Source organism: Arachis stenosperma, chromosome 10 (assembly GCF_014773155.1).
Source record: "Arachis stenosperma cultivar V10309 chromosome 10, arast.V10309.gnm1.PFL2, whole genome shotgun sequence".
NCBI lineage: Eukaryota > Viridiplantae > Streptophyta > Magnoliopsida > Fabales > Fabaceae > Arachis > Arachis stenosperma.
Window position 1 is genome coordinate 126,204,832 of NC_080386.1, and position 62,365 is coordinate 126,267,196.

General features: G+C 32.7%; 5 protein-coding genes and 1 long non-coding RNA gene across 8 annotated transcripts; 1 reads left to right on the plus strand and 5 right to left on the minus strand.

Moving 5' to 3' along the window:
* Positions 1–851: 851 nt before the first annotated feature.
* On the minus strand, positions 852–7,260 carry LOC130955322 (SNF1-related protein kinase catalytic subunit alpha KIN10). Its single transcript, XM_057882163.1, has 11 exons — positions 7,079–7,260; positions 5,311–5,512; positions 4,808–4,992; positions 4,545–4,727; positions 4,337–4,468; positions 3,636–3,821; positions 2,982–3,071; positions 2,830–2,913; positions 2,397–2,534; positions 1,768–2,007; positions 852–1,340 (listed from the first exon to the last, which is right to left on the minus strand). The coding sequence occupies exons 2-11, from the start codon at positions 5,501–5,503 to the stop codon at positions 1,227–1,229; spliced, it is 1,545 nt and encodes a 514-aa protein (XP_057738146.1). The 5' UTR covers positions 5,504–5,512; positions 7,079–7,260; the 3' UTR covers positions 852–1,226.
* Positions 7,261–16,124: 8,864 nt separating this feature from the next.
* Positions 16,125–20,138, plus strand: LOC130958163 (uncharacterized). The gene is made up of 9 exons (XM_057885112.1): positions 16,125–16,383; positions 16,498–16,584; positions 16,913–17,128; positions 17,287–17,422; positions 18,358–18,520; positions 18,609–18,734; positions 18,902–19,096; positions 19,222–19,344; positions 19,798–20,138. The coding sequence occupies exons 1-9, from the start codon at positions 16,248–16,250 to the stop codon at positions 19,909–19,911; spliced, it is 1,296 nt and encodes a 431-aa protein (XP_057741095.1). The 5' UTR covers positions 16,125–16,247; the 3' UTR covers positions 19,912–20,138.
* A 1,377-nt stretch (positions 20,139–21,515) lies between these two features.
* Positions 21,516–22,921, minus strand: LOC130957657 (uncharacterized). Its single transcript, XM_057884506.1, has 2 exons — positions 22,658–22,921; positions 21,516–22,445 (listed from the first exon to the last, which is right to left on the minus strand). Exons 1-2 carry the CDS (start codon positions 22,919–22,921, stop codon positions 21,516–21,518), a joined length of 1,194 nt encoding a protein of 397 aa, XP_057740489.1.
* Positions 22,922–27,917: 4,996 nt separating this feature from the next.
* Positions 27,918–28,926, minus strand: LOC130955072 (uncharacterized). The gene is made up of 3 exons (XR_009076579.1): positions 28,843–28,926; positions 28,545–28,614; positions 27,918–28,062 (listed from the first exon to the last, which is right to left on the minus strand). It is a non-coding gene; the product is annotated as an uncharacterized LOC130955072 (long non-coding RNA).
* A 30-nt stretch (positions 28,927–28,956) lies between these two features.
* Positions 28,957–33,043, minus strand: LOC130957658 (cyclin-dependent kinase C-2 C-like; the record flags this gene model as incomplete). Its single annotated transcript, XM_057884507.1, has 7 exons — positions 32,603–33,043; positions 31,409–31,693; positions 30,455–30,772; positions 29,934–30,161; positions 29,738–29,835; positions 29,319–29,436; positions 28,957–29,229 (listed from the first exon to the last, which is right to left on the minus strand). Coding segments are annotated over exons 1-7 (1,671 nt in total), but the record flags the coding sequence as incomplete, so codon positions are not given.
* A 16,789-nt stretch (positions 33,044–49,832) lies between these two features.
* Positions 49,833–52,532, minus strand: LOC130954779 (probable WRKY transcription factor 4). Of its 3 annotated transcripts, none has more exons than XM_057881542.1 (4): positions 52,213–52,532; positions 50,640–51,220; positions 50,395–50,547; positions 49,833–50,242 (listed from the first exon to the last, which is right to left on the minus strand). In XM_057881542.1, exons 1-4 carry the CDS (start codon positions 52,462–52,464, stop codon positions 49,990–49,992), a joined length of 1,239 nt encoding a protein of 412 aa, XP_057737525.1. In that variant the 5' UTR covers positions 52,465–52,532; the 3' UTR covers positions 49,833–49,989. The 3 variants fall into 3 exon arrangements, with proteins under 3 accessions (XP_057737525.1, XP_057737526.1, XP_057737527.1); XM_057881543.1 differs by having other exon boundaries at positions 50,640–51,371; positions 52,213–52,418; XM_057881544.1 differs by having other exon boundaries at positions 50,640–51,380; positions 52,213–52,380.
* Positions 52,533–62,365: the final 9,833 nt, after the last annotated feature.

Below are 62,365 nucleotides of genomic sequence, written 5' to 3' on the forward strand. Positions count from 1 at the left end.
TGCTATTATCTATATCTATAATAGTATAAATGGAGTTTTAAGATAGATGGTTTTTTTTTTTTATGTTGATGCAATAAATGACATAACAATTTGATTTGAAACTTAAAAACCTTATTTGTTATTTATTCACTATAACACTACTTTGGACTTCTTTTAATATATTATAATAGATAGATAGATAAAATCCTTAAATTAGAAACAAACTTGACTAGTGACTCTTTCAGTTTGAGCAATTTTCGCATCTACATAAATTAATTCACGTGTGTTAGCATTGTCAGGTTTAACCGAGTTTACTCTATCGATATTTTGTATTCTAAATATTAACATAATGATCTATTCAAAATATTTACACCTGTAAACACAATAAAAAAAAGTGAAAGAGAGTTTAAAATTTAATGTCGCCTTCGTTTCAACTTTGAAGAAATGAGTAGTACATCTAAGATTTATATATTTGAAGAAAACAATAGGATTTGTGGTTATCACCTTTCAGCAGTAATTGAGTTGCCACGAAGAGATGTAAAACATGATGGAAACATGAGCAGTTGAGCACTAGGCAAAACGAACCCACCACGTCAAGTATTAGACCAAACTATAAGTAAAACCTTTCCATTGAAAAATCCATGAAAATTCACTCGACCATGTTTAGCATGATTTTTTATCATTGATTGGATACTTTCATGGGGCCAAAAAATGGACCAACGAATGATGATCATGTGAATTTTCCAATTGGAAAGATCCATTCTCAAACCAAATACTTGATCCATCACAAGACAGCATTAGAGGAAAAAAACACAAACCAACCAAATAACTTTGAAACCTTTGACGGGGAGCGGGGGCAAAAGGCCTAGACAAAAACACAAACCCCTCTGCTTCCAAGCTAACAGCAGCAGTCATTTACAACAACTAGGTTCAATACCATAAATAGTCATGTCTGTTGGGGGTATCGTTAGTTCTTCAACATGACCCCAAGATTCCATGGGATTGAGGAAACTCAATTCACCATGAAAATGGATGATCTAGTCATAGTAATACGCCATGATTAAGGAAGCGAATGCCATGTTTATGATTGCCACCTAATCATGATCACCCATAACAAAAAACACGGGTAATACTAAAATGTACATACAGACAAGACAAAACCCAGTCTAAAAGTGGTTATATGTACAACGTAAGCTTCTTATTAGGATGCAGCGTAATCCAAATCTCTCCCTTGTAAGGTGCTATGATTAGAGAACACGTAGCTGTGCAAGGAAAGCAGCACAAAGATCCAAGAAAAGAAACTGGGGGCCCTGAACCCTCTGAAGGTCAAGCAGATACTTATCCTCACGAGTTTTGTAGAGCTGTAAAATGATGTTTAACATATTAGTTTAAACGGGAAGGAGGGGGGAATCAACCCAATAATAATGACAAAAAAATACAGTATTTAAAAAGAGAATCTCTACCTCCAAAACATGTAGTGCAATACTAATATAACATCACATGATAGCAATCAAAAGGAATTACTCGGAAACAACCTCCAGAAACTCAAGAATAGCTACAATGGCTTAAACATATTTAACTGTCTAGTAACTTGGTAGGTGGAGGGGCAAAGGAGAGTAGTTTGAAGATCCATTTGGCTGAGGCTTAAAATTTCCTACATCAAGGATTCCATCTTGATTCCTGATCATGTGCATGAAAAATAAAAAGGTACTACTATAGTACTATAACTCTAAATGACATTTCATCTAAATCCAAGAGCAATGGATATTATATTATCAGGATAAATACCTGCACTTCAAACTTGACCACATTTGACTTGGAAACAGCATCATTCTCAATGATGTTGGAGTCATTCCCGAAGTAATGGTTACTATGCAGAGAATTGTTAACCATTCCTTCCTGATGACCAGGAATACCAGCAACCCATCTGCATTTCATGTTGTAATGCCCTATCTTCTTCCAGCAAACATTTAATTCTTGCAGAGCTTTAAGGACCTCGGTCATTATTTCACGGGGATGGGCTCGAGACTATCACAAATTAACAAATAATCAACAATTTGAATACCTTAGTCAGGTGCAACTGCCAACACAAATAAATCAAAACTTAATGTTTCTAGCAGCAACTATCAACTACAATGATTTAGAGACCAACAGCTTATGTGCACATCCTGAGAGAAATGAATTACATATTGCATAAGGAACACGTTTAGTCAACAATTCTGATTCCCTAAACTAACCAGAGATCTGGAACCAGTTAGACAATCACAGACTTGATAAAACTATTATTTCCTCTAACAGCTAGAAATCATCATTAATTCATTATCTATTGATGGCATCAATTGAATAAAACAAGCGAAATAACAACTGCATATCACTGAATCCAGTTGTGTAAATAGCCAAGAAGTAAAACACTGCACCTGAAGCCCAAGGGCCCATTTTCTCTCAACAGGGATCTGTGGTCTCATTCCTACTTGATAGTCCATATAACCTGGAAGGCGGTGCCCAGCAACTGGAGAAGAAACTTCAGTGGAATGATTACGATTGAAACCAGCATCCTAAACAGTTACATTATAAAACCAAAAATAAGCTTTGCACAAAATCCTATTTGAAAAGAGAAAAACAAAGAAATCTAATACCCAGAACAGAAAACCTACAACTCCAGCACAAAATCCATAGGAACTCATTCTAGCTAGAAAGATAGATTCCATCACATGGAGTGCAGAAAGAAATATTGGACTGCTGCCCATTTGACATGGGTATAAAGTTAGAAGCAAGTTAAAAAGTCAGATCACTTCATTTAAGATGGATAAGTGAAGAGATCTTGAGCAATTAGAGGGAAAAGAAACCCACCATAGTCTCTTGAAACTCAGCTCCAAGATAGCCGCTAGAAACACGGAACCGGTTATCCAATAACAAGTAGTATGCCACAGTACCCTGAAATACATAGATAGTAATAAGAGACAATCAGGAAGACACAAAAGGAGAGAATGAAGGGTACAGACCTCATTTTGGATCCTATTGCGTAGAGATTCAACCAATTGATTTCTGTCAAATCCCATATTAACCACTTCCTGAAGTAGCTCTTCGTCAATCTGCAAAACCATGATATTGGTGGATTTTGTATATATGAACTGATTATAATATATCAAGTAGCAAATGCCATATCATATGTGATATGTATGCAAATGTAATACTTAAATGTCTAAAAACACATACCCAGTTTAAAATCCTAACATGCATATAAATATGAAAAGAAACCAGAACACAAAGAGCCAATGTTCAAATCCACGCACTTCAACTCAAAAGTAATAGACAACACAAAATCATAAAAACAAATAATAGAAAAAAAAAATAGAGCAAGTATCTGCAGCATTACTACTACTTTCATGAGCCAGTGATTACTAAAGAAGGAAAGATGCATTTAATTCTTTCTTTGACCTAAGCTTAGAACAATTCAGCACATGTCTGATTTCACCTCACCCAATACCACTGTAAGAATGAATCTTGACCTACTAATGAATAATAATGATATAGTTCCAAGATAACTCATTGACAAAAATATGCAGCTTTTTTCCAACAAATACCCGGCAGTTGGCAATCATGTAAGCATTAAAAATCCACAAGAAGACAAATTCAGAAACATGTAACAGTCAAACCTTTTTGGCTTGTTGCATTGTATCAGGTGGTGGCACTGCTAAATATCGCGGAAGACGAGCTTGGAACCATGGGTGTTGACGTATTTCAGGTATAGTCATCCTCTTCATGGGATCCACCACAAGCATCCTTGGTATCAAATCTCTAGCACCAGGTGATAGATGACTAGGAAGGGTGTATATGCCACCCTTTAAGAAAGCAGAATTAGAAGCAAATTAAAATCTTAAATCTCCTTGCAGATAACATCTTTGAAGAAATAGATCCCATTTGACTGATGAGTTGATAAATAAGAATTATTAATATAATATATAATAATATTGTAGACCATAATGGTTTTGTTCAAGTTGTCATTATGATACTTTAGCATGTGACCGGAAATTTTACATGCTGAAATCACCATGCAATCAAAATCATGCAGCAGAGATCAGATGAAAATCATTTGATCCCAGCACGAATGAGTGTAAGACAACATGGACCATACAATTCCATTACCCTGGGTGGTTGCAAGAACCAGCAAAATACTTTAGCATATTTCCTCAATGTTCCTTCTCAATGTATCCTACTACTACATGTCTCAAGACCACAGCTCAAAACCAACTAAGAAAATGATTTGAGATGATATTTCTATGAAATCTCAGTCCTTTCCACCCACAAAAAGAAAAAGTTAAGAGAAGTACAATGATTAAATTAAGATCAATAATACCTTTATTTTCTTGAAGAGGTTTGGAATGTTTTCATCGTCAAAGGGAAGTGTGCCACAGAGAAGGGCATATAGAATTACACCACAGCTCCAGACATCTACTTCAGGTCCAGCATACAATTTCCCAGAGATAACCTGTGTAAAATAACATTTAACAAGGAAACCAAATATATTATTAACCTATTCCATGAAAATTGAAAGATTTACAAACCTCTGGAGCAGCATAATTAGGGCTCCCACAACTTGTCTTCAGAAAGTGGCCATCCCGCATGATGTTACTTAAACCAAAATCAGCAATCTTGACATTGCATTTGGAGTCTAAAAGCAAATTCTCAGGTTTCAGGTCTCTATGTACCACCATATTCCTATGACAGTACTCCACACCAGAGATTATCTGCTTCCAAAATAGGAATTAGCTTAAACACTGCAACAAACATAACCTTATTAAGTAAGCAAATTAGTAGAAGATTATACCTGCTGGAAAAAGTTGCGGGCTTCATCTTCTTGCAGCCTGCCCTTTTCTACTATATAATCAAATAGTTCTCCTGATTTTACATATTCCATAACAACATATATGTCTGTTGGCGTTTCTATGACTTCATAAAGACGGATGATGTGAGGATGCATGAACAATCTCAGAATTTTTATTTCTCTTCTTACTACAACAAATTAAAGGGGAAAAACGATCAGCACATTCAATTAAACTAAAAAGGGCAGCCCGGTGCACAAGCATCCGGTGTTATCGCAAGGTCCGGGGAAGGGCCACACCCAAAGGGTGTAATGTACGCAGCATAACCTGATAATTACATCAGTGGCTGTTTCCACAGCTGGAACCCGTGACCTTGAGAGGTCACCCGGAGACAACTCAACCATTGCTCCAAGGCTCCCCTTCACATTCAATTAAACTAAAAGCAATAAAAATCAATTCGCGCGGATACTTAAAGAATAAAGACTATTTGTACAAAACCAGTAAAGACCTTTTTCTTCCATTTCCATGTTCTTAATCTTGCGGCGGTTAAGAATCTTTATGGCAACTTTATGGCCCGTCAAAACATGCTCTGCTATTTTCACTTTGCCAAAGGACCCAATGCCAAGTGTTTTTCCCAGCTTATAATTTGGCAGAAACATGTCTACACCTGTTCCACTACCTCGGCCAGTTGGTCCATCCATTTTTCAAATCTAGAGGCAAAAATCAGGAAGAAAGGAAATTAAATATTAGACGAATAATAATACACAAACATCTATAGAATATGCAAACTAGATGGAAGCTTTTACTGGATATGGAATGGAACATGCTTGCAAAAAACAAAAAGGGGAGTTTCATTAACACTATCAAAACTAAGGAAACGTAATTTTATTAATTATTATTGCAATTAGAGAAAATAAGATCCTAACTATTTTATTTGAAAATAAAACAAACATTTTGCTTTTAGCAAATCTTTCTATAATGATAGAAACTAAGACAGTGCCAAACAACATATAAACTAATAAGATTATTATAACAAAGGGAGGGGTCAGTAATGTAAGAAAAATATATTAGCTATATTTTCTTCCTTCCCATTATTTCCTTTAACAGTTCATATATGTGGAATGTTCCTACAGATGAATGAAGGTTAGTATGATCAAAGCCCGAAAAAGGCACAGCAGAAGCACTGAGGGTAGCCACCAGAACCAGAAGGGATGCCTCTTATTAGTTGGGGCAACCAGTCCCTTCAATGAAGCGTGCACATCTAGTGACTTAGGCATGCCTTTGTGGATTACAAGAGATATGAACCTTTAGCGTCAAACTGGTAACCGTTAGAAACCCACAATACCAAACCAATCCATCTAAATAGCAAAAGGCAGGTGTAAAATACCAAGATAGCTCTCAAAGCATCATTGACTTTGTTAAATTATCTTCAGCATTGCCCGTGATTGATGCACAACTTAGGAAGGAATACACTCTTTCCTAATAGTTAGTTAGTGAAGAAGTTAAAAAGTTGACATAAGAACTACTAATCAATAAAATATTACAAGTGGAAATGACTTCCCATTTAGTCAAACAAGCTGAAAGAAGCATGTAATGGCCAAGATGAGGTTCTGGAATGGGTGCCCGCACTTCTTGATGGTCGATGTGCTGTACCTCCAATGAGGCCCATGTGGATCAAGCAATTACTCATAGCTGTCAGAAATTCCAAAAAGTTCAGCCAACTAACTAGCTTGCTAACAGTGGCACTAATTGGGTTAAAACCCCCAGGTTTATTATAATAAGGCCACTTATCTCCTTTGACAACCCTCCTTCTTCTACTCCAAGCCACACCTTGCTACATTCCTTTTGACTACCACCATGTACCATCAAATCCAAACCTCTCAACAGATAAGAAAGGCTGCCTTCTACACCCTCTAATTTCTTATTTAGCTATCAGCAATAACATCGATAATAGAGCTCGCAATCTATACCAACTTCATCCAGAAAGAAATAGGAAAAACCATCTTATAAGCTCAAGTCGACAAATCCAAATAGAACTAGCCATTGAAATTCATCTAGTTTTAGTAATAATCCGAAACACAACGAGATACGCAATCATTCAAAGCAAATCCAGATCCATACACAAACCACATAATCAGAATATTCCAACAATAACAACCCGAGTTCATTTCAACAATCACCAAACAACGCCAGTCAACACATAAATACAAGCCAGAATCAAACAAAACCATAAAAAAAACTACACAATCGGAAAATGAGGAAACTCGAAGCCTCACCGATTGAAATGTCAAGCGAAGAAGGAGCTTGTTCTTCGAAGAAATTGCCAATGGCGGGGTTCGTAGAAAACCCTAAAGTTGCGAATTGGGAACGATGAGAGGTGGTACGGACGAAGGAACCATTTTGTGTTCTCCTTTCGTTTCCTTTCGAACCTTTGGCGTTTGTTAACTGCGACGCTACTGCAACGGTGCACGCAAAATGGTAAGGTCACTAAGATAGATGGCAAACGACACTGCGTTTTGCGTTTGCGGGCCCCACTTCGGTAATGTCGGCTATGTAGGCCACGTCAGTCATCACTTTTTTTTGTTTTCTTTAATTAAAAAAATCAAAATATTTTTTCATACATTAAAATCAGTTGACTAAATCTCTATTTTGGTCCTGAGATTCACGCGATTACTCATTTTGGTTTCTGAATTTTAAAATTACCTATATTGGTCCTCCAGATTCAAGTTTGGGCACCAATATAGTCCCTCGACTCTTTCCGGTGATGATTAGGCAAATGGAGTGTTGAGATGACACCCTTCTTGTCACGTTGGACACTGTAATGGCTAGTTAATGTGGCGAGGGTTGTATTTGTATCCAATTTAGTCCTCTTTTATTAAAACTTTGTCATTATAACTCAAATAAATAATAGGGATAAGTATGATTCTGGTCCTAACGTAGAGGCCAAAATTTTATTTTGTTCCCGACCTTTTTTTCACTAAAAAATTGTTTCCAAGATTTCAGTTTGTTTTAAAATCGTCCTTTTTACCAATTTTATTTTTTATTACCAAATTACCCCTTATTAAAAAAATTTTAAAATAAAATAAATATAAAATAAAAAAAGAAAGAAAGGCCGCTTCTTCTTCTTCTTCTTCTTACTGCTGCACCACCGCACCGCCGTCCTGCTATCTGTGATCCTGCCATTGCCCACCCGCCGCACCACCACCACGCCGCCCTGCCGTCTCTGATCCCGCCACTAGCCGCCCTGCTACACCGTACCACCATCTTCTTCTTCTTCTTTTTCTTCTTCTGTGAACTGAATTTTTTGTGGAATTTTTGAAATTTAATTTTCTTTTGTGATTTGGCTTGAATTTGAATTTGTTGTTGCTGAATTTGTTTATTGAATTTGGGTTCTGGTGTTGATGATGATGGTGGGGGTGGTGGTGGATTCTGTTTTGAGTTTTGTTGTTCTTTTGATAATGATGACCATGATGATAATGGTGGTGGTGGTGGTGGGTTCTTGTTGATTTAGGTTGATTTTGGGAAAAATTCTGATAATGATGATGACGACTATGATGATACTGGTGGTGGTGGTGGTGGTGGTGGTTCTGGTTGGCCGTAGGTTTCTGTTCTGGTAGTGGTGGTGGTGGTTGATTTTGGTTGATTTTGGGATGAAAGGAGAAGGGTATTTTCGTCCGAAGGACGATTTTAAAACAAACTGAAATCTTGGGGATCATTTTTTAGCGAAAAAAAGGCTGGAGACGAAATAAATTTTCGGCCTCTACGTTAGGGACCAAAATCATACTTATCCATAAATAATAAGATAATTAGGATTTCATGGACTAAATTGGATACAAATACAACTCTCGCCATATCAGCTAGCCGTTACAGCGTCCAACATGACAAGAAGGGTGTTATCTCAGCACTCCATTTGCCTAATCATCACCGGAAAGAGTCAAGGGACCATATTGGTTCCCAAACTTGAATCTGAAGGACCAGTATAGGTAATTTTGAATTTCGGGGATCAAAATGAGTAATCGCGTGAATCTCAGGACCAAAATAGGGATTTAGTTAAAATCAGTCACTAAAATCAATCACCAATATATTTGTGTATAAATATATATGTGATTTAATTTATTTTTAATATATATTTGTATTCTAACATAGATTTTATATTTTTCTACTAGTGACTAACTTTAGTAGTTGATTTTGGTATATTTTCTTAAAATTTATTATTGTATTATTAAAATTTATTTTTCAATAACTAAAAGCTCATATGCAATTGTCTTCATATAAAATTAATAGTTAATAACTGAGTTAATACTCAATTAGTCAATTTAGCCCCCCTGAAATTTAAAGTCGAATTCAATTTTATCCTTAAAATTTCAATAGACTAAAATTAGACTCCAAAATTTATAAATAATTAACCTTTGAACTAATCTTCGTTAACGACGTATTGATTTAGTATATTAACTTATTGTGATTTGAATTTTCCATCCAGAGTTTATGTGATCAATATTTATTAGAGCTCTAGAAGTTTGATTGTTGCTACTACAGCTGCAAAATTTTCAAATTAAACTTTTTCTTATCGTCTTCATGAGAATGTCAGGGAGTCAGTCAAGCTTCTAGAAAGTCTATTAGGTCTTAGTCACATAGAATTTAGGCGAGGAGTCAAAATCTTAGCAAATTAACATATAAAGTCAACACGCCATTTACGAAAATTAGTTTAGAGACTAACGTGAGTTACTATTATAAATTTTAAGTAGTGAATTGAGTCGATTATAATTTTAGGGGTCAATTTGAGTCTCATCTCAATTTCCAAGAGTCAGAGGCATTCGAATCCAAACCGATCCGAATTGAACCACTCATTCGATTCAATTCAAACCAAAAACTGATTAAAACCACGTTAACTTGAATTTAATTGAATTATATTTTTGACAAACTACATTGTAAATATAATACCCACACTTCAATTGGCCCTAGGATCACTCACTCATATAAATGACGCTATCATATTTTTCATCTCTCAACTTCACCAACACTCATATGAAATAATAGAACAAAGAATGACTTCACATAATCATATCTTTTTTCATTTCATAGAACATGCAATACATAAGGCATATGTGCCTTTATATAGGCAATGTTTCCTACTAAAATAATAATTTATAAATCACAAATCAATTTTGTAATGATCACCATTTCATGAGTTGGATTCATGAATCATCTTTCAACTTGTATTCATGTGGTTTCTATAATCTTCTAATTTCAATTCAATTTGATTTTGAATTTCTTCAATGTTGTAGAATGTTGTAGTTGTACTATTCTCTTGAATGTTCTTCAAAAATCTTCAAGCTTCCAATATGTTAGCTTCTAGCAATATCTAGCCAATTGATGATTATTGTATTCAACTCAAACTTTGCTTCTTCAATTCTTTAATCATGTTTCATGAAAATTCTAATCCATGCAAGTTGATAGATAGCACAAGAGGTTTGTAGAATCTTGGTGATGAACCATGAACTTGTAACCACTTTGAATTCAAATTGAATTTTGTCTTTGACTTTTCTAAACTTTTGTTACATGCATACCTCTTGATTTAATTTTCTAACATTGCCTCCCTTAAATCAAGCTTGTAGAATTAATCATTCCAAGCATCCTTTTCAACTTGTAAAATAACTCTGTCTTCAGTGGTTTTGTAAAGATATCAGCAACTTGGTCTTCAGTGGGACAGTACACAATAAAAACTTCTTTCTCATTCAACAACTCTCTGATTTTATAAACCTGAATATCAATATGCTTCGATCTTCCATGGACTGGATTTGTGCAAAGTGCAATAGCTGACTTGTTATTGCAAAATATTGTTGTTGGAGTATTTTGTTTCTCGTTCAATTTCTCAAGAATTCTTCTTAGCCAAACTGCTTGTGTTGCACAACTTGCTGTTGCTATATATTATGCTTCTGCTGTAGATAGTGCTACTACTGGTTGTTTCTTTGAAGACTATAAAATTGCACCAGAACCAAGATGAAATACGAACCCTGAAGTACTTTTTCTTATTTCTATATCTCCAACTCAATCACTATCAGTGTAACCAACAAGGTTTATTTCATTAGTATTTGCATAATAAATTCCATCATTTAAAGTACCTTTGATATATCGAAGAATTCTCTTTGCCGCTTGCAAATGGTTGGTACAAGGTTCCTCCATGAATCTACTAAGCAAACCAACTCCAAACACAATATCTGGTCTAGTCGCAGTCAAGTACCTTAGACTTCCAATCAAGCTTTTGTAGTATGTGGGATTTACTGCTCCTCTTTTATCTTCTCTCAGCAATTTGAACTTCTCTTCGACTGGAGTAGAAACTGGTTTTGAGTGCTCCATTTGAAATTTCTTCAAAATATCATTTGTATATTTCTTCTGAGAAATGAAAATTCTACCATCTTTTTTAACTACTTCAATGCCAAGAAAGTAAGACATCAAGCCCATATCTGTCATTTCAAAATGCTTTATCATAGCCTCGCTGAATTCTACAATTATCTTCAAATTGTTCCAGTAAAGATCAAATCATCAACATAAAGACACACGATCATGATATCTCCATTTTCAACGAACTTGATATAAAGAGTATGCTCAAACGGACATTTTCTGAAACCATTCTCAATGAAATAAGAATCAATCTTCTTGTACCATGCTCTTGGTGCTTGCTTTAACTCGTACAAAGCTTTCTTCAATTTATAAACTTTATCTTCTTTTCCAAGAACTTCATATCCTACACGTTGCTCAACATACACTTCTTCTTCTAAAGTGCCATTTAGAAATGCAGAATTAACATCCATTTGATGTATCTTCCACTTATTTTGAGCCAAGAGTGAAATAATCATACGAATAGTGTCTAATCTAGCAACAGGAGCAAATACTTCAAAGTAGTCGATACCTGGTTTTTGTTTGTATCCTTTTGCAACTAATCTTGCTTTGAAACGATCAACTTCACCATTGGGTTTGTACTTAGTCTTGTAAACCCACTTTACATCAATCGGCTTATTATCTACTGGTAAATCTGTCAGCTTCCATGTGTCATTCTTCTCAATGGCATGAATCTCCTCATCTATTGCTTTCTTCCAATTGTTGTCTTTAAAGGCTTCTTCAAAGTTCAACGGCTCACAATCTGAAAATAGAGCAAAATTTATAATTTCTTTATCGGACGGATCGTTGTCATTGCCAACTTCTTAATCTGCTAATCTAGCGGGTAGTCTCCTCTCTCTTTGAGGTCTTCTAGATGATTCTGGTTGTTTGGTTGCGTCCGGTTATCTTTTTTCTTCATCATCACATGTATTTGAAATTACAATCGGATGCTTTTCTGTCTTTGTGTCCCAGTCCCACATGGCTTTCTCGTCAAACATCACGTCTTTGCTGATGATTACTTTCTTTGTTTTTGGATTGTTCAACTTGTATGTTTTTGAGTTTGTGCTATAGCCAATAAAGATACACTTTTCGCCTTTGTCATCTAACTTCTTCCTTAATTGATCTGGTACATGGGCATAAGCGATACACCCAAAGACTCTGAAATGATGAATGGAAGGCCGCTTTCCACTCCAAGCTTCCTCTGGAGTTTTATCACGAACACTCTTTGTTGGACACCTATTTAAAATATGAACTGCTGTTGCGACTGCTTCTGCCCAAAACTCTTTAGGCATTTGTTTTGACTTGAGCATGCATCTGACCATATCCATGATGGTTCTATTCTTTCTTTCAGCAATTCTATTTTGTTGAGGAGTGTATCTAGTTGTTAGTTGGTGTTGAATTCCGTGTTGCTTAAAGTATTCTGAACATGCAAGATATTCTGTTCCTCTGTCTGTTCTGAGAATTTTGATTTTACAGCCACTTTGTTTTTTACAAGTAATTCATGTGCTGAAGATGAAAATACATGGTACTTGAATAATGCTTGCAGTAATTATATATCCGGTAGAAAGGAGTTATTTTTTCATTAGATGATTCAGTTAAACTATTATTAAAGTTTGGTAATAGTACAAAGATCCCTATTGAAGGAAAATGGCACATACCAATTAGATTGAAAGATGGTTCTCTGAGTTATAAATGTAAATATAATACCCACACTTTAATTGGCCATAGGATCACTTACTCATATAAATGACGCTACACTCATATGAAATAATAGAACAAAGAAGGACTTCACATAATCATATCTTTTTTCATTTCATGGAACATGCAATACATAAGGCATATGTGCCTTTATATAGGCAATGCTTCCTACTAAAATAATAATTTATAAATCACAAATCAATTTTATAATGATCATAATTTCATGAGTTGGCTTCATGAATCACTTTCAACTTGTATTCATCATATAGTTTCTATAATCTTCTAATTTTAATTCAATTTGATTTTGAATTTCTTCAATGTTGTAGAATGTTGTAGTTGTACTATTCTCTTGAATGTTCTTCAAAAATTTTCAAGCTTCCAATATGTTAGCTTCTAGCAATATCTAGCCAATTGATGATTATTGTATTCAACTCAAACTTTGCTTCTTCAATTCTTTAATTATGTTTCATGATGAAAATTCTAATCCATGCAAGTTGATAGATAGCACAAGAGGTTTGTAGAATATTGGTGATGAACTATGAACTTGTAACCACTTTGAATTCAAATTGAATTTTGCCTTTGACTTTTCTAAACTTTTGTTACTTGCATACCTCTTGATTTAATTTTCTAACATTCATGGATTAGATCGAATTTCAGATATACTTCTTAAAATCGATCCAATCCAATTTAAATCGCACAATGTAATATAATATTATTTTTATTATTATATTTAAAATTTTACCAATATTGTGATATATTTTTATTTTATATATGTATTATTATTATTTAGTGGATATTTTATAAATTTAAAAAATAATATATTTATTTATTTTAACCAACACCTATAATTTTATTTTTATTATTAAGTTACTGTTAATTTTTTAATATACTATATATTAAAAATTTGTTGAGAACTATTACATATGAATTTTCAAAAAAAAAAAATGCATAGTCCATTTAAGCCGCAAAGTAATCATCACCAAAAATTAAGGAGTTGTAATTCAAGCTTCAGAGTTTAAGGTTCACAACTTTGGCAACAGTTTAGGTTATTTTTTCAAGTCTTATAAAATCTAACAAGATTGGATATAGAAAAGTGCACAATTTCTAACATAGGACATATATAAGTTAGATTTGGTAGGTTTTTTTTGTGTACATTTAATATAATTGTTTTTAAAATTTGAATCTAAATTTTATTTTTGTTAAAATATTAAATATAAGATGTTTATCATATTAATTAATATAACATTTATTCATATTTTACATATATATTTAATAAATAAAAAAGATGAATTGATAATATGTCTGATAATACAAAACTACTATATATAATTAAGTGCACTATTGAATAAATATGCATGCAAAATAAAACCACCACATACACTATAATAATATAGAGTAATAATAGTATAGCATCATAAGTCATAACACAACATAAAAGACAACAACAAATTAAACAACATACATAAACTAGCTTAACATCATCAATAATTAAGAAGCTACCGACCTAATTACAGTTAATTCGAACATTGAAGGTTGGTTTGTTGGAGAAATAAACTACCATTACTATCGTTGTCAATGAGTTCAAATAATGAATCCAATAATAGAGTAGTAACTGTTTTGTATTGATCATCAAGTGTTTTAGTAATCCAAATCTAGGAATAATAGAAACTTAGTTAAGTTGTGTATCCATTATTTATTAGGTGTTAAATACATTTCAGACATAATATATGTTGTATTTATTTTTGTCTTAATAAAAATATAAAAATACTTTTTTTCGATACACTTGAACACAATTAAATAAGATATATCTAACTTTATTTTTGACCAATATAATTAAAATGAGTATAGAATAGATACTATTATTAGTACTTTATATAATTAAAAAATATTAAAAATATTTATAAAAGATTAGTTTCTACTTAATTATTTATATAATATCAATATATTGTTATAATTTATTAAAAAAATAAATTTTATATATACTATGTCTCTATGTCTAGCAAAAAAAATAGTATTTAATATGTCCCATAGCATTTATTTATTTATATATATTTGTTAACAAACCTTATAATTTGTAATTATATATATTATCTTAATAGGCTTTCAATTTTTAGAGGGGTTTATAGAAAAAAAAAGAATTCATTAACAAACATCATTGTTGCAACAAGAAAAACAAAAGATGGTCAGAAGGTGCTCGGTTTTTGCAGCATCCTGATCCGGCATTGCCGTTGTTGTAAAACCAGCTTCCACCTTCTTTCTCTCATTCTTCTTCTTCTATATATATATATTTTTATATTAAATGTAGAAAAAAGGAGTCACCATATAAATTATCTCTAGCAACCAAAAAGGTAATGTGTCTGCACCTTTGTATTTTTAATCTCTTGAATTTATGTCTTTCATGTTTGCATGTGCTGCATGCAATAATAAAGCTTTCTGGGTTTTCATTAATTTTTATGGCTCTAATAAGTCTTGATGGGATATATATATATATTGCACAAATATAAATTCAAGTATTAAATTTGATGGTGATTTAACGCACATACACATGTAACGTATGATACGCACAAAGCATTATTATTCGTTCACCTTTTCATGTGTGCACGTGAATAAAGGTTTCTGGGTTTAATAAAAAAAAACTAAAGGTATGGGTTTTGACTCAGATTATTTTGGCTATGAATCTTAAGGTTCAATACTGCACAAATAGATCTAAATACGAATATTGAATCGGAAATATTTGGTAACAAAAAAAAATCTGACTGTTTTTTTTGTCTCCCTAGCATTATCCTATTGAATATGGTTCAATATTTCTGTTTTTTTTTTCAATTCATTTTAAGTCTCTCTTTCTCAGAAGAAGCTTCCTTGAAACTGAACCTGAGATTCTTTAGCTTGTGAAAATGTTTAATACTGTTTGATAACTTTTACTTCTACAAGTGTTGCCCTCCAATCTTTTCTTTTAAGTTCTTCATTGGTGGCCTTATAAGGTACAAGAAATTTTCATTATTGAGATGGTTTTAGATTTCCCTGAGAAAAAAGTTCTCACTTTTAAGATAAGATATTTGTACTTTCAAAGTATCACTGCTATTTATATTTTAAGTTACTTAACAACTACTGCTTTTGTAGAATTTTGATGCAAATCTTGCAAATTGCATTTTAGTTTATCACATTTTTTATGTAATTAGTCTTGAAGATGTTCAAAATCATTGTTCAAAATTTTCAGGTGTAGTTAAGTTCATCATAGATACCATGGGTGGTTGTGCATCAGTGCATTCCCATGGCATCAAAAGGCCTAGAAAGTCTCATAGAAGAACGATAAAGCGAATAATAAGACACCGCCGTCGAAAGGTCTCAACTCCGGTGGAGAAAGGTGGCATGGGGAGGAAGAGTGATGCAGGGCCCTGTGTAACAGATTACTCTGTTACTGAAGTTGTTCACATGGAATTCGAGAACGGTTCCAATTCAGCATATCATCTTAGACAACTTGATTGGCACCAATTTGATTCTAAATGTATGTTCTTGTCAAAATCCTTATCTTTATATGAAGCTGACAGTTAAGACTTAAGATGTGAACGCATGTTAAAAAACTATCTAACAGTTCTCGACTATCTACTGTTTGTTGCAGCAAACTCCCAAGAGGAACCTTATTTTGACACTTACAGCATTCTTGAACCGGAATCTGATGATGATTTTGATAGTGTCCATGGAGGAGGTAATGAAACATTACAGGCCTCATTTATGTCTTAAGAAGATTGGATTGGATCATAACTTTTTCCAATCCTGCTACGTTACCAACAATATTTCTGCCAACTTCTGTCAACTCTTGTTTATAACAGTGTTTTATGGAAGTGTTTTTGTGGATGTGTCTAATAAAAATGTCTTTTTTATGACTGTGTCTAATGGAAGTGTCTTTATAGATGTATTTTTTGGATGTATCTCTTTATACTTGTGTTTAAAATATAATAATTAATTATTGTTGACAATAAATTAATAGATAATATATTGATACCCTATACTTTTCCAACATTTTATAACTGCAGATAGTTTTTCGAATGGCGAAAATGCAACACAAGGCTATATAGTTCCTCGGGTTCATCCTATGGAAGTGAAAACTCAAGAGATTGGACAAAAACAAGGACTCCATAAATTGATGAAGTCGATAAGCTTCAGCAACACGTCGAGGAGGCTCTCGTCATCACTCTTCAAGCTTTCTTTCAAGAGGAGATCATGTGATGTTGATCAAAGCAGTGAACAATGTAAGCTAAGTGTTCATAACTTAATATGCATGAAAATAGATTCAAGATTCCAAAGTTTGGAAGAGAATAAGACCAATGCCACCTTTTTCATACTAATTATGTAACATAAATTTATCATACTACTAATTATGCTTCTTAATCTCATTGTTGTTTGATAGGTCAATCCAAAAGATATGTATATCGTCCGGTTGCAGGACATATGATACCATGTCAGACCGGAGAAAAGCCTTCTTCCGGATGTTGGAACGAGATTTCTCCCTCGGCGTTCAAAGTCCGTGGCGAAAACTATTTCAAGTAAGTTGTTTTTATTTATATTTTGGAAGAGAGACTGAATTAAGTATTTGAATTGTGTTTGGCGTAAAATATCTTGGACTGAGTTATGTCTCAAATATTATATTTAGTTTAAGATAAATATAGAGATTGAGGAGTATATTTGAAATTTGAAAAGGTTAAATGAGAGTATTTTTAAGAAGGAATATTAAAATTTCAGTTCCACCTTCAAAAATTTCAATTCTCTGTATCTCCACTCTCTTAGCGTTTGGTAGAGAGATAGAGACGGAAAGACTGAGACTAAGAGACAGGGATTGAAATAAATCTCAGTATTCTGTTTGGTGCAAAATGGGAGACAAGAATTGAAATAAGAATGAAACTCTAATTTAATTTGCATAAAGGGTAAAATTAGAATTAATTAATTGAAATGAAAGTATTTTAGGTATAAAATGTTATTAAAGTTTCAGTTTCCATCTCTAAAAATTTCAGTCTCTTGTGTCCCTACTTTTTGGAGGTACTGAAATACTGAAATTTTAGAGACAGAGACAGAAATTTTAGTACCAGTCTCTGAACTAACAAACACGATACTGAGTCTCAATCTCTCAGTCTCTGTCTCAGTACCTCAAAACAAACGAAGAGACTTAAATTTTGTGTTTTGATATTGAAATTTTAGTTACAGTCTCTAACTACCAAATACAATACTAAGTTCTAGTCTCCAGTCTCAATTTCAATCTTTAAAAACAAACACTATCTAAAGGAAACACGATTAAATATTTAATTTGACATATTGTTAGTTTGCAATAAAAGAGTTTTACAAGACAAAAAGTTGGGCACTAAATAACTTAAATCGTTTGATCTATATAGCCGACCTTATTATTAAGTGGAATAAGCCTTTGTTATTTGTGTTCTTGTTGTATGTATATCTAAATTGATAATAGTCCAAACTTTTTGTTTTGTAGAGACAAAAGCAAGGTTCCTGCACCAAAGGAGTGTCCCTATAATCCAATTGGTGTTGATCTATTTGTTTGTCCCAAAAAGATACATCACATTGCTCAATACCTTGAGCTTCCAAATTTTAAATCCATTAGTGAGCTTCCCCCACTTCTTATAGTAAATATCCAGGTAAGTTTTTTTAATTTTTGCTTTTTCATTCACCCTCAATGTTCAGGAAATTTTTGTATTTAATTCTTCTATATATGCATTGTGGCAGTTGCCTACATATCCAGCTGCAATGTTTGGTGGAGACAGTGATGGAGAAGGTATGAGCCTTGTACTGTATTTCAAGGTTACTGGGAATCTCCAAAACATTTCTTCCCAGTTTCAGGAAAATGTAAAGGTAGTTTAATTTGCTCTTAGTATTTCAAATTATTATTCTCCTCATTTCCTATGAGTAACTCCATTTATTAAGAGTGTATCTGTTTAAGCTTATTTTGTCACAAAATCACAACTTTTTTAATATAGTTTATTAATATTTACTGAATCCATTTTTTCTTAATTTGCCAGAGAGTAGTCAATGATGAGATGGAAAAGGTGAAAGGATTTAAAAAAGAATCCAATGTTTCTTACAGAGAAAGATTGAAGATCTTGGCAGGAGTTGTGAATCCTCAAGATATGCAATTAGGTGCTGCTGAAAAAAAGTTACTAAATAACTACAACGATAAACCCGTCCTCTCGCGCCCTCAACACAACTTTTACAATGTATAAAATTTACGATCATGTTATATGTACACAAAAAATCAGTCATTCGTATAAGAATATAGAATGATTTCATATAATTATGTTCATAAGAAGCACTACTAACTTGTTTATTCTATTTCTAATAGGGTCCTAACTACTTTGAGATTGATTTGGACGTTCATCGGTTCAGCTACATATCGAGAAAAGGACTCGATTCTTTTCGCCATCGTTTGAAACATGGAATTCTTGATGTAGGGCTAACCATTCAGGTAAGATGATGTGTTGATCTATGCTATGTAGCATTCATCTTTCTTAATCTTTACAAGAACAATTATCAATGAAACAATGCAAGAAGAGATATTCTGTTGGTCTCTATATTTTTTTTCTTTTCAATTGGATCCTTACTTTTAATTTTGTAATTAGGTTATTTTCATATAAAAAATGTTAAAATTAACAAAATGTTTCTCTCAAAATACATGCGGTCAAAAATCTAATTAGATTTTTAATTATGAATACCTTCAATTTGCGAAAAAATATTCAGTTATAACATTTTTCACACTAGAAATGATCTAATTATAAAATTAAAAACAATGTAGAGACCTAATTGAAAGAAAAAAAAGTACAAAGACTTAATTGAAAATTTGGTGAAGATAAAATAATTAAACCTAATTTTGTTAATTTTCAACTTAGACTAACCATGTTGATAAAATTTTCTATAACAGGCACAAAAACAAGAGGAACTTCCTGAACATGTACTATGTTGCATTAGATTGAACAAGATTGATTTAGGTGACATTTCTCAAGTACCAAGACTAATGACCCTTGATGGTGAATGATATAGCAAACTTGACAATAAGGTTGTGTTTGGCTAGGGGTAAAACAGTGGTGTAAATTTCGGAAATGAAATTGTACATAGAGTTTATCCACAAAATTTTACATCACATTTTTCCTTCTTAGCCAAACACATCCTAAACAGGTGAATATTGTTTATTAAGTAACAAATTTGCTTCCATGGGTGTACATTATGTTGTTTGGAAGCATATATACTTTTGACCAAAGTCAAAGAAATTAAGAGGATATATATTAGGGTACTGCTAAATGGGAGTGATGTTTCTTAGTTAAATGTTGCTTTATGGTTCACAGCAACATTCTTTAACTACAAAATAACATGACATGTTGATTTTGGCTTCTTTTTATTTGTTTTATATTAATGAAAAAATTTCAAGTGTACTATGTTTTATTAATTTTTAACCGTTCATCTTAATTATAAATATTTTTATTATTAAGATTAATGGTTAAAAATCACTGAATGTACTGATATACTTAAAAACTTTCTTATATTATATGTATACACCAACAGGGAGCAGGATGAGATTACTAGACAGTACTCGCCATGCATGGTGTGTGTTTCACAAAGTAGTAACATTAATATTATTTCAATTAATTTTTATTTGTGCAATTATTATTAATACTAGTATAGTATCCGGATAATATAAAAAAATATATATAGTAACTTTTATTGCACAAAATTTATAAAATTAATTAAATTTAAAGTTTAACTATTCTCAATATTAAAAATAATGAAATCAATGAGTAACAATTTTACTTGTCTTCAAATATATAGTTTGTGATTAACTTAAAATATGTATATTAGAATCCTATTTTAATTTTTTAAAGATTTTTTTAAATAATATTAATAGTTGAATTTATAGGTATTTTTTTATGATTCATGAATAAAATTTTTAAATTCTCTTATTCTTGTGTTAAAATTGATTTGAACAAGTATACTCTAACATAAAATAAACTTTGTCTTTGAATTATCTTTTTTATTATCGTAGCAAAAGAAAATATTATAGAGGATTATTTTCTGTTCGAATATACAATATTAGAATTTAGACGATTCATATGAATTAACATCCTTTAATTTATATATAATTTTTTTGTAGAGTTAAATAACTTAATACGTGAAATTATAATATTAATACTAAATTGATTATATAGATATTTTTTTTATAGATAGTATAAATGTAGTTCTAAGATAAATACTTATTTCTATGTTGTTGCAAAAATGACATGACAATTTTATATGAAACTTAAAATCTTATGTGTCATTCACTTATCGTAACACTACTTTGGACTCTCATCTCTTTGTATATATTATAGGAAGATGTTCACGTTGTACGGACACGGAACATTTTGTTCCAAAAATCGTAGGTGTCCAAATATATTTTTTTTTACTTAAAAGAAAATAAACAAAAACTAAGAACGAGAAAAAAAAATAAGAAACTGCTTAAGAAAGACAGTCTCGCTGAATACTACTCTCAAATTCCTTCCAAGGCAACGGAAGCTCCACTTGAGGAGAAAGGGTCCTCATTTCCATCTTTGCCATGATGTCTGCTACTGTATTTGCATCTCTCAAGATCAACCGAAGATCAATACGCTATTTCCAAGACATGATATCTCGGATTTTTAACACCAAAGGATCAATAAACCCAGAGCAATCTTGTAAATTATTGACAATAGTAAAAGCCTCCACACAATCTGTCTCACATATAATGTCTCTTTTTCCCGAGTCCCATGTTAAAAGAAAGCCTCTCCAAATAGCAAACAACTCTCCTTGCAAAATGCTACGACTCTCAATTGCTCCCAGACAGCCTCGTTGCCACCTTCCCTTCCAATCTCTGCTAACACAAGCAAAACCAACTCGAGCACCATTACCAAGATAGCTAGCATCACAATTAATCTTAAAGGTACCCACTGAGGGGGGAATCCAAGAGCCACTAATGGTTGAGGGGATAGACAGTCGTTGCAACTCAAAAATATTTCGGAGCTCCTTTTCCAAGGACAAAGTCATACCAATCACCTTGTCTGTGGTCCAATGCTCGTGAGGATGAAAGATCTCGTTATTCCTCGAACACCAAATCCACCAGAGACCAGAAAAGAATCTAAAGGGGCGCTGTTTGCTATTATGTAAGAACCAACTCATCAAATCCACTGGTTGATCGGAGATCCCTAAAGCTTGCCAAACAAGTTGGGCTTTTGGACAATCCCGAATACAATGTAATACCGATTCCTGACCTGAAAAACATTGTGGACAGCTATCCGTGTGCAAAATGCCCCTCCTAAAACGAAATGCAGCAGTAGGAAGAGCCTCCCGAAGACAAAGCCAGACCAAAAATTTGTGCTTTTCCGGAACATGTTGACGCCAAAGCCAATTACCCCTATCCTCCCAACTAAACATCTTCTTATTGAGCCACAAATAACCACTATGAGCATCATAAACCTTTGAAGCCGCACCAGTCCAACACCAACCGACGTCTGAACCAGCTTGAATATCTGGGTTGTAAGAGTTAATGTTGCTCTGCAGAGACTGATTCAGAGGAGAATAGATATTCTCAAGGTTCTACTGTCCAGATGACCAAAGGTCTAAGATTCTGAGATCCGAATTAGAAATGTGAACATAATCCATCTTCTGACACAGTCACCCCTCTCTTCTCCATTTAGAAAACCAAAAGTTCTGTTCCAAATCCCCAATATACCAAATAAAACCTTCCTTCAGTATATCCCAAGCTCGACATATACTCTTCCAAACATAAGATCCCTTTCTCGAGACCGACTAAGACAATCATCCTTAGAAGAATGGTATTTCTCCGTCAACAGTTGAACCCAAAACTTATCGGGATGGTGAAAAAGTTGCCAAACTAGTTTTTCAAGAAGAGCAATATTGGCACAAAAAGGATCTCTAATTCTCAGACCTCCAAACTTCTTAGGGGTGATCAACACTTTCCAGTTAACTAGATTCAGGCCTCTACCATCAGCTTGACCCTTCCATAGAAAGTTTCGCATCATGGATTCTATCTTATTAGTTATCCCTTTAGGGAAGAGAGATACTTGCATACGATAAGTAGGAATCGCAGTCACTATCGAGTTGAGCAAGCAGAGTCTACCTGCCTTATTAAGCAATCTTCCTTTCCAGCTGGCTAGCCTTCTCCGAATCTTGTCCAGAACATCATTAAAAGTTGCGCGTGTGCAACTGGTCCAGCCATTGCGCAATGTACAGGGATTTAAAGTTCCTTATTTGCCAAAGCCATTTGGAAGGAGGCTAGGTTTGAGCTACTGTTACTTAAAGCTGGCTCGTTGTTGAGAGTTGGGTTTATGAATGTGAGCCTTATAGAAACATCGTTTGGCCTTTAGAAAGATGGATTGAATTTTTTTTAAAGGTCTTATTTAATAAATTTTGGCTAGAGTGCTTCGATTTTCACAATATAAATCACAATTCTGACAAAAACAGAATACAAATCACAATCTAATTCTGGTTTAGAAAAAAAAAACACAATAAAAATATAAAGTACATTTAGAGTATGTGATAAGAATAAAAAATACATAACATTTTTCAAAAAAATACATAACATTTTCAATACTTTGAAAACATGGATGGTAAAAAAATTGACATTCAAATAGAAAAGAACGTTAACAAAATAAAAATATCATAAATTGAAAGAATATTTTTCATCTTTTAAAGGTCTTATTTAATAAATTTTGGCTAGAGTGCTTCGATTTTCACATTATAAATCACAATTCTGACAAAAACAGAATACAAATCACAATCTAATTCTGGTTTAGAAAAAAAAACACAATAAAAATACAAAGTACATTTAGAGTATGTGATAAGAATAAAAAATACATAACATTTTTCAAAGAAATACATAACATTTTCAATACTTTGAAAACATGGATGGTAAAAAAATTGACATTCAAATAGAAAAGAACGTTAACAAAATAAAAATATCATAAATTGAAAGAATATTTTTCATCTTTCAAAGGTCTTATTTAATAAATTTTGGCTAGAGTGCTTCGATCTTCACATTATAAATCACAATTCTGACAAAAACAGAATACAAATCACAATCTAATTCTGGTTTAGAAAAAAAAACACAATAAAAATACAAAGTACATTTAGAGTATGTGATAAGAATAAAAAATACATAACATTTTTCAAAGAAATACATAACATTTTCAATACTTTGAAAACATGGATGGTAAAAAAATTGACATTCAAATAGAAAAGAACGTTAACAAAATAAAAATATCATAAATTGAAAGAATATTTTTCATCTTTTAAAGGTCTTATTTAATAAATTTTGGCTAGAGTGCTTCGATCTTCACATTATAAATCACAATTCTGACAAAAACAGAATACAAATCACAATCTAATTCTGGTTTAGAAAAAAAAACACAATAAAAATACAAAGTACATTTAGAGTATGTGATAAGAATAAAAAATACATAACATTTTTCAAAGAAATACATAACATTTTCAATACTTTGAAAACATGGATGGTAAAAAAATTGACATTCAAATAGAAAATAACGTTAACAAAATAAAAATATCATAAATTGAAAGAATATTTTTCATCTTTTAAAGGTCTTATTTAATAAATTTTGGCTAGAGTGTTTCGATTTTCACATTATAAATCACAATTCTGACAAAAACAAAATACAAATCACAATCTAATTCTAGTTTAGAAAAAAAAAACACAATAAAAATACAAAGTACATTTAGAGTATGTGATAAGAATAAAAAATACATAACATTTTTCAAAGAAATACATAACATTTTCAATACTTTGAAAATATGGATGGTAAAAAAATTGACATTCAAATAGAAAAGAACGTTAACAAAATAAAAATATCATAAATTGAAAGAATATTTTTCATTTTCACTACAAATTTTTGTAATACAAACATCCAATTATTATTATTATTATTATTATTATTATTATTATTATTATTATTATTATTATTATTATTATTATATTATTATTATTATTATTATTCAATCAAATATGGGATGTGCCTTTTTTTGAGGCACTAACAATGTTCTCGACACTTTATTTAGTGTGTGTTACATTCTAATTGTTAATTTTTTTTAAGTTAATTATTATTATTTGACTGTTTATGCTTTAAACCTTTTAACATTGGTTGCAAAAGCTTTTAACCTTATTATCTTTTACTTCAATGCAAATAGACAAATGAAAATGTCTTAAAACTTTGTATTCTTGATAAAATAAAATAAACTCATTTTTTGTACTTGTTTTGATTTTAAAATGTTAATGAATAGATTAAAGGTGTGATAAAATCAATAAAGACAAATAAAATATACATATATCATTTTTAGGATATGAAGTTGATAAAATTATATAAGCATAGATTAGTATGTATGTATTATTTGCCTATTTTTTTTTTTGTGTTCTGATTTATTTTTCAATTTCTATGATTAATAACAACTAACTGCCGCTGATGGAAAATGTGAGCCAAGAAGAAAAATTCTTATTGATTTATTTTATTTTATTTTTAGGCAAATATTTATTTTATTATCAATAATATGATAATAAATTAATAATGGTGCATTTTTTTTTCTTTTTTTTTTTGGAATGGTACAGGTTTTATGAATAGTTTCTATTTCACTGGATTTGAATAAAATGGGGGAGGCCCACTTATGCACAATTTCGTTAGGGTGGGCATTCTCGACATTTTAACATTAGCTACAAGATAAAAATACTATTGACTACTTGAACTTACCATGAACATCGTGTTCACCATTTTGTCAGAGGAACACCTGATAATTTTCTTATATTATAATATAATAGATAGATAGATAAATATATTTAATATAATTGATTATATAATGATTAATTCATTATTTTCAACATTTTGATTATACAAATATCCGAAAAAAAATTATCATTTCTAATTGTCATGAAATTACTTTTTTCAAGAGTTTAGATTAATATTTTTTAATACATTCTTTACAATCGATAACTTGTTATACCAATCATCCTTTAACAACCATTTTAATAATTTTTTTAATCAAACATATTAAATTATCTAATAATTTTTAAATATCAATTTCATTTAAAAATAACTGCATGTAAGTTTCTACTGTATTTGAATGCAGGGAATTCTAAATTTCCAAATTCTTTTTTGTGTGCCAAAACCTCCACCATCCTAAATTCCTTCAATAAATGAATGGTTCAGTTTATTATATATGTGATCTTTATGGTATCAAACACAAGTATGTTGTTTCTCAAAATTTTCCAGCATTCAAATCTCTCTATAATGATCAGTTAAATGGCATCTTCAAACCCAAGAACTTAAATCTGGGCAACAAGTTGCCAATGGAACTTGGTCTCTTCTTCCACCTCAACCTTATTATTACCTTGTAATGGCAACAACTTGGTTTTCGTCCCAAGCGAAATCCTGATGGCTCTATTGATCGGTATAAAGCTCGTCTGATAATATCTTAGTGTTGATTAAAACAAACTTATGCTAACTCTGGAAATCTTATGGTTATTAATTTTGATTATTAACAACACAAATAATATATTAAAAATTTAATTGAGATTTTCTAATGGTTTGAAATGTTATAGATCAAATAAATTTTATCTAGCCAAATGTTTTTAATTTTGGAATATATTTTTAGATCATACGTGATCTAAAAGAAAAATCTCATTTTAAGAGTTTTAACTCAAATTAGACACTTGATACATACACCTTAGATGATAAGTTTATGAAGAAACCCCTGTTCATTGGTAGTGATATGCATCATTAACAAAACATGTTCAAAGTACAAAATACTTTGGAAGTTCATAATAATAAAGATTTCAGAAGTTCAGATTAAAGTTTCAAAAGCCCGGAATGAGAATTTCTGAAGATGGTATACTTCTTAGGTTTAAAAAATAACCTAGACTTATATCACTAATTTGTCATAGATCAAAGTTCCATTTAAGAGTTTGTCATTAGTCAATGAATTGCTACATAGACAAAGCAGGATTTAAACTCTCCACATATGCATCTGGTAGCACTATGACAATTGTCATTGATAAAGTAGTGGAGTCTTTGTCCAAGTTATTCAGCTTGATGAAAATTTTATCCCTTAGTCGAAATATGTTAGGAGGTCAATATTTTTATTAGAAAAGAAATATAAAATTAGTATTACTTTAATAGTTTAATTTTGATGCACTAACAGTATAAAATATTTTACACAGTCGTATAATTACAATTGTTCTCTTAGATTCACGCGGTCAAAATTAAATTCTTACTTTAAATGCAAAACGAATGGAATAAAAATATTAATCATTTAATATTTGTAGTTTTTTAATTAACATCTTTAAGATGTTATTAGCTAATTGGTCATGCTAAATTCTAGCGTTGTATCCCGTTACTAATAATTTTCTAATTCGAATGGAAGTTGCCGAAATTGTCATAAAAAATTCCGTAGCAAATTTCGCAAATTATAAGATACAAGATTCCACATTGAAAACTTTTTTCCAAATAATATATTAGACAAATTTTGACAATTTGGGTATGAAAATCAAAGGCATTAGTGTCATGTGTATTTCAGGTTTTTCCCCCTTGGTTTTCGATTTGAGAAATAAATTTCGTTTTACATTATTTGAAAAACAATTAACTTTAGAAGATTACTTTTTTTTTTTTCACTAACCTATTTATCTAAAGATATTGTAAACATAGAGGGCACTTTTTCCAAAAGGAAAAAAACAATGACACTCAAATAAATACATCTTTGAAGTCATGATAAAAAAAATAAAAAATAAAAAATAAAAAATAAAAGAAAGAAAGAAAGAAAAAAATAGAGGACTTTTACTAGGAAGGTGCAACTCCACCAGAAAAATAACCATTCTTTAATCATACCATCTTTCATGTTGGCACCTTACATGTGTGTGTGTGTATAAATATGGATATAATTTTCTATATTTCCATGTTGAGATGCTTATGATAGAAGGAGTTAAAGTGAAGACTCCTGACATTAAAGGAGGAGTAGAAGAAGAGGGTCTCATGCCAGCAGTAGTTAGAATGGTTCAGATGCCATTGACAATGTTCCATCATTGGCTAGATTGCTTAGTCAAGCATCCTTGTATATTTAGAGAAGATTAACTCCCACTCCTACAAGTCCTTGCTTCATATCTCTGTTAATCACAAATTCATTTAGGAATACTCATCTTAAGTTACCTTGTTAAGTTCTTGTAAAACAACAATAGTGTTCTTCTTTTAGACAAGCGTAAATAGCCGTTTTGGCAACCGAAAGGTTCTGATTTTGACAAAATAAACTCCCAAATAGCAACTCTATTTAACAAAATGACTTGAACGTCCAGAATGATAGGTTAACGATTAGTCCATTTTGTCAAACAGAACTGATATTCAGGGGTTCATTTTATCAAAAACGAAGGTTACGGTCCGTTTTGTCAAAATTAGAATCGCCAAAACAGCTATTTATTATTCTTTAGAGAAAATATAATAATCACAAATTCATTTATGAATACTCATCTTAAGTTCCCTTGTTAAGTTCTTGTGAAACAACAATAATGTTGTTCATTTAGATGAAAGATCTTGTTTACTTAAATTTTTGTATATGTAACATTACTCATACTGGAAAGAAGAAATCATTTACCTCTTCCAAACCTTGATTTTCGAACTTCGCGCCGCATGTCACTCACTTGCGAACCATGATCTGTATTTCCCTGTGAAATTAAAACAATATTAGATATGAGCAACAAAAGGAAATAGTAGTTTTCAGCTATTGTTTGAAACAAGTGCAAATTATTTTAAGGCATGATTTAGAGCTTGTTCCTTGTTGCCTCTGTTCTTCTAACTAAACATAGAAATTCAACATTTTCCAAACATTGCGCATGCATGCATGTTTCCCTCCATACATTCTAACATAACCAACTTTAAAATAATGATATTACCTGATGATTCAATAGTTCGGAAGGATCAAAATCCATCGTTACGCGAGTCTCTTCATGGTAACCTTGCTTGTCATTATATCTCTTGTCCAAAGCAGTCATCCTTTGTCTGTTTAAATCATAAGTTCCTTTAGCAAAGTTTGGATCCAATGCACTAATTTTGCTTCTTGAGCCATCTGATAGTGTAGATGAAGCATCTTGCTTTCTCCTTTTCACCCAGTCATAGCCGCCTTGTGCCGGTACAGTAAAGCCATTACCATCTGCAATATTCACCATCTGCGAAAGGTCCGAGACTGCATCCATTTCGGGTTGTAGATAGTCTTTGTGTGCTCCTATTCCCTTTTGAACATGTGATCTACCGTCGCTTCTACGAACATTATGAGGACCATTCTGCATGTGCTTTGAAAAGAAGAAAAGATAAGCATATAAAAGCAACAATTTTCACATGATGTAGCAGCAGTGGACTAGTAAGAAACTACCTCTTTGGAAACTGATTGAGTATGATCAATTGGTTCTCGCAAATATTTCTTGACTCGTCTTGGTTGCCTTCTCGATGTTGCAGCATCTCGCATTTGCATTTTATCATCGGTCCTTTTCCTGATAATACATTTCCATACTTTAGTTGAAAAGGATTGTAAAAGCCATAAGAAAGTAAATCCTCTATTTTAAATTATTTGCTTGGTTTAAGAAGATTTTGAATGTAAATGAGACGATTAGCTAGTCTAAAGACCAAGCCCCTTGCTATCAAAGTAGGAAAATATGCTGAAATGATTTGACATGTTTGACTACACTGTCATCTAACAATTCTCAATTATCAATTTCACATGAAAACAAATGCAGTGGAAGAACTTTGTGTGTGGCAATTTTATGTCACTAAAAAGGAAGACAGGTAGTTTACCTCGACATGTCTTCCCGACTTTTAGCATCCAGTTCTTTGCTAGGCGAATACTTTGGCAAGTTTGATGGATTGCAAGCATAAGGTTTGGTGTTGAAATACTATAAAAAGGTATTCCAAGAAATGAAAAGAAAATCTATATGTCAGAAATCAAACTCAATCATATTGAACTTGCTAGCATTAACTTGGTGAAGTTTACCTCAGACATCAAGGCAGAGGAGGCGGTTCCACGATTGGCGGGGTCAATGGATAATAAAGTCTCAAGTAGATCAACAGCAGTTTCTGGAAACTCGGCACACCTCTCACGCAAAGAGCTTTCGTAAGTAGTTTGAGGCTTAAATACTGTTGCATGAGGAAGCTTATACTTTTTCCAGAAATCGTCCGGCGGAGATCCACACAGCTTAAAAATTTTGTGTAGTTGTTCAACCTGTATGCTCAAAAATAAAATAACTCATATCAAAGTGTTTCCCACAAAATAAGAGTCAGTGTAAGGAATGTACTAATGCATTGCTTATGTTATTGTTTTGCTATACATAGTAATCAACAATGTTTTTATGTCCCTTCCTTCTATGCGAAAAGTTTCCAACTAAATCAGTAAATCACACACAAAGTAGTAGGAAGTAGAGCAATCTTCTTTCCAAAAAGTTCACAAACTTTTTAGAATGTCTTTTGATGCTTACTACTAAAGAATCAAATACATCAATTAAGCAGATTGATTACCTCAGTTCTTCCCTTAAGGATTGGTTTTCCTAGAAAAAGCTCGGCAAATACACAACCAACACTCCACAAATCAACCGATACTCCATAATTGGTTGATCCCATCAAGAGCTCAGGAGGGCGATACCATAGAGTTACTACACGACTGGTTAACTGATGCTTGTTATTTGGACTAATTGTATTTGCTAATCCAAAATCTCCTATCTTGAGAATACCTTCATTGTTCAATAAGATATTTGATACTTTAATGTCACGATGCATGATACCACGGATATGACAGTGCTCAATTCCACTTAATAGCTGTCGCAGGTAACACTTTATCTGTGGGAGAAACGAGGAAACAATGAAATGTCTAACATCTAACAAGGACCTAAATAACTTTCAAATACTCGAGGACTTCAAGGAGAAAAAGAAACAAATAAAATGAAGACCAAGATATGATTTGGAGTTAGCATAGAACCTTAAAGGCTTGTTGGTGAGTTGGGATTTTGGAGGAGAAGGGAGGGAAAGGAAGGTTTTGTAGCGTAAACATTTAAAATTTAACACTACCAGCATTTCCTTTCCCTCCGAAATTCCAACTCAGAAACAATCCTTGGAACAAGTCCTGTTTAAGTATTAATTTCGACATAGGCATCATGAATGACGTTTCAGCAATAGTTTCTATTAGAATCTTTAAGCTTGTAGCACTGACTTATACATCAAGGAAATGGGTGCACAAGTGAGTAAGAAAATGACATATATAGCCTCATACATATTGTGGCTATGGAAACATGCAGACCAGGATAGATTCCCCAGTTTCAAAACAATAAGTGTAGATAATCGTCGCATACTTTGCTTCAATCAATGCTAATGTATGCATATTTCATGTTAGGAACACCAAATATTGATATTTTGTGAAACACATGTGGAAATTGGCTTGAAGATTCGAACTTATCATAAATGAGATGAAAAACCAACCTGAGAGTCAGTGAAGAGAATATCAGGACGCGATACTAAGCCAGCAAGATCATGCTCCATGTATTCAAAAACAAGGTATATGCTACTAGATTGCTTAGAAGTGATTATGCCCTCCAATTTCATGATGTTTGGGTGGTCTAGCCTGCGAAGGATTGATATTTCTCTTGCCATGAATCTAATGCTCTCAGGTTGTAAATTGTCAAAGCGCACCTTCTTCAGAGCAAACATCCTTCCTGTTTCAACTTCACGTGCTCTGAACACGCTGCTATAAGTACCTTGTCCAATCTGTACAAAAAACCAAAAGGGAAGAAGTACACTAATATAAGAAAACATCAAATTAGAAAACTAATTGTGCCATGTTTTGAAAACCAAAGCTAGTTTGGCATTAAGAATACGTATGCTCCTAATTCAGTTGTACCAGTGCCAATGCCATTAGGAATGGTTTCCTTAGTAGCTCCATAAAGTTATACAATTTATCAGCACATGCCATTAGATAAGAACAATAGCATAAAGTAAAATTTTATAGTCTTCAAAGCTAAATTCTTTAAACTTCATAATCATCTCCCTACCATTAAATCAAGCTAGTTAGTATTCAGATTTGATATTCCTTAGTTTTATTCCACCAAAGCAACTAAAAATTGTGCTAACTTCCCAACAACACGATGAAGCTTTGCAACTACTGAATATATAAAAATATAATTATCTTTCAAGTTAAACTATATATTATGCATACTTGTACCAATTCCAAAGCCGCATTTGTTCAAGGAGAATAATAAAAGAGAGGTCCTTCTGAAAGATCTCACAACATGAGAATGAATGGATAACTTTGACCATGCTATGCAACAACAATACCTAATACTACCATACTTACCGGTTACCGAAACTAGTTAGCTAGATTGCAATTTCATGCAAACCTCATATAATTAAACCCTGCAATCATTATTTTAAAAGTTTTCGTCTAACTAACAATTTCATGTCTAAATTATCAATATCAGTGATTAGTGAATGTTAACATTTTCTCATTGAAAACTTTTCAAACAAGCTATTAGAAAATCACTACAAATTTTATCTTAGTCAACCATATTAAAAAGGCGAAAGTTTTTTAACTTAGTTTATATCATTGATAAGCCTCAAAGCAATACCTTACCTACATAAACAGTTTCTAAAAACCCCAAAATATAATTGAAAAAGTACCTTATCTAACTTTTGAAAAGAATCAGCTCTAAGAGGGAGCCATCCATGAACAGCTTCACCAGCAGTAACTGTGAGCCAACTTGGCCAACCAGCAGCATTGTGTTCAGCATCAACATGCCTCTTGGAGAATCCAAGCCTGATGCTAAAGGAGCCATTGCTCTTCTTGGAGGCGTTCTTCTTCAATTTCTTCTTCTCATCTGCTAATGATGATCCTGCCACATGAGAATGGCCCCTTGATCCTGCAACTGAAACTGCTGGTGGAGGAAGAGGTTCCAAAATCACATGATCAACAGGTGATAAATAAGGTGATGAGTCCCCAGACACAGCATTCTTGGAATTGATGCAACCCATGTATCAAAATCTGTCCTTTTCAAGATTTTTCTTCGTCTTCTTATTATTATTATGATTAATTACTAAATTATTGTTATTATTTTTTCAACCTCTAATTGGATGGCGGGTGAAGAATGCAGGGGACAGAGGTTTCTCCCCCCTAACATCAACACCCCCCAATGAGGTTTCTGCTAATTGGAATTCGAATCAGAAGAGGTGAAATGGGATTAACCCAGAAACAAAATCATTTCTTTTTTATTTTTTTGTTGGGTAGTGTGGTGAAACAAAAAAGAAAAAAAAAGTAACTTTCGTTCTGGAAACAACCCCTTTAATGTTTCTCTCTCTTCTTCCTCTCCTCCCTTTGTTTCTGTGTTTTGTTTTCTCTCTCTTGCTGTCTGTATTTGCCATTTTTGTTCCATCTCTAATTGTTTGTGTCATGTTTGCAAGATCCTCGGAGGAATGGAGGGTTGATGGTTTTTCAAGCGCGAAAGTTAAGGAAGAGAAACTCGGCGGTCCAAATTGGTTCATGGGGTTGAAAATACAAAGTGTGAAGTTTGTAATCATCAGAGAGAGAGAGAGAGAGAGAGAGAGAGAGAGAGAGAGAGAGAGAGAGAGAGGTGAATGAAACCAATTAGCCATGCAAATTGCAATGGTGGCGCTTCGCTCCATTTTATTATCACCTTTTTTTAATTTAATAATTTCTAATTAAAAAAATATTTTTTTATTAGATTGTGAGTCTAAATTATTTTATTTATATATCTAATTATATAATATTATATTAATAAAAATAATTATATTTTATATTAATTACGAAAATAGTTATAATTGTATCACATTATAAAATATTTTTAAAAATTAATATAAAAGAATAAATTTTTATTTAAAAGAAATTAAGATTAAAAATGATATTTTAAATATTGAAATATTAAAAGACCAATTTAAAAGGCAATCTAAATATTAAGGATTAATACAGTAATTTAGCCAAACATTAAACACACAAATCAACACAGAATCAATTCCATTTTACTCTTACCAAAGTGCCTAAATTTTCTTCCATATTTATTGGAGGAATTATTTGAGCTTCTTCATTTACCATACTATAGCAAATAAATATTAGGGAATTTTTACTAAAATAAAATAAAAAATACCTAAAACTTGTTTGTGTGCTATTTTTAAAAAAGATTTTTTTTAAATAATATTTTTTAAAAGATCTTTTATAACAGTAAAAGTGATTTTATGTTTGGATATCTCATGTAAAAAGATATTTTTATTTAACAATTATGTTTGGAAAAATAAAATAAAAATATTTTTTTGTTCATTTATTATATGAAAAATATTTTTTTTAAGAAAAAATATCTTTTAAAAAAAATATAAATTATAACTTCTCAAAAAAATATTTTTTTATTTTTTAGTACTTTTATTTTTACTATTAAAAATTTGCCAAACACACTAAAAAATAAAAAAATTATTAAAAAAAGATATTTTCTTATCGATTTAATAGCGCCCAAACAAATACCTAATCATTAAATTTTTCTTAATGAAAAATAATTACACATATATTCTTTAATTTTTTACTATTATGTAAATCGTACATGCTAAAATAACTTTTTTAACAATTAAATCATATATAAATTGTAGGTGAGTGCAGGAATTTATGTAAAAAAAATCAAAATTATTTGATAACTAAAAAATTTAGTCAACAACAATTAAAATTTATTTTATTTAGTATTTATTAATTATTATAATAATAATTAATTAATACTAAATCAAACAAATTTTAAGTGTTCTTTATTGTTTTTTTAGTATTATCCAAAAATTTTAACTCTATTTTCATATAATCAGGATGGGATATTAAACATCCAGAATCGGTTGTAAATCACTGTAATTCCGAGAGTTATTACTCAAAATGACCCCTGAAATTTGACTTCTAATTTAATTTAACCCTCGAATTTTTAATTAATCCAAATTGTACTCTAAAATCTTAACGCGTGCCTCAAATTAGCCCTTTCTTTCATTTTTGTCACCGAAAAACTGACTTGACACAATTAAAAGGCGTGATTTTGCTATTTGTTCCAAAACGAGCGTGATTTTACTCCTCCTCTTCTTCCTCTTCCTCAATTAGTCATGATTTTTCTCCAACTCATTTTCAGTCATCAAGTAATCATCATCACCTTCATTTACACCTTCTACTTCTTCTATTTCACTTCAAACTTATTATTATTATTATTATTATTATTGAAAAAGAATGAGGAATAGGATTTCAACACAACACTACAACCTCAACTCACCCTCCTTCTTCATCAAGAGTTCCCTCCACATTCTCAAAGCCATTTATGTTAGAATTAGTGACCCATCTCCCATTGATCACATTGCCGCCCCCACCTCGGACCCACTACCGTACTCCACTTTTCTTCATTTTTTTTTGCATTGCATTCACAAATAGAAAATGAAAAAGCTTTTCATGTGATTAAAGTGGCAGGGATTGATTATTCCGGATGTTGCAGGAACTTCTTATTGGTTTGTTTGAATTTGTCACTATGAAAATTTGACCCCTTTACAGTGATGAAGAAAGGAACAGGAAATTAGAATTTTGAAAAACGACGTCATTTTTCTTGTACCACGTGTGAACTAAATTTGTCACGTCATTTTTTCGATGACGAAAATGGATAGAAGAACTAACTTGAGACACGCGTTAAAATTTTAGAGTATAATTTGAATCAATTAAAAATTCGAAGATTAAATTAAATCGGATGTCCAATTTCAAGATCATTTTAAATATTAACTCGTAATTCCAAACATAAATTCTACAATGATTTACGTCCAAACATGAATATCAACAACGTAGAACGATTTACGTGCAAATTTGCCAAACCATTAAGACATAATTCCCACTCACATACATATTTAAAAGCTACATAGGATATAGAGTGAAGACAAAACAAAGGGGAAAAAAAAAGAAAAAGAAATTCACTATATGATATTTTACACATTCTCCCTGTATCTTTATATTTTTCGTATAAACTTTGGATAATTTATCACAATAAATATTCATATAACTGAAATAAGATAATATAAATTCAAAAAAGAAAAGGCTATGAAGGTTCACAACAATATGTATACTTATTACCATTATCTGCAACCTTTCTTGCATGAATCCAACTTTTCTTTGTCACCCTTAAAGAGCTTCTTGCAATTATCAACACACTGTTTTAGTACTTTGCATTTGTCAATGCAGTATGTTTTCCTCACCTGAAATTTCTGATGGGTTTCGTTGCATTTATTGATACACGCATTCAAATCAGACACATCATGATAAGTTGGAGTCCAAGTTCGTCGCCGGCGAACAAGTGGTGGTTGTTGATAAATAATAGCATCAAAGAAATCAGGAATAAAAGAACAAAGAATTACTCCAATTATCAATATCATTAGTGTATAAGGCACAACATTTCTAGCCATAGGTGTCTGCAGTATGTTTTCCTTAACAGTAATGTCTGTTTGTTTCTATCGTTATTATTTATATGTTTATATATATCATATATGTACCATGAATCTAGCTAGAAGTAGAAGATTCCTTGCTTATTAGTGTTCTTTCCCTGTTTCAAGAGTCGTAAATTATAAATATATAGCATTCTCCTTGTAGTAAAATGTTGTTTCAGAATAGTTTATTAGTTTGATTGATTGACTCTTGAGTTCAACGAATTACGAAGAAGCATTTATTAATAGTAATATGTTACATGAACAAAAAACGTGTATTTCACAGGATATATACCAAAAAATAAAAGAATGTCTTTCAGTTCTTAATTTCTTATTATGGAACACATAATTTTTGAACGAAAATAAAAAATGTTTTTTAATCAATTACATAATTTTTTATTAAAATAACATATTTATATATTATAAAATTTATCAGGATTAAATTATTGTTTAATGATTAAAATTAAAATTTTAAAAATATTTATAAAAATATTTGTATTTATATATGTAGAAAAAAAGAAGAGACATTAGCACATTTAAAATATTCAAAAAATTCAAGCAACATGCACTTTGAATAATAATCAACAAATTCAGCAACAACAATGTTCCAAATTCAAATTCCAGCAACAACAATATTCCACAACAAATTTCACAAAAAATTCTAAAATTTCATAAAAAATCTAATTCACAGGGTGGTGGTGGTGCGGTGCGGTGCGGCAGGATGGCAGGGCGGTGATGAGCGGATAATTTGTACGCTTTTTGGTATTGTTTTTAGTATATTTCTAGTAGGATTTAGTTAGTTTTTAGTACATTTTTATTAGTTTTTAATTAAAAATCACTTTTCTGGACTTTACTATGAGTTTGTGTGTTTTTCTGTGATTTCAGGTATTTCTGGCTGAAATTGAGGGACCTGAGCAAAAATCTGATTCAGAGACTGAAAAGGACTGCAGATGCTGTTGGATTCTGACCTCCCTGCACTTGAAGTAGATTTTCTGGAGCTACAGAAGCCCAATTGGCGCGCTCTTAACGGCGTTGAAAAGTAGACATCCTGGGCTTTCCAGCAATGTATAATAGTCCATACTTTGCACGAGATTTGATGGCCCAAACCGGCGTTCCAAATCAGCTCAAGAATGTCCGGCGTTAAACACCGGAACTGGCACAAGAATGGGAGTTAAACGCCCAAACTGGCACAAAAGCTGGTGTTTAACTCCAAGAAGAGTCTCTACACGAAAATGCTTCAATGCTCAGCCCAAACACACACCAAGTGGGCCCGGAAGTGGATTTTTATGTCATTTACTCATTTCTGTAAACCCTAGGCTACTAGTTCTTTATAAATAAGACCTTTTGCTATTGTATTTTCATCTTGGTTTTTCTGGTTCCCTTTCTGGGGCCGAAGCCAATGATCACTTTTGTTCTTATGTATTTTCAACGGTGGAGTTTCTACACACCATAGATTAAGGTGGGGAGCTCTGCTGTACCTCGAGTATTAATGCAATTACTATTGTTCTTCTATTCAATTCAGCTTGTTCTTGTTCCAAGATATCACTTGTTCTTCAACTTGATGAATGTGATGATCCGTGACACTCATCATCATTCTCACCTATGAACGTGTGACCGTCAATCACCTCCGTTCTACCTTAGATTGGGTGGATATCTCTTGGGTTCTTTAACCGGAATCTTCGTGGTATAAGCTAGAATTGATGACTGCATTCAAGAGAATCCGGAAGGTCTAAACCTTGTCTGTGGTATTCTGAGTAGGATTCAATGATTGAATGATTGTGACAAGCTTCAAACTCGCGATTGTGGGGCGTTAGTGACAGACGCAAAAGAATCACTGGATTCTATTCCGACATGATCGAGAACCGACAGCTGGATAGCCGTGCCGTGACAGGGTGCGTTGAACATTTCCACTGAGAGGACGGGACTGTAGCCATTGACAACGGTGATACCCAACATACAGCTTGCCATGGAAAGGAGTAAGAAGGATTGGATGAAGACAGTACGAAAGCAGAGAGACGGAAGGGACAAAGCATCTCCATTCGCTTATCTGAAGTTCTCACCAATGAATTGCATAAGTATCTCTATCTTTATCTTTTATTCACATATCATCCATAACCATTTGAGTCTGCCTGACTAAGATTTACAAGGTGACCATAGCTTGCTTCATACCAACAATCTCCGTGGGATCGACCCTTACTCGCGTAAGGTTTATTACTTGGACGACCCAGTGCACTTGCTGGTTAGTTGTGCGAAGTTGTGTTTATGCCATGGTATTGAGCACCAAGTCTTTGGGGCCATTACTAGGGATTATTTGAGTTGTGAAAAGTAGTGATCACAATTTCGTGCACCAAGTTTTTGGCGCCGTTGCCGGGGAATTATTTCGAGTATGGACAACTGACGGTTCATCTTGTTGCTTAGATTAGGTATTCTTCAGAGTTCTTAAGAATGAATTCTAGTGTTTCAAGGTGATGATCTTATCATCACCAAAGCTGATTGATTCTCATCAATTTAGCTCTTGAATGCAATGTCCTGCTGAAGCTTGGCTATTCATGTCTAATTCCTTTAGACTAAAGCTTTAGACTAACATTGCATGATTCCTGGAATTCTCATTAAGAATTTTGATACCTTTATTGTCTTTTCCACTTAATTTTCGAAAAAACAAAAAAAAATTTACAAAATCATAAAAATCAAAAATATTTTATGTTTCTTGTTGAGTCTAGTATCTCATTTTAAGTTTGGTGTCTTGCATGCATTGTTTATTTGATCTTGGTTCTATTTTCAAGTCAATAATACAGGGAACTGAAGATTCAGTACATGCAACAGAGGAATTATACAGAAAAAGCTGGGCGTTCAAAACGCCCAACGAAGAAGGAAAAACTGGCATTTAAACGCCAGCCAGGATACCTGGCTGGGCGTTTAACGCCCAAAAGGGTAGTGCTTTGGGCGTTAAACGCCAGAATGTGCACCATTCTGGGCGTTTAACGCCAGGATAGCACAAGAGGGAAGATTCTGTTTTTAATGCAATTTTTTTTTTCAAGTTTTCAAAGTTTTTCAAAATCAAATCTTTTTCAAATAATATCTTTTCAATCAAATCTTTTTCAAAATCAATTTCTTTCCTTTTTCAAAGATACTTATTATCAATTAATGATTTGATTCAACATTTCAAGTATGTTGCCTTTTCTGTTGAGAAAGGTTTAATGTTTGAATTATATCTTTTCTTGTTAGCCAAGTCATTAATTTTTAAAATCAAATCTTTTTAAATTGTTTTTCAAATCATATCTTCTCAATCACATCTTTTTAAAACCATAACTTTTAAATCACATCTTTTTTAAAAAAGTTTTCAATCATATCTTCTTCAAAATCTTTTTCAAAATGATTTTTAAAATCCTTTTAATTAATTTTCGAAAAAATCTCTTCCCCTCTTCTCACATCCTTCTATTTTTCTGTTCCTCTGACACCTCAAGGAATCTCTATACTGTGACATAGAGGATTCCACCTTTTCTTGTTCTCTTCTCTTTCATATGAGCAGGAGCAAAGACAAAAGCATTCTTGTTGAGGCTGATCCTGAACCAGAAAGGACCTTGAAGTGAAAGCTAAGAGAAGCTAAGGCACAACTCTCTATAGAGGATCTAACAGAAATCTTCAAAGAAGAAGACATGGCAGCTGAAAACAACAACAATGCCAATAATGCAAGGAAGGTGCTGGGTGACTTTACTGCACCTACTCCCAACTTCTATGGGAGAAGCATCTCTATCCCTGCCATTGGAGCAAACAACTTTGAGCTTAAGCCTCAATTAGTTTCTCTAATGCAACAGAATTGCAAGTTCCATGGACTTCCATTGGAAGATCCTCATTAGTTTTTAGCTGAATTCTTGCAAATCTGTGACACTGTCAAGACTAATGGGGTTGACCCTGAGGTCTACAGACTTATGCTATTCCCTTTTGCTGTGAGAGACAGAGCTAGGATATGGTTGGACTCACAACCTAAAGAAAGCCTGAACTCTTGGGAAAAGCTAGTCAATGCCTTCTTGGCAAAGTTCTTTCCACCTCAAAAATTGAGCAAACTTAGAGTGGAAGTTCAAACCTTCAGACAAAAGAAAGGTGAATCCCTCTATGAAGCTTGGGAAAGATACAAACAATTGATCAGAAAGTGTCCCTCTGACATGCTTTCTGAATGGAGCATCATAGGTATTTTCTATGATGGTCTCTCTGAACTATCCAAGATGTCATTGGATAGCTCTGCTGGAGGATCTCTTCATCTGAAGAAGACGCCTACAAAAGCTCAAGAACTAATTGAAATGGTTGCAAATAACCAATTCATGTACACTTCTGAAAGGAATCCTGTGAACAATGGGACAAATCAGAAGAAAGGAGTTCTTGAGATTGATACTCTGAATGCCATACTGGCTCAGAACAGAATATTGACTCAGCAAGTCAATTTGATTTCTCAAAGTCTGTCTGGAATGCAAGCTGCACCAGGCAGTACTAAGGATGCTTCATCTAAAGAAGAAGCGTATGATCCTGAGAATCCTTCAATGGAAGAGGTGAATTACATGGGAGAACCCTATGGAAACACCTATAATTCTTCATGGAGAAATCATCCAAATCTCTCATGGAAGGATCAACAGAGACCTCAACAAGGTTTCAACAATAATAATGGTGGAAGAAACAGGTTTAGCAATGGCAAGCCTTTTCCATCATCTTCTCAGCAACAGACAGAGAATTCTAAGCAGAACCACTCTGACTTAGCAACCATGGTCTCTGATCTAATCAAAACTACTCAAAGTTTCATGACTGAAACAAGGTCCTCCATTAGAAATTTGGAGGCACAAGTGGGACAGCTGAGCAAGAAAATTACTGAACTCCCTCCTAGTACTCTTCCAAGCAATACAGAAGAAAATCCAAAAGGAGAGTGCAAGACCATCAACATGGCCGAATTTGGAAAGGAGGAAGAGGCAGTGAACGCCACTGAGGAAGACCTCAATGGACGTCCACTGGCCTCCAATGAGTTCCCTAATGAGGAACCATGGAAATCTGAGGCTCACACTGAGACCACAGAGATTCCAATGGATTTACTTCTGCCATTCATGAGCTCTGATGAGTATTCTTCCTCTGAAGAGGGTGAGTATGTCACTGAAGAGCAAGTTGCTAAATACCTTGGAGCAATCATGAAGCTAAATGACAAGTTATTTGGTAATGAGACTTGGGAGGATGAACCACCTTTGCTCACCAAAGAACTGGATGACTTGACTAGGCAGAAATTGCCTCAAAAGAGACAAGATCCTGGGAAGTTTTCAATACCTTGTACCATAGGCACCATGACCTTTAAGAAGGCTCTGTGTGACTTAGGGTCAAGTGTAAACCTCATGCCTCTCTCTGTAATGGAGAAGCTAGGGATCTTTGAGGTACAAGCTGCAAGAATCTCACTAGAGATAGCAGACAATTCAAGAAAACAAGCTTATGGACTTGTAGAGGATGTTTTGGTGAAGATTGAAGACCATTACATCCCTGCTGATTTCATAGTCCTAGAGACTGGGAAGTGCATGAATGAATCCATCATCCTTGGCAGACCCTTCCTAGCCACAGCAAAGGCTGTGATTGATGTGGACAGAGGAGAATTGATCATTCAAGTGAATGAAGAATCCTTTGTGTTTAAGGCTCAAGGATATTCCTCTGTCACCATGGAGAGGAAGCATGAAGAGCTTCTCTCAAAACAGAGCCAAACATAGCCCCAACAGTCAAACTCTAAGTTTGGTGTTGGGAGGCCACAACCAAACTCTAAGTTTGGTGTTGAACCCCCACATTCAAACTCTAAGTTTGGTGTTGGGAGGTTCCAACATTGCTCTGAGTATCTGTGAGGCTCCATGAGAGTCCTTTGTCAAGCTACTGACATTAAAGAAGCGCTTGTTGGGAGGCAACCCAATGTTATATTTTATCTATTTTCCTTTGTTATTTTATGTTTTCTGTAGGTTGATGATCATGAAAAGTCACAAAATCAATTGAAAAAGTAAAAACAGAATGAAAAACAGGAAGAAAAATAGCACACCCTGGAGGAAGATCCTGCTGGCGTTTAAACGCCAGTAAGGGTAGCAGTTGGGTGTTTAACGCCCAGTCTGGCACCATTCTGGGCGTTTAACGCCAGAAAGAGGCACCAGACTGGCGTTGAACGCCAGAAAAGGGCAAGAAGCTGGCGTTAAACGCCAGAAATGGGCACCAGCCCGGTGTTTAACGCCAGAATTGGCAAAGGGTGCATTTTTGCACGCCATTTGGTGCAGGGTTGAATTTTCCTTGACACCTCAGGATCTGTGGACCCCACAGGATCCCCACCTACCCCACCACCCTCTCTCTTCTTCACCCATCCACCAATCACCTCAACCACTCTTTCCCAAAAACCCCTCACTTATCAAATCCCATTTTTCTCTTCACCACTCACATCCATCCTTCATAAAACCCCACCTACCTCACCATTCAAATTCAAACCACTTTCCCTCCCAAACTCACCCTCCCATAACCGAACCCTACCCCTCTCTCCACCCCTATATAAACTCCTCTTCACTCATTCATTTTCACACAACCTAAACACTACTTCTCCCCTTTGGCCGAACCATAAAGCCAACTCCATCTCCTCTATTTCTTCTTCTTCTACTCTCTTCTTTCTTCTTTTGCTCGAGGACGAGCAAACCTTTTAAGTTTGGTGTGGTAAAAGCATTGCTTTTTGTTTTTCCATAACCATCTATGGCATCCAAGGCCGGAGAAACCTCTAGAAAGAGGAAAGGAAAGGCAAAAGCTTCCACCTTCGAGTCATGGGAGATGGAGAGATTCATCTCAAGGGTGCATCAAGACCACTTCTATGAAGTTGTGGCCTTGAAGAAGGTGATCCCCGAGGTCCCTTTCAAACTCAAAAAGAGTGAATATCCGGAGATCCGACATGAGATTCGAAGAAGAGGTTGGAAAGTTCTTACCAACCCCATTCAACAAGCCGGAATCTTGATGGTTCAAGAGTTCTATGCCAATGCATGGATCACCAAGAACCATGATCAAAGTGTGAACCCGGACCCTAAGAATTGGCTTACAATGGTTCGGGAGAAATACTTAGATTTTAGTCCGGAAAAGGTAAGGTTGGCATTCAACTTGCCCATGATGCAAGGAGATGAACATCCTTACACTAGAAGGGTCAACTTTGATCAAAGGTTGGACCAAGTCCTCATAGACATCTGTGAAGAGGGCGCCCAATGGAAGAGAGATTCAAGAGGGAAGCCGGTTCAACTGAGAAGGTATGACCTCAAACCCGTGGCTAGAGGATGGTTGGAGTTTATCCAACGCTCAATCATTCCCACTAGCAACCAGTCCGAAGTTACTATAGACCGGGCCATCATGATTCATAGTATCATGATTGGAGAAGAAGTAGAAGTTCATGAGGTTATAGCCCAAGAACTCTATAAGGTGGCGGACAAGTCCTCTACCTTGGCAAGGTTAGCCTTTCCTCATCTCATTTGTCACCTCTGTTATTCAGTTGGAGTTGACATAGAAGGAGACATTCTCATTGATGAGGACAAGCCCATCACTAAGAAAAGGATGGAGCAAACAAGAGACCCCACTCATCATGAAATCCCTGAGATGCCTCAAGGGATGCACTTTCCTCCACAAAACTATTGGGAGCACCAAGAACACTCCATTCTCCTCCATGAAATTAGAGAAGATCAAAGAATCATGAGAGAGGAGCAACAAAGACAAGAAAGAGACTTTGAGGAGCTCAAGCACTCCATAAGATCTTCAAGAGGAAGAACGAGCCGCCATCACTAAGGTGGACCCGTTCTTTAATCTCCTTGTTCTTTATTTTCCTATTTTTCAAATTTTCATGCTTATGTTTATCCATGTTTGTGTCTTATGATCATTAGTGTCTTAGTGTCTATGCCTTAAAGTTATGAATGTCCTATGAATCCATCACCTTTCTTAAAATGAAAAATGTTCTTAATTGAAAAAGAGAAGAATTGCATGAATTTTGAATTTTATAACAGATTAATTATTTTGATGTGGTGGCAATACTTTTGTTTTCTGAATGTATGCTTGAACAGTGCATATGTCTTTTGAATTTGTTGTTCATGAATGTTAAAATTGTTGGCTCTTGAAAGAATGATGAAAAAGGAGACATGTTACTGAGGATCTGAAAAATCATAAAAATGATTCTTGAAGCAAGAAAAAGCAGTGAATATAAAAAAAAAAGAAAAAAAAGAAAAAAAAACGAAAAAAAAGAAGGAGAAAGAGAAAAAGAAAGAAAAAGAAAGAAATAAAGTTGTGATCCAAGGTAAAAAGAGTGTGCTTAAGAACCCTGGACACCTCTAATTGGGGACTCTAGCAAAGCTGAGTCACAATCTAAAAAGGTTCACCCAATTATGTGTCTGTGGCATGTATGTATCCGGTGGTAATACTGGAAGACAGAGTGCTTTGGGCCACGGCCAAGACTCATAAAGTAGCTGTGTTCAAGAATCATCATACTTAACTAGGAGAATAAATAACACTATCTGGATTCTGAGTTCCTATAGAAGCCAATCATTCTGAATTTCAAAGGATAGAGTGAGATGCCAAAACTGTTCAGAGGCAAAAAGCTAAAAGCCCCGCTCATCTAATTAATACTGATCTTCATAGATGTTTTTGGAATTCATTGCATATTCTCTTCTCTTTATCTTATTTGATTTTCAGTTTCTTGGGGACAAGCAATAATTTAAGTTTGGTGTTGTGATGAGCGGATAATTTGTACGCTTTTTGGCATTGTTTTTAGTATGTTTCTAGTATGATTTAGTTAGTTTTTAGTATATTTTTATTAGTTTTTAATTAAAAATCACTTTTCTGGACTTTACTATGAGTTTTTGTGTTTTTCTGTGATTTCAGGTATTTTCTGGCTGAAATTGAGGGACCTGAGCAAAAATCTGATTCAAAGACTGAAAAGGACTGCAGATGCTGTTGGATTCTGACCTCCCTGCACTCGAAGTGGATTTTCTGGAGCTACAGAAGCCCAATTGGCGCGCTCTCAACGGCGTTGGAAAGTAGATATCCTGGGCTTTCCAGCAATGTATAATAGTCTATACTTTGCCCGAGATTTGATGGCCCAAACCGGCGTTCTAAATCAGCTTAAGAATGCCCGGCATTAAACGCCGGAACTGGCACAAGAATGGGAGTTAAACGCCCAAACTGGCACAAAAGCTGGCGTTTAACTCCAAGAAGAGTCTCTACACGAAAATGCTTCAATGCTCAGCCCAAACACACACCAAGTGGGCCCGGAAGTGGATTTTTATGTCATTTACTCATTTCTGTAAACTCTAGGCTACTAGTTCTTTATAAATAAGACCTTTTGCTATTGTATTTTCATCTTGGTTTTTCTGGTTCCCTCTTTGGGGCCGAAGCCAATGATCACTTTTGTTCTTATGTATTTTCAACGGTGGAGTTTCTACACACCATAGATTAAGGTGTGGAGCTCTGCTGTACCTCGAGTATTAATGCAATTACTATTGTTCTTCTATTCAATTCAGCTTGTTCTTGTTCCAAGATATCACTTGTTCTTCAACTTGATGAATGTGATGATCCGTGACACTCATCATCATTCTCACCTATGAACGTGTGACCGTCAATCACCTCCGTTCTACCTTAGATTGGGTGGATATCTCTTGGGTTCTTTAACCGGAATCTTCGTGGTATAAGCTAGAATTGATGACTGCATTCAAGAGAATCCGGAAGGTCTAAACCTTGTCTGTGGTATTCTGAGTAGGATTCAATGATTGAATGACTGTGACGAGCTTCAAACTCGCGATTGTGGGGCGTTAGTGACAGACGCAAAAGAATCACTGGATTCTATTCCGACATGATCGAGAACCGACAGCTGGATAGCCGTGCCGTGACAGGGTGCGTTGAACATTTCCACTGAGAGGACGGGACTATAGCCATTGACAACAGTGATGCCCAACATACAGCTTGCCATGGAAAGGAGTAAGAAGGATTGGATGAAGACAGTAGGAAAGCAGAGAGACGGAAGGGACAAAGCATCTCCATTCGCTTATCTGAAGTTCTCACCAATGAATTGTATAAGTATCTCTATCTTTATCTTTTATTCACATATCATCCATAACCATTTGAGTCTGCCTGACTAAGATTTACAAGGTGACCATAGCTTGCTTCATACCAACAATCTCCGTGGGATCGACCCTTACTCGCGTAAGGTTTATTACTTGGACGACCCAGTGCACTTGCTGGTTAGTTGTGCGAAGTTGTGTTTATGCCATGGTATTGAGCACCAAGTCTTTGGGGCCATTACTAGGGATTATTTGAGTTGTGAAAAGTAGTGATCACAATTTCGTGCATCAGGCGGTGAAGAAGAAGAAGGTGGTGGTGCGGTGATGCAGTGCGGTGCAGTGGTGCAGCGATATGTCGGTCTCCATTCTCTCCCCCCTCCTCCCCCTCTTTTCTCGTGCCCCCCTTTCTCTCTCTCCCCCCTTTTGTATCCCGTTCTTTTTTCTTTTTTATTTATTATATATTTATTTTATTTTATAATTTTTTAATGAGGGATAATTTAATAATAAAAAAATAAAAATGGTAAAAATGATGATTTTAAAACAAACTGAAACATTGGGGATCATTTTGTAGCAAAAAAAAGTTGGGGACGAAATCGATTTTTGACCTCTACGTTGGGGACCAAAATCATACTTAACCCTTGATTTTATATAATGGATTATGTTTCGTTCAGTACTATACAATTATTTCACAATGAGTACGTGTTCACTTCATTATGTCCATTCATTTAGTATTACAATTGTTTCATCATAATAACATGTTTGGTTCATTGCACAATTCAAAACTCTTCCTCTAAAGAAAGAGGAAAAGACAAAAAAAATATAGCAGCAACAACAAAAAATAAAGAGAAAACAAAAAAATATAGCAGCAACAACAAAAAATAAAGAGAAAACATGTGAAGAAGGAGGAACACGAAGAAGAAAAAAGATGCCGCGTAGACGAGCGTCAGAAGAAGGAGAAAAAGCGCGAGAGGAGAAGAAGAAAAAGCACGAGGAAGAATAGAAGAAGAAGAAAAAGTGCAGGGGAGAAGAGAAGAAGAAGAGAAGAAGTGTAAGGAAAGAAGAAAACAGAAAAAGAGTGACTTAAAATTACTTGAATGAACTTAAATGACAAAATTGTTTCGACGGGTAGAATATCTCGTAATGAAAATTGTGAACAAATGTACTATAATCCCAGCCACGAAAAGTTAAAAAAAAAACCACTCCTAATTACCCTACCAAAACCCTATTCTCACATTTCACATTTTAACCATCCCTTTTCACCCTATTGACAGCCGCAACCACATTCTCCCAAACCCTCTCATCGGCGCCACTCCCTCCATCACCTGCCAAACTCACCGACATTACTCTGACCCTCATCAGCCTGCCTCAGCGTTGTCGCTTCTCCTCTCAGCAGCCCCATTATCGCCGTCCCCCCACTCTCTCACCAGCAACAGTCATCTCCGAGGAGCTTCTTCTTCCTCATCTCCCTTCTCCCGCCTACGCTGCCGCACTCTTGTCCAGGTTGCGCCTCCGCCTTCCATGGGTGCAGCAGACCAAACAGCAGCAGCACCACCAAGCAAGCCGCAGTTCAACGCCAACTTCAGCAACATCATTTTTTACTACAAGAGGTTAGTGATAGTTTTGGTTTTATATTTAAATGGATGTTTATGCAATAGATACAGTGGTTCGGAATAGATGTTCTGAGATTTAGTTGAATTATTGGAAATTTTTTTCCTCCTATAACAAACAAACAACAAACAACAACAAAGCATTATCCCACTAAGTGGGGTCGGCTACATGAATCAAACGATGTCATTGTGCTCTGTCATGTATCATGTCTACAGAGAGACCGTTTACATGTAGATCTCATTTGATCACCTCATGGATAGTCTTCTTAGGTCTTCCTCTGCCTTTCGCCCTTTGTCCATCTTCCATCTCATCCACCCTCCTGACTGGATGTTCTATCGGTCTTCTTCTCACATGTCCAAACCACCTGAGATGCAATTCAACCATCTTTTTCACAATGGGTGCTACTCCAACTCTCTCCCTTATATCTTCATTCCTTATTTTATCCAATCACGTATGACCACTCATCCATCTCAACATCTTCATCTCTGCCACACTCAGCTTATGTTCGTGCTCTCCTTTACCCGCCCAACACTCCGTACCATACAGGCATACAGCATAGCCGGTCTTATAGCGGTGCGATAGAATTTACCTTTAAGTTTTAAAGGCACTTTTTTGTCGCATATAAAACCAGATGCACTCTGCCATTTTGACCAACCTGCTTGGATCCTATGATTTACATCCTGTTCAATCTCTCTATTATCCTGTATGATGCACCCAAGATACTTAAAACTTTTAACTTTTCCTAGGATGTTTTCTCCAATCTTCACCTCTATATTGAGGTTTTTCCTTCTCAAACTGAACTTACATTCCATATATTCCATCTTGCTACGGCTTATGCGCAGACCATACACTTCTAAAGCTTCTCTCCATAACTCCAACTTCTTATTTAGGTCTTCCCTTGACTCTCTCATAAGGACGATATCATCGGCAAAAAGAAGCATGCACCATGGCATAGGCTCTTGGATGTGCTCTGTAAGTACTTCCAAGACTAATGTGAAAATGTATGGACTTAAGGATGATCCCTAGTGTAATCCTATAACAATAGGGAATTCCTCCGTCACACCACCTTGAGTCTTCACACTAGTTGTGGCTCCATCATACATGTCTTTAATTGCCCGAATATATGCAATCCTTACTCTCCTCTTTTCTAAAATCTTTCATAAGACCTCCCTTGGTACCCTATCATACGCTTTTTCCAAATCAATAAATACCATATGTAGATCCCTTTTATTACTACGATACCTCTCCATCATCCTTCTTAATAGGTATATCGCTTCAGTGGTAGATCTTTGTGGCATAAATCCAAATTGGTTCTCTGTTACTTGTGTCTCTTTTCTCAACTTCCATTCTATTACCATTTCCCATAATTGGACTCAACTTGAAAAAAAAACATGTGCCTGTGTACGGATGTTTGTTTTGATTAGATAATTGGTCTTTTGCTTTATTTCCTATGTGGTTTGTGAGTTAATTAAATAATTCGTTGAAACTAATTTTGGTTGTGCTTGAATCAAACTAATTACATTTGGCTTAATTAACTAAGAATGTAATAATTAAATAAAGGTTCTTAATTTGTTAGATGTTTATTATCAAATAAAGCGGATATTCATTTTACTATGTATGCTGATAGTTCGATCATTTGAAAAGTGGATGTTTATTTTACTTATAATATTGGTCTTTTGCTTGATTTGCTGGATTTTGTATGCAAATGCTCCACTAGTTTCTTTTGTTAAGTGGTTTCGGAGTAATGGAGAAAAACTGGATTAGATAATTAGATTTAGTTTTAGAATCATACTTAAGAACAACTAGTATCAACATACAGAAATTAATAATTTACATATTGCCTTCTTGATCACCCTCTACACAATGTCCTTCTCTACCAGGTGAATTCTATAACTAACTTCATAGTTTCATTCATACTATGATTTGCTCTTCTTTCAAGCTTAAATGTATCGGTCTTTGGTTGCTGTTTCCGAAATCCATATCCGGATGCTTCTCAGGCACCGCTTTATGCGGCTTTGAAGTGTTATGGCTGCTCTTTTTGGAAGCAGGCACATCATGATTATGTTTTCCCTCGTAAGTTGTTATCACTGCTTTCGGATCCATTGAAGCTCTCTCGATGTGCTTTCGCACGTTGCACCCTGCACTTGTGCATTTGTAATAGCTCCTGTTCATGGAAATTCAGCATTAGGAAAAATTAAACAGAACTTGAATCCCTATATTAGAAGTATCTTATAAGGGGAAAAAAAGTGAAATCAGTTCAGTGCACAAACATCTCGTGTTAACGCAAGATCTGAAAAAAGACAGAGTGATTATTACCTTGGATGAGGATTACCCTTCACCACTTTCTGCCCATACTTGCGCCACTTGTAGCCATCATCCAAAAGATCAACTTCGCTTCTTGTTTGGACAATGATTTTGGGTTCTGTCACAGTCGTTTGATGTCCTTCATAAACCCCAACATCAATGTTCCTGCAACACACAAAGCTAGCCTAACACATGAAGAAACATAACTAGAAACCTGCATTTTAAATGATGATAAAAATGGTGAAACTGAAACTTGCCTTCTCTTGGGGTTTGGTTCAACATCATCTCCCTCCTCTTCCCGCATATCTACACCACCCAAATCTTCGCTGATCGAACAATCAGAAAAGCTTTTGCCAAAACTATCTGAATTTCCAACCCAACTCAACTCAGACTTAGGCTGAATGCTTACACTTTCATTTGAATCACTGTTATCTTTATTACGCTTATTGGAATGAGGCTTTTCATGGTTATGCTGCCCTTTATAGATGATTTCTGTTATGTGACCATCAATGGCACGCTCAACCTTTTTCTTCACATTGCAACTCAGATGTGTACACTTGTAGTAGCTCCGCGGAAACTCACTCCCCTTAACCTGTTTCTGTCCATATTTTCGCCAGTTATAGCCATCGTCCGCAGGCTTGTTGACCACCACGGACGAAGGCTGCTGATACTTCTTGTCAGCATTATTGGACATCTGAGAAGTTTCAAACATAGATACTTCTACATTCTTCTCTGAAACATCATCTTCATCAATCTGCATTTGCCCTTGTGATTGTGCTATCACAGCTTCAGTGGTAACCTGTGCTAAAGCCTGCTGATGTGACATCCCAAAGGGGCTCTGTATATGTATATATTGAAATGAAGATATAATAAGAATGTCACGGTTGTTATATCCACTGTCCCTCAGGGAAAATAGATCACATTGATACATAACAATGAGAAATTTTCCCAGCAGAATGACCAGCATTGCTGCAATATTATGCATTATCCTGCATCCACTTACAATTGTATAATAAAAACCCAGTCATTATTTTCTTAGATTATAAATACTTAAAATGCAAAGCATTTGTAACACAATTTTTTGCTTGTTTTTTTTTTGTCTAGCACATACTACAAAAATTGCAGTGTAAAGAGTAAAGACATAGCATTGAAATTCCATACTAATATGCTGTCATTTGTCTTCCATAGTCAACAAAAATTTGGAACAAACAAAGAAACCAAAAAACACTTTCTTTCTCCTTGTTGACTTCCAAGAAATTATTTCTTAACTTAGAATTCAGAAATTTCCACCACAAATGTCTTATCCGCAACTTTCTACTGTTTAATTTTTTGTTCGGCTAAAGCACTGTACACAAAAAGATGAAGAAGAGTTGGGACAATTTTCAGCTTTTAGCCCGCAACAGCAATTGACCAAAGCCAAAGATAAAGTCAAAAGTCAAAAGTCAAAACGCCGCCAGCACAGTAAAAAAATGATAAATAATAATAATTTCGCAGCAGAGTTTAATTTTGATTTATCCTAACAGTATAAAGATTTTGAGAGGATTATTCAATCAGATTTATATATTTAAATAAATTTTAATTAACAAATTTAAAAATTAGTAAATTTTGCTAATGCGATTGATTGTACGGATAGTTAGACGGTGCATGAAAAATTAAATTCTATAACAATAATAATAAGTTGTTAATCCGACGAAGCACAAATCATTTCTGATTCCAATTACCAAATCTGTCGATAACAAGTTAATTAAGAAATAATTGAAATAAATATTATTAAGGAAAAGGCTGAAATAGAAGTAACAGAAATGAAGAGAGAAGAGAGTGTGCAAGTACCTGAGGGTTCGTAGGGGAGAAGAGGAAGGCGGAAGGGCTGAAGCCAGGTGGCACGGTGAAGAGAGGAGACGGCGTAACCGCCAGGAGCTGAGAGAAGGAAGAAGGTGAAGGGGAGTAGTCGTCCGCAAAGAACGACGACACCAGAGTCATGGGACCGGGGCTTATTCCTGCCGACGACAGGAAGGACTCCAGGCTGGGACGCGGCGGCAGGGTGATGGTTGGCCGTGCCGGCGAGTGGCTGTCTGTCGGCATTGGAATTGGATGTTATGTACGATAGATAGATAGATAGTAATAGTAGTGCTTTTGTTCTACACTTAGTTGTATAGTGATGGTTCAACTCCCAACTTATATCATTCATATATATACAACACAAGCAAGCCACTTGCCCAATATCAGTTGGGAATTTTTTTAAGAAAAAAAAAACAAAAAATTATGTGATTTGAATTATAATTTTGTTATTATTATTGTATTTTATTTTTTTTTAAATTATATAATAAAAAAATTATAAGAGAACAATTATGTTAACTATTAGAATTATCAGCAAAAATAGTTCTATTTTATATTAATTAAATAAATTGAATAAATCTCAATCAAGTGAGATTTGTATTTTTTTTTTCAATAATTTCGTTATCATCATTGTTGTCGTGATCTTCTTCTTTTTTAATGTTTTTTTCTCTTATTTTTTTTTCTCATCTTCCTTTATTATTATTGTATTCATCCTTTTTTTTTTCTCTTATATATTTAGAAGACTAAAACATAAAAATTTTGATATACAGTACAAAAAATTTTATCTATAATACACATTTTTAAAAATTACATATCTAAAATATTAACATCCAACTAATAGAATATTCACGACACAAATTTTTAGAAGTAATATTGTTTAGTGTTTTGTCATATTGTTAAAGTCATCTTATATTTTTCAAATATTAAGCAAATTTAAATTATTAGATATACATACTAATAAATAATAATTATATGTTAATAAAATTATAGAATGAAAGTGGAATGTTTTGCTATAGTAGTTAATTTTTTTTAATATGAACTTAAATAAAGTCGGAAAAAAACTAAATCTCTCTGATATTTTCCTGAAATTTAAATTTGTTCAAAAAATTTAATTTAATGTAATGAATGACGTCAAATCTAAAAGTGTTGTGTTGTCTTGTATGGAACCTGGTTTTCTCTCTGCGGCTGGTAATGCCGCAGCTGCAAATGGTGGTTTTATGTGCTGTGGCTTGTTTTGTTTCTAACAACCTAAAGACACTCTTGTGGGGACATTTTTTATCTAATAAAAATATTTTTCTTTTAACTTTTTAATTAAATAAATATCCATAGATATTAAAACTCATCCATTTTATAATAATTTTTATTTTTAAAATATACATAGAATTCATATATGTAATACTCAACAAGTAATATTTATCAGGTGGTTTAGAGATTTTAATGATTTTTTAAGATTTAGTCAAATAGGTTGATAAAGAATTAAGGTAACATTTGGTTTATGTCTTTTTTGAGACAAAAATATAAAGATATAAACATAAAAACATAAACACAAATTATTAATGTATATATATTGTGTTTGGTAAATATTAAATAAGATACAATAAAATAAAAAAGTCTATATTTTATAAAAATTAATAAAAGATAAAAATATAAAAAATTGATAAAGGATAAAAGTATAAAAAATTAATAAAGAATAAAAATATAAAAATTAATAAAAAATAAAAATGTAAAAAATTGTATCTAATTGATTATATTTCTGTGTCTTAATATTTTAAAAGAACATTAAATATATATATTTTATGTCCATTTATATATTAACATAATGTGTCTATAAAAAATGTATGTCTCAATAAATAAACAATTAACGTATACTAATGTGTCTAATGTCTGTGTGTGTTTTTAAAACCAAATGTTGCCTTAGGTACTAATTCTGAAAGAAAGAATTGTTATTAAGTGCACATGTTTATTTCAATCTCCAATCATTTGAATTTAATTTTTCTAATGAAAAAAATCTTTGAAAAATTTGTTGACAATGATATGTGAATATTTCTACTAAAACAAAATATCTTTCAGAAATAATATTTGTAATTTACTAAAAAAAAAGTGAGAATTGAGCACATAGCATATGGATAATTTGAGACATTTATTTAGAGAAATTAAATAATAAATTATTTAAATAAACTAAAATTTTAATATTATTTTATACAAAATTACATGATTAAATCATTGTAAACATATTTTTTATTTAATATCTATTAAGTAGTATATTATTTATACACCAAACAATCTTAATATCTGTATAAAAATATATTTATTATTAATTAATTATATATTTAAATTATTTTGTAATTAAAAAAACAAAGAAATTAAAATACTTATTGGTTGTTCATATATATATATATATATATATATATATATATATATATTGGTGCCATAATGCATGATATTATTGGTTGTTAAAAAATGGTAGAAATTCAGATGCAGTCAACTTTACGTAAAATTGATAATTGAGAGCGGTTAGATGAAAATTTAGTCAAATCAATCAAATTATTTAACAGTTCTCAACTATTAACTTTACATAAAATTAACTGCACTTGAGTTTTCACTTTAATAAATATTGGCGTCATCAAATAATATCTTTTTATAAATGGTACGCGTATAATTTTTTTTTTAATTATTGATATGAATTCTATAGTTAAATATTTAACAAAAATCTTCATGTTTTTAAAGGTGTTAAATATTTTTCGCATATATTTTTTTAATGCATCCATTGCTGAATTTTTATTTTTGTATATTAGATTATGAGTGATGAATTTTTTAAAGATCATCTAAATTATGTGTTATACATTGTTATGGATATTTACAAAACGTCAGTAACGTTTTGTCTATATATAATTAAGAGTAAAGTATTGTTTTTGTTCCTAATGTTTGGGGTAAGTCCTAAAGTTATCCCTAACATTTAAATCGTCCTATTTAAGTTCCTAACGTTTCAAAATTGGCTCAATGATGTCCTGCCGTTTGGAATCTGTTAACAGAATTGACGGCGGGACAAAATTGAGGCGATTTTGAAACGTTAGGGACTTAAATAGGACGAAAATGTTGGGGACAAAAACGATACATAAAAATAAATTTTAATTTTATCCTTCAATCATATCAATTTTTTACGGTACATAATTATTCAATTATTTTTTAACCACATCTAAGTAAATTGAACTTAATCACATTACTTTTATTCTAAATAAATTTATTTTATATAATTTTACTCTTAAATATTTTTACTCATCATGAAATATTTATAGAATGACTAGAACATAATTTGCGAAAAAGAAAAAAAAAAGATACATATACAATAAACTGAATAAAGTATAAATTGTACCTTTTGTCTCAAATGTATGTATCGAAATTATTTAATATTTAAGAGTAAAAATCTTTAAAAATAAAATTATAAAAAAAATTTATTTAGAATGAAAGTAACGTGATTAAATGTAATTTACTTAGATGTGATTAAAAAATAATTGAATAACTACATACCGTAAAAAAATTGGTATTATTGAAGGATAAAATTAAAATTTATTTTTATATATCGTTTTTGTCCCCAACGTTTTCGTCCTATTTACGTCCCTAACGTTTCAAAATCGTCTCAATTTTGTCCCGCCGCCAATTTTGTTACCGGATCCCTAACGGCAGGACAACATTGAGCCAATTTTAAAACGTTAGCGACTTAAATAAGACGATTTAAACGTTAGAGACAACTTTGGGACTTACCCCAAACGTTGGAGACAAAAACGATACTTTACTCTATAATTAAAATTTTACAAAACGTCAGTGACGTTTTATCTTGGGTTAAGTACGATTTTGGTCCCAGGCCAAAAATTTATTTCGTTCCCGACCTTTTTTTCACTACAAAATGGTTCCAAAGCGCAAAGCTTTCAGTTTATTTTAAAATTGTCATTTTTTACCAAATTTTAAATTTTTATTCCAAAAATACCCCTAACTTAAAAAAAAAACAAACATTGAATAAAGGGGAAGGGATTCAATTCACGCTGGTTCAGGGAAGGGAAGTGAAGAGGGGAAAAGGAAGGTGGGGAAGGGCCACTATCGCTGCTCCTCGTCGCTGCCGCTCCTTACCACCGCTGTTCCTCTCCCCTTCGCACAAACCCCATAGCCACCATGACCTTCTCCCCTCCTTCTTTCCTTCCCTGTCTCGAACCTACGGCGAGGCATCTACGGCCTTTGGTGACGAGAATCTGAAGAAGGCAGCTGGTCCGAGACTGATGCGACGCTAGCGGCAAGGGAGGAGGAAGAGGCAGATGATGGTGGCGGCGGCGATTGCGGAGTCTCGACAGTGAATTTGGGTTGCGCGCCACTAACAACTTGAACCCACGGAGAACCTATTCCACGCTTTTGATTCCACTGAAGAAGACAATGTTGTTTTACTTCTATTTCTTCTATTTTTGTTTTTGATTTCATTGAAGAAGAAGAAGAATGTTTTCTATTTCATATTTTCATAATTCAGGTTATTATTTTGCTTTCAATTTCTATTTTTAGTTTGATTTTGGATTAGTTTAGTTGGATGTTGATTTTCTGTTAGTGAATTTTTGGAAATGGTTATTGTTGTTGATTTTATTCTGTTTTTGGTTTGATTCTGGATTGCTTCTGTTTCTGCTTTTATTGTTGTTGTTGGTATTGTTCTTCTATTGTTATTGTTTTATTGTTGCTGTCTTTTGCTTTTACATTCTGCTTCTGCTTCTGAATTCTACATCTGCCTATTTTTGTATTTGCATTTTAGGAAAGAAGGGGAAAGGACATTTTTGTCTGAAAGACAATTTAAAAAAAAATTAAAACCTTTGGAACTATTTTGTAGCGAAAAAAAAGTCAAAAACAAAATAAATTTTCAGTCCTCTACCTTAAAGACCAAAATCGTACTTAACATTTTATCTTTATATAATTAAAATAATACTTTTTTTTTACAAAACATCAGTAATATTTTATACTATTATTATAACAATATAAAATACTAAAATGATCAAATATTATTATATTTCACATTCAAAATATCCATATCTAAAAATTTTAGCCTCCATTGCTTTATATATTTTTTTCGTTGCTTCAGAAATTCATATTTGTAATTCCGTTTACCACCCCGGATGCAAGTTATTTTACACGGTATCTAACTAAGTAACTATCAATTCATCACCACCTTCATTGAAAAAGTTACTCGATGAATGCTGATAGTGATAGTTGACTACTCACGATTTGAAAGGCAAGTTGAATTACTGAATCACAATTCACACACAAATGCATGCACTTGAACTTGATAGCTTACTCAGCATGATAAATCATAATACGTCTTCACTTTGACGTGTTAAATATGAAAATTTTTTATTAAAAATTTAAAAATATAATTTATTTAAAAATATCTATTTAAAATAATTTTAACATCTTTTTAGAATTTTTAATATCAAAATCATTTATACATAGTAGTTTCTGTAATTTTTTACTTGAGAAAGTTTGATTTGTTTATTTTATAAAGATATATATATATATTAATTAAAAAATGTCATGTAATAGACTTATAATCAAGGACTAATTTAAATATATAATTTAATAATTTCTTGTGATATCTGAATAATTAATATATTGATAATTTAATTTTAAAAAAACCAACAATTTAACCAGTTATTAAGTACTAAACCAAAAAAAAAAAAGAAGAAACCCTTTCTTTAAATTTTTGGATATGTCCCTGCTCATAGTACATATTTTTCTTATTTTTGTATAGGCATCATGTATATGTATAATTGTCAAAAAAAAAATTGTCAAAAAGATTAAGATATCAAATAAAATATTGAATCAAATTGGTGTCTTAATTAAATTAATCAATGTGCATTACAAGATAGATCCTGATACATTCTTCGTCTTGATGTATTTTAATCCATGTCAGTTGACGGTCAAGGCTCAAAATAGACTAAATACTATTTTGGTGCAATATAAACTTGGGAAACCAATTTAATTGATACATAAAATTTAAAAAACTAATTTAATTAAAACTTTATTCAAATATTTATATAATATTTCTCTTTTTTATTTTTCCTTTCATAAATAGATAAATTATACTTACCTCTCCCATCTCCCTCTATATTACAACACATCCGACATTTTGCGGCGGTTAAATCAAACGCTGGAAGAAAGGTCACGGATAAACGATTAGCGACGGTTTTAGTTAACCGCTGGAATAATCGCCGCAAACATCTATCAATTTTATAAACCGCCGCTAAATAATAAATAAATAAAAACAACATTTGTTTTGCGGCGGTTCTTAACCGCCACCAAATTTTAGTATTTCCCGCGCTTGCACCAATAGACCCACAACGTGTGGATCACCTGGAAGAAGAAAAAGTTTTAACAATATCATGTTACCACCAAGCCAAATGTTTTTTCGATATATATAGCGCTAATAATTATATAAATCTTATGAACACATTTGATTGCCACACAATTTTTTGTTGTATACTTTATATTTAATCATAGTTATTATAGGCACTTTATATATTGAGTAAAATGCACAATTAAATCAAATGGAGGACCAAATTACACAATTCTACCAAATTGAAAAACTTTACCAGGATCTCCCAAAAGCACATTCTTATGTAATTTGAATCAATCTCATTCGAATTAGACAAACCAACACTAATTCGAATTAGTCCTATTCGAATTAGTAGTAATACTTATAATTCGAATTTGTCCAATTTTAATTATGCTTGCATGTAGTCTTAGAGTAGTTCGAATAAGGGTGATTCGAATTATGCACGCTAGGACGTCCCTAGTAATTCGAATGATTCAATTTCGAATTAATTTTTTATCATAGTAGATCGAATTAATTTACATCTATTTATATACGATCCAAGCGTATATAAAGAATACAACAAAGAGTACATTTAATAATATCCATAATGAATTCAATAAAGAGTACATTCAATCATAAATAAAAAATAATAATTATAAATATTTTTTTATAAATTATTAAAAATCAAATATTTTCCAAAAATATTTATTAAGATTTAAAATTTAATCTTTAATATTTAAAATTAGTGAAATATTTGCCAAAAATATTATATTTTGTTGGTCAGTTAATATTAATATTATTGAATCTATTAACCACGATAATATACAGATGATAGATTGATTTTCATATAAAAATATTTTTATTCAATTTGGTATTTAATTTAATAAAATATTAATTAATTTTGAATTTAGTTATTATGAATTCTTATATCTAAGAATATAAGTTAAGATTGTTATTTAAAAAAATTTTAAATTTTTTATTTTAATAAATACTTAACAAATCATTAAAATAAAAAGTTAAAATATAAAATTATAATTTTGGTAAAATTATAAAGTTTTGAATTTTTAATGAATTGTAGAAAATATTTTTAATTATTCTTTTGAATATTTTATAGAAAATATTTATAATTATTATTTTTAAAAAATGTTTTATTTTTAATTAGTTCAGAGTATGATTTTATTTTCTTCTTTTACATTCATGTTTGAATGCAAATTTAAATGCTAGTAAAATAAACAAAAAAATCTTATTGGTAAATTTGTTCACATGAGTTAACATATATAGCTTATTTAACTTGTGAATATTTTTACGTAAAACGAATGTAGAAAAAGTATTACGAGTTTAAGTAACAATTATTTAAACATATGTAACTTAAGATCGTAGTGTTTACTTAACTAGATTATACCCATATGGTTATTACTAAAAAAATATTGCAATATGTGGTAATACAAATTTTGCGACGGTTTAAATAAAACCGTCGCAAAATGTAAAACAATAACTCACCCGACGTACATATAGCGGCGGTTTTTGAAAAGACGCCATTAAATGAAAGAATGATTGAAATATAGCGACAGTTCGAGAAAAACCGTCGCTAAATATAGTCCTGATTGCAGCCCCAACCAATAACTGCCGCTATATGTGCCGCAGGTTACCGTTGTGTAACGGTTTTATAAAATTGCCACAAAATTTTTGTCACTATCTGCTAAAATTATTGTATTACTAATTGACCGGTATACATTAATGAACATCCCCATGTTATCCAATTTTATATAATAAAATGTTAAATATATTTTTTTACTAAGCAAAAGTACTAGATTTTTTGTTAGTTAACCAAATCTTAGTTTTTTTTAATTATATTTTATATCAATAATCTAAATTTAAAATTTGAAAATTTAATTTTATAATTTAAAAATACTGTCCTCCTTATTTTATATGGAAAGCATTAGTATTAACAGTTGCAGTGTATAATTTTTTTTAATTAATTAAGTTTAATTAAATTAGTTTAATATAATAAAAATTAGTTATAATTAGTATTATTTTAAATTTTATGTTTAATTTGATTGGATTTGATTCATAAAAGAATTTGAATGTGTAGAATTATTCTAAAAAAAATTAGTCACGAAATTCAAGGTTAGGGGTGTGCGTAGCTCGATCCGGCCTGAAGACCCGATCTGGCCCCGAACACTTTAGGTGCTATTTTGGTATGATTTTACCGAATCTAGAGTTGGGTAAGGATCTCAAAAATAGACTCGGTCATTATTTTGGATCGGGGCCGGGTCATGACTCGGTTCACTCGAACTCAGTCCGGTGGCCCGGTCATCATACACAATTAATATTTTGTATTATTAGTTATAGATGATGGCTATTCTTATGTGGAATTTGAGTATTGCAAACCTTAATATTTTGTGTTATTAGTTATTATAAGACTATAAGTTAATGTTTTATGTTTAAAATGCATAAAATTTTAGACTAATGCATAATATTGTATTATTTGTATTAATTTAAATATTTGGTGTTATTAGACAATATTAGTATTGATTATGGTTATGCTTTAATTTTAGAGAATAGTTCATTCTTGTTGTATTTTTTTAAGGGAATTTTACCATGTCAAATAATGGTTGGAGTCTTAAAAATTTGGATATTTTTACATCCTAACTTATAAAAAGACATCAAAGTAATGTAATATTAACGGTCCAATTTTTATCCGATTTTTATCTGATATAATTATGATATAAAAGTATATAAATTTTACCGGATTTAATAAATAAATACAATATTTTATCCGATCTATGCATATCCCTACTCAAGGAGAGTGGAAAAAAAAATAGATGTAATAACATGAATGATGTAATAACATGAATGAAGATGCAATCTAAGAAAAGTGGCAATAAATACAAATTAAAAAGGCAGGAAAGGACCAACTAGGCCTAGCAATGTGGCCCTCAATAATTAGTTAATACAAAAAGTGGACCTGAATTTTGTGCACACATTTGAGACCCTTTTTAATTGGCAATAAAACGCCATGTTTGATACTCTGTCTGCGCGACCTTGCAACCAATAATGTGGCTGCACAACTTGGCCACAATTTTGTAATGTCGACTGCTACTACTATTATTATTATTATTATTATTATTATTATTATTATTATTATATAGATTTAACTAGTAACATGTATTTTAAGAGAAAATATTAAGATTATTATTAGTTAAAGTTTTTTTAACTTTTATTTTAATAAATACATAATAATACATTAAAATTTAAGGGTACATTTTGTTTATATTTTTTATTTTATTTCCAATATTTTTTTTTCAAATTTTATGGGAAAAGAGTAAAAACATAAAATATTTTTTTTCTTTCATACAATTTTAAAAGTAGGAAACACTAAAAATAATGACAAAATCTAAAAATGTAAATCAAATATATATCCTAAACTAATAATATACTTAGATCTATTTTATATCCAAATATACTAGATTTTCAATGTGTAAAAAATTTAAAGCTATTATGGATAATTATTTTGAAAAGAAAGGAGTAATGATGGCACTATTTCTTGCATTATTGGATATATACGGGTTTGAAAATTGATGATAATTGAGATATTTGTTGTAGAAAGCTATGATTTGAGGTTGGTGGCTAAGTTGGTTGGGGAAATTCAACATAGCATTCATTTTGGTTTATCGCCATTCATATTTAATTTTATTTACTTCTAACTAATTTGCTAAATACAACATTAGCAACATCTTTATATCATTTTTATTTAAGCATTAAAGTTTTAAATCACATGTCAAATTTAATTTACTGTGATGGCTG

Coding starts and splice junctions, on each gene's coding strand:
- LOC130955322 (XM_057882163.1), bottom strand. CDS start 5,503: ATGGATGGACCAACTGGCCGAGGTAGTGGAACAGGTGTAGACATGTTT. Junction 4,469..4,544: donor CTAATTATGCTGCTCCAGAG/GTTTGTAAATCT, acceptor TATTTTACACAG/GTTATCTCTGGGAAATTGTA. Junction 3,072..3,635: donor CAATGCAACAAGCCAAAAAG/GTTTGACTGTTA, acceptor ATGGTTTTGCAG/ATTGACGAAGAGCTACTTCA.
- LOC130954779 (XM_057881542.1), bottom strand. CDS start 52,464: ATGCCGACAGACAGCCACTCGCCGGCACGGCCAACCATCACCCTGCCG. Junction 51,221..52,212: donor TCTCCCCTACGAACCCTCAG/GTACTTGCACAC, acceptor ATACATATACAG/AGCCCCTTTGGGATGTCACA. Junction 50,548..50,639: donor GAACCAAACCCCAAGAGAAG/GCAAGTTTCAGT, acceptor TGTGTGTTGCAG/GAACATTGATGTTGGGGTTT.
- LOC130957657 (XM_057884506.1), bottom strand. CDS start 22,921: ATGCGAAACTTTCTATGGAAGGGTCAAGCTGATGGTAGAGGCCTGAAT. Junction 22,446..22,657: donor GGGATCTTATGTTTGGAAGA/GTATATGTCGAG, acceptor CCTCTGAATCAG/TCTCTGCAGAGCAACATTAA.
- LOC130958163 (XM_057885112.1), top strand. CDS start 16,248: ATGGGGAGGAAGAGTGATGCAGGGCCCTGTGTAACAGATTACTCTGTT. Junction 16,585..16,912: donor TGATAGTGTCCATGGAGGAG/GTAATGAAACAT, acceptor TTATAACTGCAG/ATAGTTTTTCGAATGGCGAA. Junction 19,345..19,797: donor ATGTAGGGCTAACCATTCAG/GTAAGATGATGT, acceptor TTTCTATAACAG/GCACAAAAACAAGAGGAACT.